Raw genomic sequence first — 72,089 nt, 5'->3', positions numbered from 1 at the left:
AGCTGAGTGTCAGGTGACATCATCAGCCGGCTTGAGTTGAGGTCAGACTGGCCCGTTCACACTGCTGACACTTTTCTCTGTCACGTTTTAAAACGGTGTCATCTCGTCGTGAATCTTCAGTCTGAACTGGACTTTAGACGCCAAAGAGTCTCTGACAGAGTGTCAGTATTTAAGTTAGGAGTGACACCGGGTTGTTTTCTTGGCCCCGCCCAGGTCATTTGCATATTGAGATCTGATCTCAGAGCAGCAGAACAGAGATAACAGGAACGTGTACCTGTGATCAGGTGACATGTTGAGACCAGGTGGAGGTGACAGAGCTCTGCAGACTGACAAACACACACACACACACACACACACACACACACACACACACACACACACACAGCTGGCTGCTCAGCTACTGTACTGGTCCTTATTTAGCCTCACACACCCCCTCCCCCCTCCCTCACCCATCCAACATCTACCCACCCGTCTCTCTGTCTTTAATATTGGATGGAGAACTTTAAATACAGACACCGAACCTGTCTGTCTGTCTCTCTGTCTGTGTGTCTCTCTGTGTGTGTGTGTCTCTGTGTGTGTGTGTTGGTGTACAGACAGAGAGACAGAGTCTCACTCCGTCCTGAAACTATTCTGAACTATATGTGATGATGGAAGCAAAAAGCTGCTGCTTTGTGTGTGTGTGTGTGTGTGTGTGTGTGTGTGTGTGCGTGCGCGTGTGTGTGTGTGTATGTGTGTGTGCAGCCTGGCACACAGTCGCAGTATGCACACTATGTACTCGGCATGCCAACTCAGCCTCGGCACTGCAATGCAGCGCTGTGCATTTGGCCAAGTCATGCCACACACACACACACACTCACACACACACACTTACACACACTGAGCACACACACACACAGTGTTATCAGAATGTGTGTGTGTGTGTGTGTGTGTGACAGTGTACACATGTGTAGGGAGTGTATTAATATTCAACCTTGCAGTGTGTCTGTAGCAGCAGATGATGCATGCTCTCCCTCTCTCGTCCTCTGCAGGGCAGTTAGCCGCATTAGCTCCCTCGCTGTCCTCAGATGACTCCTCCTCTTCCTCCCTCCTCCTCCTCCTCCTCCCCCTCCTCCTCCTCCTCCTCCTCCTCGGCTGTCTGCTGTGTCTCTACCTCCCCCCTCCTCACCCCCTCCCCCCCTCCTGTGACACACCAGACGATGCGTTGACTGAGCGGAGGAGAAGAAGAAAACCTCTCCCAGCCAGCCAGCCGTCCTGCCTGCTGCATGGAGGAGAAGCTGAGGAGGAAGAGGAGCAGAGAGGAGGTGAAGAGTGTCTCTGTGTACCTGTCTGTCTGCCTGTCTCATGTCTGTCCTCCTCTAAACTGTCTGTCTGTCTGTCTGTCCACTCTGAAACTGTTTCTTTTTCTTTTTTCAAACCGGCTGTGTGTCTCTTCATCTGTCCGTCTGTCTGTCTCTGCTCTCTGTCTGTCTGTTTACACTGTCAGCTGCCTGTCTGTCTGTCCCTCTGAGCTGTCTGTCTGTCTGTTCGCTGCGGCTGCACTGTAAACAACAATAACACTGAACTGAACTGAACTGAACTCTGAGACAGACTGAACTCACCTGGACTCTACTGGACTCTACTGTACTGTGGCTCAGGGCTGATCCAGGATATCAGTCTGACTGACCGGCACAAAGTCTCTGTTTTCTGATGATGATGATGATGATGATGGTGCAGCTCTGTGTGTGTGTGTGTGTGTGTGTGTGTGTGTGTGTGCAGTCGTGATCTGTTTGTAGATGATGAAGTAAATGAGCTGCCGTCACGCTGATGTCGTCTCATGTACAGTAACAATGCTGCAGTGACTTCACGGGAGCGTCCTCGCACTCTGACACAGTCCCACGCTTCCTCCCAGTGTGGAGGGGGAACTGGGAACCAGGCTGTCCCAGTTCAGAGTTGGGGAACTTTTAAAGCTGCTCTGTTGTTGTTTTATCATCATCCTCACTGTGACCTCGTCACATGTCCACGTTTGGTCATGGACTTTCCACGTCCACATATGACGTCCAAGGTACCCTGGGTGTGTTGGTTGTTGACGTTCTGGGACGCCGTGTCAACTTCAGCCTGTTACATGCATTGTCTGTTTTCAAAATACACTTCTGTTTTCACAGGAAATGTACAGTTTGCATACAGTTTCTTTCAAAATAAAAGCACAACACACACGTGGTTGGGTTTAGGAAAAAAGAACAGGGTTTGGCTTTACAGACTTACAGGAAGTGAACACCTCTCACTCACGTGAAAGTTGGTGGTCGTTGGACCCATGCACTACCCCTCCCACATGTCCTTCTTGGACTTTATATATCTTATCTGCTTACATTTTATTAAGGCTTAAAGTTACCATTAATTTAGTGTGTTTCCTCCTGACTGCTTGGTGCCTTTAAACAGTAACAGTGACCGGCTGCATATCGTGCCGACATAAAGGGCAGCTTTTTTCATCAGTACCTGATGCCAGAAGTCACTGACCAAGCGCTGGGTTTTGATGACTTCAGAGTAAGGTTGGTTGTTCATGTGAGAGACGCCCAAACTGACGAACCTGCTGATATTTATTAACTCTCTTTTTTTGAGAGTCTAACAAGTTCATCGCAGCAGAGATGGATTGTTTGCTAATTGCTTGCTCATGAGGAATCAAGCTGTCAGAATCACTGTGGGATTATTTGTTTTGTGGGACAATTTGCTGTTTAACTTAATCAGTAAAGAATAGTCCTAATGGTGCTGTCCTGTATCTGTTAGATTTTATCAGAGCAGGAACATTAGAACTTTGTGAAATACGTGTTGTCTTTTTGGAGTTTAGAACAAACTTTGAATTTGTTAACAAGGTCTGAAGTTTATTAAAGCAGACTGTAACCTAGACCGATACAGGATGTCATCATCTGCATAGAAATACACACTGCAGTGTTCTGTTGAAAAAGAAATATTATTCATCCATCCATCCATCCATCCATTAGGGTTAGGTAAAGAGACTCGAGATCTTTGGGCTCCTGAGACCTGAGCTTTTGTTCGGTACATATTTTAATTTCACTGAGCTGTTTGGGATCAATAGAACCTGATAAGTAAAAAGCTAAACATTATCTTTGATCAGGAAGTAGCTGTTTTTTTATATATATAAAATAATGTCCTCATATGGGGACATTGGGTTTATTTTTATTAAGTATAAAACTGCTTATTTCAGTGTCTGAACACGGTGGTGCCAAAACTAAATTACACAAAGTGCAGCAGATTTAAAAGTCTGTTTTTTGGTCATTTTGTAATGTATGAATTTTCCTGTCTCCAGACTCCAAGCTAAGACTGTCCTTAACTTGTTACTGTTGCTAAAATTGGTCAAAGTTGTTGCCATATCAAAGTATAAATGTAATTAATCATAAATAAACAAGTTCCAACCATTAAATCTGATCAGTTTTTGGACCTTGTTCATATCTGTGTCCGTTTGGCTGCAGACTGACTTGGCAGAGACCGCTGCCATCTTGTTTTTACATGGATTAGTGTATTGTGTTCTTGCTGCCACTAGATGGCACAAAAAGTGTGCACAGGCAAGGACAACAGGTCTGAGTTAGACAGAATGAAGTATTAGAATGTGATGTCCTCATGAGGACACAGGGTCACAGGAGGTTAAGGTGTAGACTGAAATAACTTTGTACAAATAAGTATCAAAACTTCTCCAGTGAAAAGATACCTGCATTCAGTCTGTTTTGCGCCAGGCATCTGGTCCTGGACCATCCCGACTCCCTACAGGCTCAGGAAACTTTCTGTTGCTGCCTTCTCCAGAGCCACTGTCCTCCCAGCAAATGCTCAGTTCAACATCTGCCTGGTTAGCATGAGCTAACACAGGAGCAGTGGCTAACATCAAGCACTGAGCTGTTTAACGGTCACAAAAAAACCTCTCCAACACAGAAACAGCTCGGCTCTGTCGTTAAACCCCTTAATAACTGTTAGGTAACGGTAGCCGTGTGATCTATCAGTTAGCCCTGTCACTGTATGTGTGCAGGCACAGAGCGACGGCATGACCCACCCTACTCTGCCCCTGATTAGTTTACCCTGACATTTTTACTCCATCTCCTCCCACTCCTCTGGTCTAAACCTTACCAAACCAACCAATGAAGGCAACAGTGACTAGCCAATCAGAGAGGGAGTAGGGCGTTCACATCATGGATATCGAATGTACTCTGTTGGTATCAGTATCAATTTGAGGATGTTTGTACTGGTGTCATAATTTTTAAAATGATACCCATCCATCCATACATCCATCCAAGACTAGGAAACAAGTTATTCTATATATATAGCTTGTTCTGGGTCTGCCCCAGGGCCTCCTACCAGCTGGATGGAAAACCTCCAACAAGACGTGTCCAAGAGGATTCTGATCAGATGTTGAACCACCTCAACATGAAGGAGCAGTGGCTCGACGACGAGCCTCCTCTGAACTCCTCACCCCATCCCTAAGCCAAGCCACCCTATGGAGGAAACTCATTTTGGCCGCTTTCATCTGCGATCTCACTCCCTTGGTCACCCTCCAAAGCTCATGACCAGAGGTGAGGGTTGAATCAGCTGGTAAATTAAAAGCTTTGCCTTTAGGCTCAGTTCCCTCCAAACCAGAATTGTCCGGTACAACATCTGCCTCACTGCTGATGCGGTTCTCCTCCACCTGTCCACCTCATGCTCCATTTTCTCCTCACTGGTAAACAGGACCTGGAGATCTAGAGTGACTCTGTCACTCTTCATTACTCAGCTGTCTTGGCCAACATCAGGGACAGGTTCTGTGGAATGGCACGCCAAGTAAATGGACTGCACTTGTATAGTACCTTTCTAGTCTTCTGGCCACTCAAAGCGCTTTTACACTACAACTCACATTCACCCATTCACACACTGGTAGCCGAGGCTCCTATTCATTCCTACTCACACACTGATGGAACAGCCATCAGCAGCAATATAGGGTTCAGTATGTTGCTCAAGGATGCTTTGAAATGTAGACTTGAGGAGCCGGGAATCGAACCGCTGATCCTCTGAACAACCCACCTGAGCCACAGCTGCCCCAAGTCCCATATTTAAAAAAGGGTACCGGAGGGCCCAATTGCTGGGATATGTTCAGCCTTCCAGGAAGGTTTATTCCAGGGTGCTGGACAGGAGGCTACCACAGATAGTTTGACCTCAGATCCAGGAGGAGCAATCCAGATTCTTTCCTGGTTGTAGAATCGTGGACCAGCACTTAACTCTCGCAGGGCTGCTGGAGGGGTCATGGGAGTTCATCCAGTCTTCATGTGTTTTGTGGACTTGGAGAAAGCTTACAATTGCGTCCGCCAGGGAGTCCTGTTGGGGGTACTGCAGGAATACTGGGTGCTATGAGCCATCCAGTCCCTGCATTACTGGAGTGAGAATTGTGTCAACAGGAAGTCAAACATGTTTTCAGTGGGCATTGGCCTCAGCAGGTTGACCCTTGTCTGCGATTCTGATCATGATATTCATGTACGGGATAGGTGATGTAGAGCAGTGGTTCCCAACTGGTGGGGCACAGTCCAAAATTGGGTCACGGGTCAATTCTGAATGGACTGCAAGTGACTCACAACAGGTTGAAGTACAGTGAGTTTCCAGCAGAGTTTTTATTTTGAAGTATCTGTTCCTGTTGTAAAGTAAGTGACTAAGAGACAGCTACTTGACAGAGACAGAAAACTAGCTTGACAACATGGCCAAACTCAAGTATGACACTAAGTATTTAACCATGTGGACCTTGAACTGATGACTGAGGAGAAATCTGGACCAGTTGGGAACTGCTGCTGCAGAGGGAGGGAAAGAGTCCGCTCAAATATTCTGACAGGAAAATGATGAACGCTACATTATCCCTCCATTCAGAGGGATAATTAATAATTCAAAGAATGTAACTTTAAACATCAGAGCTCTGAAAATGTTTGACAGTAACATCGAGCTGCTGCTACAAAACACAGGAAGCTGCCTGAGGTGAACTCGGCCAAAGATGGTCTTTGTATGGTCACATGAACTCATAAATGTGGGCATTTTCCAATTTGTGAGGTAGTTATCGAGCTCTTTGTGAGACGTTTTACTGGACTGGACATTATGAGATAAAAAATAAAGAGGAAATAGAACATATGCACATATCACAGACAAGATAATAATAATGAGGTGATGTCGTGGTGACTGCGACTGATGATCTTATATGTGACTCTGCGTTCAGTTGCTTCATTCCTCAGTTCAGAGATGAATGTTGAGGTGAATGATGAGCAGTCAGACTGAAAACTGTCACACGTGATAATTACATGTTTTCTTCTCAGAGATGGTGTGAGTTTATGAGATTATAATTCACAGACACAGACAGGAGAATCTTTTCTATCAGAGACGAACCCAAAAATCTTAAACATGTTGAGTCGAACTGTATTTTAGATATTTTTCTTTCTATGTCTTGTAAAGTAGATTTGAATATTTATAACTGACACAGTGAAATAAAGAGAAGAGGAGGAGAGGTGGAGGGAAGAGAGGAGAAGCTGAGAGGTGTCAGAGCGTCTCAGGTGTGATTGTTGTTTTCTCAGTTTGTTCTGCAGGTAGATGAGAAGGTGTGAAAGCATCCTCTAAACCTCTCCTCCCTCTTCCCTCCTCCCTCCTCCTGCTGTAGCTGTTTGTGTACTGAGTTGACCTCCATCCTGATGATCTTCAGTCTCAACCTGCCTGTCTTGCACTGACTCAACACCTCAGACCTCAACAACCCCCTCCTCCCTCAGCTCTGACCTCACTTACTCTCACCACAACATGGATCTGAAACGTTTTGGAGGCAACATCTGCAGGATCCCTGACACTTAAACTCACTGAACCGACCCCCCCCTCCTCTTCCTCCGTCAGTCCAACTCTGGCTGGTCAGGACCGTCTCCTCCAAGCCGTCACTTTCTGTCCCGTCCTCCCCTGGACCGACGGCGTCCACCATGTCGGAGGGCCTGCTGCAGGTGGAGATCCCGGACTTTGGCAGCAGCGTGCTGGGGAGCCTGAATGAGCAGCGGCTGCTGGGTCACTACTGCGATGTCTCCATCCTGGTGCAGGGTCAGGCCTTCAAGGCGCACAGGGCCGTCCTTGCTGCCTCCTCGCTCTACTTCAGAGACCTGTTCAGCTCTGCAGCCGACTCTTCGTCCTCTTCCTCCTCTTCCCAGGCAGTGTTTGAGCTGCCATCCTCTGTGACGCCGACATGTTTCCAGCAGATTCTGTCCTTCTGCTACACAGGGCGCCTCAGCATGGCCGCCAGTGAGCAGCTGGTGCTCATGTACACCGCCGGATACCTCCAGATCCAGAACATTGTGGAGCGAGGCATGGAGCTGATGATGATGAAGGCTTCGTCCTCCTCCTCGCCTCTATGCTGCGACTCACAGGTGGGTTTGGCCATGCCCACACAGCTGCATTTAGACCAAGTTAATCCAGGTTGTTACAATTTGTGCAATTCAGATAGGGCAAAAAAAAAAAGAAAACTAAAATCAGTCTTAGAGTGTGATAATAGCAACATATAGTGGACAATAGAGGAACTGCAGCTCATTGCTGAAGCTGATGATTAGTCGGAACATTCTCTAGCCACACCTCAAGCAGTGATGTCACAATTATTTTTTTTACCTTTCCTGTCAAAAATGGAGCCAATGCTTTAATAAGCAGTTCATGACAAGGGTCGATTTATTATTGACAGTGATATGAATCTTGAAGATAAGTGTCTGCACTCTTTATTAGCATCTCTTTTCATTTAAACTAACTTGATGAATTACAGACAACCTCAACGGACGAGCTTGCGGGCTTCGACACCCCGATGGTCCAGCAGCAGCAGCACAGCGCACCCCAGCTGCAGCAGGCCAGTCCAGACCAGCCATCCCTGAGCCCAGAGGAGCTGCTGCTGGCTGTTAGCAGGATCAAACAAGAGAGAGCCGATACTCCTCCCGCTGAGGAGAATGGAGGAGCAGCAGGAGGAGCAGCAGGAGCAGTAGGTGGAGGAGGGGGAGAGGATGCCAGGTGAGGATGAATTTCACATGAGGTCTGTCTGATTAATTTGGGGCTTCCCGGAGTCCTCGAGCAATGGTTTCCAATCTTTTAGGCCTCATTTCAACCGCATGGTGTGACTCGACTCACTTTTGGTACCAGGTCCTTTTGTCCACTGCATATAGCACCTTGTCAGTGTACAAACAATTCTCAGCTGATTGCCATGACGACGTGCGTGAAACTGCCACAAAATCACCTTTGTTGTGCCACTTGCTGAATCCTTTCATCAGCAACCAAATAGAGGAACATCTGTACTTCTTCAGATGACCATGGTGTAGTTTCGTGGGCTGCCATTTTTTAAAATTTGAGTTGAGTGATGAGAAAAATTGTGGTCCCCATTGACGATAGTTAGGCTATTTTAAAGTGGTGGGTTTATGCAGGATGTCCCATGTTGTATAATGAAGATTCTCTCTTACAATCAGTGGAAGGCAGTGTTTTAACTTCACCTAATGGCTCAGCTTGCTAGGATCCTTGACCACGGTGGTGCCAAAAAAAAAAAACGTACCAGGTACTGTCTACAACGTATGACAATGGAAACCCAAAGAAGAGTGAGTCCAGTCGAGCTGAGCAGCATCATACAATGAGCAATGAGGCCTTTTTTTTGTGATCCCTCAAAAAAGCAAAGGTTACTTATAGACCCTCTTCACTGTATGTAAATCTCTACCAGCTCTGATCAGTTCAATCAAATAGACTTGGTTATACTTCAGTCTTCAACTGTTCAGGTAGAGTCTTGACTTCAAGCCCAAATTATAGTTTTGAAAGCCCATGCCACGTGTCCATTTGTGGACAACTACCCAATCCAAATGCAACCCTTTCCCTATGACTTCGCCCTTACCCCTTTGTTTTGTGTGTTTATGTTTCGGGGTGTCCTGATTTTTGCTGAGATAGTGCGGTAGAGTATCCTGACTCTTGTTGGGATAGATGGGTAGTGTCCTGATTCTTGTTGGGATAGAGGGACAGAGTGTCCTGATCCTTGTTGGGATAGAGGGGTAGAGTGTCCTGATTCTTGTTGGGATAGAGGGGTAGGATGTCCTGATTCTTGTTGGGATCGAGTGGTAGGGTGTCCCGATTCTTGTTGGGGTAGAGGGGCAGAGTGTCCTGATTCTTGCTGAGACAGAGGGGTAGGGTGTCCTGATTCTTGTAGGGATTGAGGCGTAGGGTGTCCTGATCCTTGTAGGGATTGAGGCGTAAGGTGTCCTGATTCGTGTAGGGATTGAGGCGTAGGGTGTCCTGATCCTTGTAGGGATTGAGGCGTAGGGTGTCCTGATTCGTGTAGGGATTGAGGCGTAGGGTGTCCTGATCCTTGTAGGGATTGAGGCGTAGGGTGTCCTGATTCGTGTAGGGATTGAGGCGTAGGGTGTCCTGATCCTTGTAGGGATAGAAAGGTAGGATGTCCTGATTCTTGTAGGGATTGAGGCGTAGGGTGTCCTGATTCTTGTAGGATTGAGGCTTAGGGTGTCCTGATCCTTGTCAGGATAGAAGGGTAGGGTGTCCTGATTCTTCTTGGGATAGAGGCTTAGGGTGTCCTGATCCTTGTTGGGATAGAGGGGTAGGGTATAGTGCTTGGGCTACATTACCTCCCAAACGGAAAATTTAACTAAAATCCAGCAGTGAAGTTGTTGCATTTGTTAGCACTTCTCCATTATCAGTGCCGACTGACAGGGTAGGAGTACAGGCTGCTAACGTCAGCCACCACTAGTGGCCAGGTTATGAAGCAGTGTTTGTTTTATTTGATGACTTGTTTGATTGATTAATAGCATGAAACTTCAGTTCTGAAAGTTATACCTCAGCCTTTAGACTGAATATAATCTGAACCCTGCCTGACTCTGGTCCTGGGTCTGGTCTCCATAAAGTACTTATTATAAAGCTAAAAAATGCTTTAACTCTTTCTTGTTGTATAATAAATTATTCCTACATCAAAAGAAAACCTGCTAAACACTGGACATCATCTGTCTCCTCCTGGTCTTACTAGTCATTGTTCTGTCCTCAGAGTGGACGTTTCTGGGGACCTCCAGACCTCCAGGAACAGCGCTCTGTGTTACCTTGGTGCAGGTGGTGGTTTGGTCCCGGGCCTGCAGTCCTACCTGCTGGCAAACGGCGGTCGCTCCAGTCCGGGAGGCTCCAGCCTTCCCACTGATTCCCCTCCCTCCCACCCCGCCACCGAGGAGGAGCTGGAGGAGGATTACTATGGGAGCACCGCCCACTCTGGACTCTACCAACACATCTACGGACATCCTGGAAACCCCTACAGTAGGTTACATCATGGTACACCTCCACCACATGAGCTATGGTTATTGAACTGGTTCTGTTTCCTCTGTAGGGTGTCTGGGCTTAGCTTTAGGAGGCAAGGAGCTCAGAAAACTGGAGGGAGCTTGGAGTAGAGCTGCTGCTCCTTCGCGTCGAAAGGGGTCAGTTCAGGTGGTCTGGGCATCTGATTAGGATGTCCCCTGGGCGCCTCCTGTTAGAGGTGTTCCGGGCATGTCCAGCTGGTAGGAGGCCCCAAGGAAGACCCAGAACACACCGGAGGGATTGCATATCTCTGGTCTGCTTGAAAGCATCACTGGGAGAGGGGTGTGTGGGGTGCTTTGTTCAGCCTGCTGTCCCCAAGACGTGACCTCGGATAAGCTAATGAAAAGGGATGGATGGATGGTCTCAGTCTCTAGTTTCAACTCTTCAGTGCAGCATGATGTTTATTTTATAAGTTATGGTCCCATTTAGAGTCAAATAAACCATAAACCAGGGAAGGCTTGAAGGCGGGGCTAACTAGTGATCAACAAGTCACTACTGTTGTGACCTATCAACCAGTATAGAGGCATAGCAATGCCTATCCTCCACAGCTCCTCCCTCTCATCTAAATATGGTCACCTCTGGCTCCAAGTATCCAAGATGGCGAAGGCCAGAATGCGGAACTCGAAGCTTTGAAACAAGAGTCCACATACAATAGGTGACATCACGTTGGCTACTTCCTCTTCTTTTATACATTTTATGGTTTCAACACTTTGCGGGTTCACTTTGTTTGTCATTAGACTTCCTGGTTATGCTAAACACCCCTCTTTCTGTTTCTTATTGAACCAGTCCAAGAGAAGATGGAGATGCTCTCCCTCCCATTGGCTAACGAGCGTCGGCCCTGCGTGCTCGTTGGGCGGGACAACATGGCCCTCCCTGCCAGCCTGATCAGTCAGATCGGGTATCGCTGCCACCCGTCGCTCTACACTGAGGGAGACCCGGGAGAGAAGGTGGAGCTGGTGGCCGGTAAGACAACAGAACACCTGTCTGGGTGTAGAGGCAGAGTAATTTACACAATGAACAGTGAATGCAGACGCAGCTTCCTGTCAAGTCTGTCACCATGGTAACAGGATTGTTAAGAAGGTCATTAAAAACAAAACTGTCTGGAAGAGCTGACGTTAGTGTGTGTGTGTGTGTGTGTGTGTGTGTGTGTGTGTGTGTGGGTTTGTGTGTGTGTGTTCAGGTTCAGGTGTGTTCATGACTCGAGGTCAGCTGATGAACTGTCACCTGTGTGCCGGAGTCAAGCACAAGGTGCTGCTCAGGAGGCTGCTGGCTACGTTCTTCGACAGGTGAGTTTTTCCTGATCAGCTGTGAGGGTCATAAGGACAGAGGGATGTCGTATGCTGTAAAGCCCTGTGAGGCAAATTGTGATTTGTGATATTGGGCTTTATAAATAAAATTGATTGATTGATTTATCGATCTCTGTGAGTCTAGAAAGAGACACATCCTGGACATGGTTAGCTTAGCTTAGCATAAAGACTGGGAGCAGAGGGAAACTGTTAGCCTCGTCGTCTTCAAAGCTCTGAAATAACAACCCCCCAGGAACCGCGCCAGGCTTTGAAGCCAATTCTTGTAGCAGCTAAAGATTGAATTAAACCGTCATGTGAGGTCTCTGGGCTCGATAAAACTTTTTCCCATTGACTTATATTATGAAAGAAATGTCTATAAATCAGTGGATACGTTTTTTTGAGCTTCACAACTCCTGCATACTTGGTTGTCATAAGTCTCCAGTGTGCCTTCTTTATGGGCCCCATAATGCATAAGATCCCAGTAATTTTATCATGGAAATAGAGTGAGAATTTTGGCTTCATGTGCCACTAAGCAACTTTCACTGGAATGAACAGGACCCTGCCTTCAATGCTTTATCCAGGTCTCTTTATACATCCACATGAAGTATGCTGCACCAACACCTGTGAAGCTCATGTTCAGGCTCAGAGAAAGGTTTATACTTTCTGATTAAATATTGTTTATGTCAGTGAGGGTGTATAGACGCTGTACAGATGTCACACCACTTTAAATTAAAGACATGGATGGAAGACCACAACACATATACATCAGTATTTTTCAACCATTAGAATAAACAGGTTTTTCATTGTAATCATCCAAACTGAATATGACACATCCAGGGAAACACTGGAAGACAACAAGTTGCTGCAGCGGAGTATGTTTGAATGCAAAAGCAGTGTCTAAAAGTTTCAAACACAAATCAGCTTCACTATAACTCGCAGCATTCACAGACAAACACTTGTCTTTATCTGGACACGTTTTCCAAACAAATACAACATGCTAACATTATTAGCACAAGCCTATGGCATTTTACATTGTATAAATGAGCCTAGCAGCTAACAGAGATTTGCTCTACTCATATTTCAGCCAGGATAAATCACACACAGTGTGTGGAGGCTTTATTGTCTTCACAATTTATTGTTTCTTATCTGTGAAATTAAAGTAAATCAAAGCTTTGTTTCCACTGAGGGAAATGGTTTCAGCTTACAGAGACAGACAGGAAGTCTGCGTCACTGTGATTTGTGGTTACATTTCTGGGGAGGTGCACGTCAGGCTGCAGCGTAGGGTACAATGCAGGTACAGTGTCAATTCGACGCGGAAGTATTAATTCCACCATACAACCTTCTGTGGTTATATCAGTAACCTAGACTCCCTGGAATACCCCGCATTAGGATAGAAGAAGGTTTGTATGTACAACACTGGGTTACTGTGTACACGGTCCCCATGCGCAGTCAGCATATTTGTAGGAACTAAGTTTGTCAGTTTAAGTTAATTTTGCTTGTAGTAGCCTGACACACATTAACCAGTGAAAAAGAGGCCTTTTCTTGTAGTCCGGCGCTCCACTGACTCAGTGTAAGGAAAGGTGAAGGAAAGGTGATGTCAGTGACAGGGTTGGAGGAGTCAGACTTTGGTGTCAGTTTCATTAGAGTCAAATCAAACTATAACCATCATATCTCTTTTGTTCTCTGTCGTCCTTCCACCAAATTAAAAACACACATGATATGATGCTTACTAATGTTTTCTACCTGAACGCACACTTAAATTTTCCTTGTTACTGATCTCTAAACAGATCATGTCTCTGTCCAGCAGAGGCTGGGCTGCAGCTGAGGGACATTTACTTCCCTTCTTTGAGTTAGCTTCTAGTGGCTAACAGCTGCTATTTTTCTTCTTTGAGTTAGCTGCTAACTGTTGCTAGCTGCTGTTTAAATCTCCTGCGGTGGGTTGTGGGTTGCACATGTAACATGTTTTCAAAACATCACACCCGCCATTATCCCATCCTGTCAGCTGTTTGCTTCGGCGTTGTTGCTACCTTCGTTCCCGTTCAGAGGCGAGACAACTTTGTGATCATACCTTACGTACAGAATGGTGACGTGGAACAATAGCTTGATATTCGCACTTGACCAGGAAGTGTAAAAGTGGCTAATGTCTCCGCAATTTGTGGACATTTTCTGTTGCTGTTATTCTTCTTTGAGTTAGCTGCTAACTGCTAACAGCTGCTGAACAGTGCGTTCTGTTTCTACATGAATTAACAAAACATTAAGTTAATCACATGTTCACTCCGCTGGGCCATCTGGTGCGGTGCAGTCCAGCGGTCCAGATATTAGAATGTGCTTCGGCACTTTGCGTGCCAAAGACACGGGCATGGGTCGCATACGTAACACTTCACGAGGTGGAATAACAGCATAACATTCCCGCCCTAAACAGGAAGTGTAAAGGGTCTAATGAGACCTGTAAGTGGGTCCTGATTGTGATTGATCTGTGTAGCACAGATATGGGCAGTGACTCATCAGCAAGCTGTTATCTAAACATGTTGAATGATGGAGGCATCAGCAGACATCCTGTGACATCATCAGACATCTTATGACATCATCAGACATCCTGTGACATCATCAAACATCATCAGACATCCTGTGACATCATCAGACACCCTGTGACATCATCAAACATCATCAGACATCATGTGACATCAGGCTGTGTTAGATATTCCAGAACATTCTGACACTCAGCAGCTTCCTTCACATCCAGCTGCTGTTTTACATAACTGCTCCGTCACATTGTCTCGGGGGGGGGGGGGGGGGGGGGTCTAATCTAAAGCTCAGTATAGGTGCTGATTGGGCTGTTATGGTATCCATAGAAACACTCTGGCCAATAGCTGTGGGACAGGGATCCGCTCCTCCACCAATGATCCGAGCCGAAAGCCCCTGGACAACCGAGTGTTAAACACCGTCAAACGTAAGACACACACACACACACACACACACACACACACACACACACACAGTCTGACTCATGGATTTACATCTTGTTACTGCAGTTCGATGATACTGAGACGTTTCTCTCCTTTTCTTCTCACTCCTCCGCCTCCTCTTCCTCCTCCTCAGTTTACTGTCAGAACTTCGCTCCTAACTTTAAGGAGAGTGAGATGAACGTCATTGCTGCCGACATGTGCACCAACGCCCGGAGAGTACGTAAACGCTGGCTTCCTAAGATCCAGTCCCTCCTCCCCGACAGCCTCCCCGCCTCCTCCCACCCCCGCAAAGCTAAGAGGGGAGGAGCATCAGGAGGAGGAGGTCAGGGAGGAGATGCGGCGGTACAGCCCAGTGGCAGCCCCTTCGAGCTGGACCTGCGGCAGCTCAGCGCCTCCTACCTCGGCTTGGAGGCCCCGCTGTACAGTGAGCGACGCGAGAGGGAGGCGGTGGGGGAGCGGGAGAGGGAGAAGGAGGCCCCTGCCGCCCTGCTGCCTCACCTGCAGTTCGCCGGGTCCCGTGGAGGAGGAGCAGTAGGAGGAGGAGCCGGCGGCGGGCAGGCGGAGGAAGCGCTGATGGGAGGCGAGGCCGACGGAGGAGGGAGGCTACAGACTGAACAACCCCCGGACCTCCCCCTCTCTCTGTCCTCCTCTGCTTCTTCCTCCTCCTCCTCTTCCTCCTCACACCCCTCCCCTCAGCCTGCAGAGCCCGCCCCTCCTCAAAGGGGATTGGCCGACACAGAAGAGAGGGGGGCGGAGCCTCTGGAAGACAGCCAATAAGCTTTCTATCGCATCTGCCTACCTGTATGTAAATAACACAATAGCTACCTGTCCCCCACCTGTCTGTCTGTCTGTCTGTCTGTCTCTCTGTCTGTCTCTCTGTCTGTCCCCTACCTCACTACCTGTCCACCTGTCTACCTCTCTGACCCCAGTCTGTCCACCTTTCTGTCTGACCTACCTCTGTCTGTCTGTCTGTCTGTCTGTCTGTCTGTCTGTCTGCTCGGCTCAGCTGCATGTTAACAGCCTCCTGCAGTCCAGCACACAGGCCCATAGCAACAGGACTGATGATGATGATGATGATGATGATGATGATGATAATACTCACTCTAATAAAGCTTCTTGATAATCAGACGCTGTTTCCTGAGTGATGTTTCCTGCAGCACCCCCCTCAGGACCGAGGTGCTTGATCAAACCAAAATATCAATACTATGTTTTCATCCTGACGATCAATCTTGTGTCAGTTGGATCAATAACGGGAAATGATTCAACCAGGGCCGCCCCTCCCTAAACGTAGAACACGCGCTGTGTGTAGGGCCTCATCTTCCATGGGGGGCCACATTTTGCGCAAGGACGCAATGGATGCGCATATGCGCTACCGTGAGGTGCGCGTAGAATCAGCTCGTGGAAGGAGAGAAGAGACCTGTAATCTGACCGCACATGCGTCGCTGCAATGATTGACAGCACTGGACACCTAACCAATCAGAGGGGTGCGCCGGCAGGTGAAGAGTTGTCGACATGTCGTCCAAAAGAGCCTCGGGAGTATGGGCGGGGCCAGGAGGTCGGACGCTCCCCAGAGAGGGGAGAGGGAGAAATAAAGCTAAATAAGATGAAAACAGAAAATAAAAATAAAATAAAATTTCACTTAGGGCCCCAGTTTGGTCAGGGGCAGACCTGGATTCAACTGTCCACACACAGAGTGGGGCAGTAACGTGTTAAGTGGGATTTATACTCGTCTGGCAAACCTGATGCACGAGGCCTACACCACTGTGAGCATTTATACCTGTGTGGTGGTGTGTCTGTGTCACTCTGCAGTTACACTTCCAAAACACTAGATGGCAGCAGGGCTGATAAGTTTAGTTGATTCAAAACAAACATTGAGCACATTAAACACACATTACAGAACGAAAGATGACAGAAACTCTGCTGCAGGAAGTCGGACTAAAACTCTTTCAACTGTGAAAAACACGTCGTCAGATCTCTACTCTGAAACACCGACTACAACCTGAAGCTCCAGGAAAAACTCCTCACCAAAGGTGAGCCCTCCTCGACCGCAGAGGTCAGCTGTAGCTCTGCACTGGCTAAACAACCACAACTGGATTTTACTGGTGGACAGCTGCAGACACAGAGAGGTGATGGAGCTGGTGGTTGGATATGTGCTGGATGAAATGTTGCTCCATGAGTGACTCTCCGACACTGTCCACACATTCCAACTTCAACAAGACAATCGTATGGTCACTGCTTACAGTACAGTACTCGTACAGCACTCAGTCCGTTTCCATGACGACAGAGGAAACAGATTTATAGAAACCCCTGTAAACATGTCAGTGCAGTGGCGTGCACAGACTTTTTGAAGGGCAGGGGCGAAAAGAAAAAAAAGGGCACATACAGTGCGTTCTCGCCACTGAAGAGGGCGAGGGCAGTTCTGTGTGTTTTCGAGGGCACATGTTTATATGTTATAGAAATGGCACATTATATAGCCTTCAAACAGACTAACTAGACAGACTACTCAAGTTAGTTTGTAGTTAGGATCAGCATCCACGAGAACTGTGTAGATTCAATGTTGGACTGTGAAGAACACAGAGACATGGATGTATGAAGGAAATAAATCCCTGGTGGGGTCTGAGGGTCCTCCCCCAGAACATTTTCAATTAAGTAGATGCCATTTCCTGTATTCTAGTGCATTTAACACCATATTAGCACCAGATAATCCAAACTGGTTCTGTGAGATATAGTTCTGGCTCAATATAGATCAAAAAAGGGCCCAACATAAAAGTCATTGCAACAGTAATGTTTTTACCACCTAAGAGGGCAGTTTATTATGTTTTTACCACCTAAGAGGGCAGTTTATCATGTTTTAACCACCTAAGAGGGCAGTTTATCATGTTTTTACCACCTAAGAGGGCAGTTTATCATGTTTTTACCACCTAAGAGGACAGTTTATTATGTTTTTACCACCTAAGAGGGCAGTTTATCATGTTTTTACCACCTAAGAGGGCAGTTTATCATGTTTTAACCAGCCAAGAGGGCAGTTTAGCGCGTTTTTCAACAATTGGGCCACGGGTACTAACAAGCTGAAAGGGGGCATATCTCCACCTATCGTAGAGGAGTCGCACATACTTGGCTCAATAAATGGATTCCCCTCCCGTGCTTGTATACTGGGACAAGGCCAGTTGGCCAGCTAGATGTCCTCGTCCATCTGGGACTGGAGCTCCACTTCACTGGGACTGGAAACACACTGAGTGATCCACAACAGGAACAGGACAGCAGCTCACACCTGTCCTTATTAACACCACGCCTCCTCTCCTTCTCACCCAGAATCCTCTGCTCCATCAGATCAGCTGATCGAAACAAAGTCCCCTGGTTAGATGGAGCTGTGCAGGATTTAGTTTCAGTGAATCAGAGGATGTTGCAGCTCCTGATATCATCCAGGTTATTTTCCAGCGTCTATACGGAGGCTAACAGGATGTTAGTTCAGCTGGTGCTTCTTCATCTTTCCTCCATGTTTACTGATGTTTACATTTGAAAACATCGACCTAGTTAGCAGCTGGCAGCTAACTAGCAGAAGTCTGCAGAAGGCGAGTTTACAGACTGGTGAGTTGATGTCCTGATGAGTGACTCTCAGCCACACACCACCGTCCAACACCAACCACAAAAATCACTCTGACATCTCTCCACTTTGTGCATGTATAGGTCCTGTTTGTGCATGTGTGTGTCTTTCAGACCTGTGTGTAATTGACAAGCAAGAGTGAAAACATTGAATTTCCCCTCAGTGATTAATAAAGGAAATAAACTTAAACTTAACTTAACTTATAAAGAACAATTAAAGAACACACTGTTTGTATTTTTAAACATTTTGTCTTTTTCTTTTTTGTTCTGTGCCCTGGATGGTTTTAACCTTTTCATTTTCTCATACTCTACACTCTCCACACACACTCCACCACCCATCAATACTCTGACTCACTGGTTCCCAGCTGGTCCAGATTTCTCCTCAGTCATCAGTTCAAGGTCCCACAGATTAATATCTTCAGCATCATACTGTGTTTGAACATGTTGTTGAGTTAGGTTTCTGTCTCTGTTAAGTAGTTGTCCGTTAATCACTCGCTCTATAACAGGAAACTACACTTCAAAGTAAAAGCTCTGTGCTGGAAATTTGTTGTACTTCAAAATAAAGTGTGTTTTTTTTTACAAACTTGTCTTTTCCATAATTTCTCCTCAGGGATCAATAAAGTATTTCTGATTCTGAGTCACTCGCGGTCCGTTCAGTATGGACGAGAGACCCACTTTTGGACCATGACCCACACATTGGGTCGGCTAAACGTGACCACATGTGTGTGTCGGCTAAACGTAATCGTGTGTGTGTCGGCTAAACGTAACCACGTGTGTGTGTCAGCTAAACATAACCACGTGTGTGTGTGTCGGGTAAACGTAACTACGTGTGTGTGTGTTGGCTAAACGTAACCACGTGTGTGTGTGTCAGCTAAACGTAACCATGTGTGTGTGTTGGCTAAACGTAACCACGTGTGTATTGGCTAAACATAACCACGTGTGTGTGTGTTGGCTAAACGTAACTACGTGTGTGTGTTGGCTAAACGTAACCATGTGTGTGTGTTGGCTAAACGTAACCACGTGTGTGTGTTGGCTAAACGTAACCACGTGTGTGTGTGTGTTGGCTAAACGTAACCACGTGTGTGTGTGTCGGCTAAACGTAACCACGTGTGTGTGTGTTGGCTAAACGTAACTACGTGTGTGTGTGTTGGCTAAACGTAACCACGTGTGTGTGTGTCAGCTAAACGTAACCATGTGTGTGTGTTGGCTAAACGTAACCACGTGTGTGTGTTGGCTAAACGTAACCACGTGTGTGTGTTGGCTAAACGTAACCACGTGTGTGTTGGCTAAACATAACCACGTGTGTGTGTGTTGGCTAAACGTAACTACGTGTGTGTGTTGGCTAAACGTAACCACGTGTGTGTTGGCTAAACATAACCACGTGTGTGTGTGTCAGCTAAACGTAACCACGTGTGTGTGTGTCGGCTAAACATAACCACGTGTGTGTGTGTCGGCTAAACATAACCACGTGTGTGTGTGTCGGCTAAACATAACCACGTGTGTGTGTTGGCTAAACATAACTACGTATGTGTGTTGGCTAAACGTAACCACGTGTGTGTTGTTTAAGGAAAAAAACCATCAGTTGGTGGTGTTGTAGCGACATAGTGCTTTTATTTTGAAAGAGACTGTATCAAACTGTACATTTCCTGTGAAAACAGAAGTGTATTTTGAAAACAGACAATGCATGTAACAGGCTGAAGTTGACACGGCGTCCCAGAACGTCAACAACCAACACACCCAGGGTACCTTGGACGTCATATGTGGACGTGGAAAGTCCATGAGCAAACGTGGACATGTGACGAGGTCACAGTGAGGATGATGATGATGGTATTGGAGATGTTGGGATCGTAGGGTGGGAGGAATGTACAGTAGCTACTGTAAAGATCTACACTTTCTTTTTTCTTTTGTTTCTATGAAAAGTAGCTCAGCTGCTGTAAGGGACGATAACTTTGACAAATAAAGAGAATATATTTTCAGAATAATAATAGAAAAGGAGTCTGTGAAGGAAAAACATACAGATCAACCAGTAGCTTTAGTTCTTGTGATCGTTTTGATCTTATCTTTGATGCCTTTTAATTTAAAAATTAAAAACAGACAAAAAGATATTAATTTATTTATTTACTTTATTTATTTATTTTTGTGGGGGGCACACCCCCTCTCCCTCTGGGTAGCTGCCCCTGTCTGCCTGGGGCCCCACCCAGGAAGATCTGCCACTGCTAGATATACTGAAAGAATCTGTTTTAATATGACATAATGTTGTTTTAATTATTGCTATTAGTCAGATGTTATCATGTAAATATATATATATATATATATATATATATATATATATATATATATATATATATATATATATATAAATATAGATAGATAGATAGATAGAGTTATAGTAGAATATAATCCTGTCAGTTCCACCAGTATTTAATGTGTTAAAAAGAGTTTCAATAGAACGAAAACAAATAAATGTGTCCAATATTCTTCACAAAAAGTAGCTGTGTCTGTTGATTATTAATGACTGAACGATAAACTGTGTCATGTATCGATAGACAGATCACTTATTGATTAAAATCAGTGATTAAAAGCATTAGTCTCTTCTGCAGCAGCGCACAGCGGGCCTCAGGGTCTCTGCTGCCGCTCTGCATGCTGGGAAACGTAGTTCCGGTGACGGCGCCATTCTGAACCAGGTAAACCTCAGCAGCCAATCACAACGGCCCAGCCATCCTCTCAGCCAGTCACTGCCCTCCAAATGACTCACCGGCCAATCACAGCGCCTCACATCCCCCAGCAACAAATCATAGTTCCTCGAGCACCCCGCAGCCAATCACAGCGCCCCACACACACACCCGGCCAATCCGATCACAACAACATCCATGATGCTGCTCGCCACTGCGCCTGCGCAGACGGGAGACAGCTGATAACTCATCTATTATGCTACTTCGCTAAATAAAAAAATCTTCCAGAAAAGTGACCGGAGGCCGCCGCTGGACGCACCGGAGGACCGAGACACAAAGTAAAGACGGCTGTGTGAGCGGTACCGGGGGGGCGGGGGGGTGAGCGGCTGAACGGGGCGGAGGGTGTGCGGAGTGTGTCGGTGTGTGTCGGAGCCTGGCCGCCGCTCGGCGCCTTCAGACAAAGCTCAGCTAACAGGCTAACGGCTGATTAGCTAGCCAAACACGGAGCGGTAACATCTGCAAAGATCGGCTCCGCGAGCGCGTTAATCCGCTCGGTGTGCGACTCATTAACGATCAAACGACCAGATTTCCGCTTCGACGCGCGCTCACGCACCAACACGAGCGCCATTTATCACATTACTGATATTTACGTCTTCGGTAAGTAGCCTAGCTTCAATTAGCTAGCCACCTAGCTTCTGTTTTGCCTTGGCTTGCCCGCCATCTTTTTAAAGCAAGATAAATGGGATGTTTCGTTAGCCTGCAAAAACCCTCACACCTGAGCAGGTGGAGCAGTTAGCGCGAGGCTTTCTGTGGCAGTGAGCAGAAAATGAGCGGGTGGAGGTGTGTGAATGTGGATGGGGTCGCTGTTGACTGGATTTGTGCAGTTAGTTGGTCAGCAGTGGGTCTGTTAGCAGTTAGCTCGCTGGTTAGCCTCTGAACCGCAGCAGCAGCATGCAGGGAGGGAGGCAGAGCCAGCAGCCGCCGGACTCTCACATCTGTTGATCCGAGCAGGACCTCACTGTGACCGGACTGTTAGAGGAGGTGTGTCCGGGAGGCAGGTAGGAGCTCCAGGCACCTGCCAGGTATCTGTTACTGTCTGTAAACACTGAACCGAACTGACTGGACAGAGACCAGCTCACTGCTACAGGTCTGTCCGGTCACACAACTGCCGGGCTTCACTCAGGAGTACTCTGTTACTGCACTAAAGTACTCTGTTACTGTACTAAAGTACTCTGTTACTGCACTCACGTTCTTATATACAGTGTAGTAATACTCAAGTCCTGGTTCAGGATGTTACTGAGGTGAAAGTGTTAATATCTAAATGTATTTTAAAGGTCATATTCTGCTCATGTTCAGGGTGTTACTTGGACTCTGGGTCTCTAATATATTGTATTTACTAAATAATAATAATACAGCGTAGTATCAAGATATGTTTGTGTGGCAATATCAAATCATCACATATCGATTTTTTATTATAGAAATTATTAACATTACTAACACAAATAAAACATAGGATAACTACTAGAATAAAACAATCAATAGCTTTTTCAGAATCAGAAACTCTTTATTGATCCCTGAGGGAAAACTGTGATTCATTACAGTCACACTGATGCAAAGAATAGAGAATTTGAAGGAGTCAGAGTATGAAATAGAAGTATGTAAATATAAAGTAAGAAAATCCAATAAAACCAAAATAAAAATGTGCATTATGCTTCAGTGTTTAACACTAGGACTTAAGGTATTGAGAATAAAACGTAAGTGTAAAACTATACAAATATGTGCTACACATAACATACATAGCATACTGCATATAAACTAGTGTCACATTCAGACATGTAAACAACACAATAAACAACAGAATAAAGACAAGAATAAACAAATATTTACAGGTATGTGTATTAAATGTTGAATAAATGTAAACGTTCAGGAGGTGCTGGTGAGAATAAAGTCAGTAAAATCAAAAAGTAATAATTGTACCATCACTCACTGTTGCACAGTAGAAACAGAATAGATGAGTGTGAGTTATAAATGCAGACAGGTGAGTGAAGTCCAGGCACCAGTGTTAATGACACTCTGCATCTGTGATGAGCAAACCTTTTTGGCCCCAAAGCTCAAGACACACCTGTATTAATATCTGTGCACAACAGTCTCTAACGTGTGTCATCACTCTTATCACAACATAAAGATGTGTTTATATTCACTAACTATTCATGAAATACTTATTAACAATATGATTCAAGAATTCAGTTTAAACTTTTTAAATGTAATCAGAGCACCAATAACATGTCCATTTAAACATGAAATAATGTGAGATCATGTGATGTGTCACACACTTGTAATGCAGCCGCACAAACAGGTTCCCTGTGAAGATTTTCTTCATGTCATTACAGTAAATTACATTTGTAGCCACAGTTTGCCTCTTTATTAGGAAATGTGTGCACACAACATACTGAAAAATTCATGGATAACTTTCTGTGTAGGCCTCGTAGAAAACAACTCAAATAAGGGAGAGATTCAACATCCTCAAATGTTCACGGTGTGATAACTGGGAAACACAATAATGTTGGTATCAGCCGATATTGGCTTTAAAATGATCTATCAGAATCAGAATCGGCCAACATTCTTATTTCCATCGTATTTCATGTCTCCATCTGCTGGTGGGCTGTTGTGATAAAATATGATGTTTATTTCACAACAGAAGAGACTTGGTGATTGCTAGAATTAAGTGGGAAAAAGTGGATATATATCGATATCAGTATCGGTCAAAAGAGTTGTTAGATATCAGCATATCAGATATCGGCAAATAATCTGATGTGGTGCACGTGCACCCCTAATTCTGTTGTTAAAATGTTGTGACACTCGGTGACGAGTACATAATGACTTGTTTTGGACTTGAAACTCAGAGTTTAGGACTTCTCAGTCCTGACTTGGATGTTGAATTGGCACTTGAGTGCAGTATGACTCCAAAATAATATCACAGTATTTCAGGGTATTTTTGCAACAATGATATTTTGACAAATTAAAAATAATGTATTTATATTAATTTAAAACATAGAATGGCAACAAAATATGGAACAGTTTTATCTCAACCGCACAGTTTGTCTTTATATAAACAGTGAAACATAAAACAAACAGAAAATGAAATTAAATGAAAAATGAACCCTCATACATCACGATATGAATTTTTCATATATTAAAAACTAAACCGGTGTCATCGTGCACGAGATGATAAGCCACGCCCCTGTTGAGTGCAAAGACCTGAGACTTGCAAAATGACGACACGTCTGTATTATGGTGTAATAACTGACATGAATGTGTTTATCAGTTTGATGTTGCAGCTCGTTTTAATGACTGAAGATACTGCTGGGTAGATTCATCTATAATTATACAGCTCTATTGATTATTGGTTATATTTTGTGTCAGTAATCTGAGTCTGTAAAAGAACTAAAGCTGTCACATAACGTAGAGATGAGGAGAAATACTCAGGTTAAGTTCCTCACAACTGTAATAAAGTACTGACGTTGTACTTAAATGTGCTGCTGGTGATTCAGAGAAACTGTGCCGAGGATTGTAGGTCATAGATTATAGATTATAGGTCATAGGTCATAGATTATAGATTGTGCTCCGTATGATTCTGAGTGTGTGGCATTAATTTCAGCAGTCATATCACTGTGTGGTTATGAAAGTGAAATACTTTGTGAAACTCTGCACAAGAGAAACGTCGCTGTTTATTGTCCCAGAGTGAGATTTATATATTTGTGTATATTCACAGGGTTTTTATAACTGCGACCAGACGACTGTGATGTGCAGGAAATGTTTGTAGTTGCTGGATGAAATCTGAGTGTTGATTAATCATCCTGTTGATTTTTGAAACGCAGTTTTAGTTTCTGATGTGATGATTCGCTGCTGATTTCTCACATACATGATAATGAAAATGAAGTTTTGAAGTTTTCACTGTGGCCTTTGACAAACTGTGATGTGAACTCTTTCATAGACTAAATTGCTTATTGATTGACAGATAATGAAAATAATCAATAATGGATACTCACAGCTTTGATTGAATTTTGAGTTGAAATTATGTTGACGAATAATTCCGGTCAGTAGTTATAAATATCCTGTAAACCTGTCAAATACCAGTTGATCCATTAATTAGTTACAAATTGAATCATCTGTGATTTTGATTATTGATCAGCAGGTCTGTAAGAAGTCAGTTTTATAGTTATTAGGCTTATAAGTCATTAAATAGTCTTAAATTTAAATCTGTGGGGTCTTATTGGCACAAACGTTTGAGCTAATTAAATATATATATCCATCTTTTAGTTTCTTTTTATCAGAATGAGTCGAGTTCTTCTGGGTGAAAGTTTCTGATGTTACAGATCTTTAAAGTGACCTCTGAACCTGATGCTGTGTTTACTTTATACTTAAATTAGTGCTGCACGATTAATCTAATCACAGTCCCGATGTCAGGCTGTGCGATTACATAACTGCATAAAAGTTTGCGATTTAATGTAAATAAACGTTAACGTGCGCGCCTGTGAACGCATTCTCGGAACCCATCGGCTGTATCGACGTCTGACTTCCTGCAGACGGCGATACAGCCTCTGGGGGCAGACCCCCGATTTTTTGGCATTCCAGTTTGATTTGGGCGGAGGAGGCGAATTTCCGTTTCCGACTTCCGTTTATATATAAGTAAATATGCCATTGCGATGGATTCAGAGTTTGCAGTGACGCCAGTTATGTTCCGCCTCGTTAGTTCACCGCACGGACCGTTTAACCTGCCAACAACTGCAGCCGGCTCAAATGTGATTGGTCAATATCACACGGACTACAAACAGCCTAGCACCAGAAACCAGGCCTCTTCCTCTCTTTTTCCAGAGGCAAGATCTCCTGGGTTTGTCTACAGACTCTACATTCACTGAATGTGGAGTCTGTATATAGAGACTACTGTGAACGTGACTGCCTCTCCTGTAATGTGTGGAGTTTGTTGACATCATGCCCACAAGCTATCCTGGTGTGTGCAACACGTATGGTCAGGTGACCAGCTGGCGTGCAGCAGTGACCAACACAGACAGGCTGAGTTGTCTATCACATGGCGATACTTTGTATTCAGGTATGGCGACGTTGAACAGAAAGACGTGCTGTGTAAAAGTTTAAAAGTTAAAGTCGCCACGTCCCGCGGCAACACGACCAATCTATATCAGCACTTGAGACAGCACAGAGAAAAGTAGGAAGAGTGCATGTGAGAGAAAGACGAGCCGTGTAACGTTAAAGACAAAGAGACAACTGAAAGACACCAGAGCCTCATAAAACAACATCCAAGCACAGTTAAGCAAATATCTGTAAGTGTCACGGGGAAATCATGGACTCCATAACAAATGAAAAACTGAGCAACTTTGCTCAGGTTCGGCCCACTTGACATGCTGCTGTGTTGTGCTATGCGGTGCTGGAATTTGTCATTTACGTGACAACGCCTGAACGCAACACAGGCTCGCTCCACTGTGTGTACAGTGTCGTGCTGCGCTGCTGTGTGAGCAGCGTGTTTGACTGTGCTCAGTCTGTTGATGGTCATTGACACACTGTCTGTCCATAACAATAACTGTCAGGTCAGTGCCCCCTGATATAATGTAGGGAAACACTGAGTCAAGCAACAAGACTCATGATACCATTTATTTAATATATTTTAATCACAACCACAAATCGCGATATTGTCCAATCAAATCACAATCGCACATTTTTATCAAATCGTGCAGCACTACTTAAATGTACCTGTTGGTGAAGTTTAGATCAAACTGATGATATTCCTACATAAACACAGACCTTACATGCGACCGACCTTCATACTCACCTGCAGCGCTTAATTAAGAAAAAGATGATTTGTCCAAAGATCTGTCTTAAATTTGGGTTAAAATATCTTTAATAGGGTTAATGTAGGGTCTGATACCTGCAGACTAGAGCTGGGCGATATGTCCTGAAATTATATCACAGTATTTTAGGCTGTATCTCGATGCACGATCATCAAGGCTCAGACTGGGAGACAAACTCAAACCTAATATTCCTAATGTAATCCCTCTGTGACAGGACAAAGCTGTAGAGATTACTACTGGGGCTTTTTGCCCCCCCCCCCCCGAAAGTAATCGTCAATAATGTAGATATAAGTAGTAGGTGGGTGAAGACCAGTGTTGACGGTAACTTTATAAAGTGACATCACCTTAAAACCAGGGGGAAAAAAACACCATTTATGCCATGTCACGATATGATATCCAAAATCTGAGACGATTTACAGACTCACATCTCTATAACGATGTGATATCTTCATATGGCCCCGCCCTCCTATAGACTTCCTGTTTGTTCCTCAGACTCAGTGCACGCTCACAGAAAAGGAGGCGTTTGTTGGCACTCGATTGTTTGAACACACAGAACTGATCGATCACATGCCGCCTACATCCACCTTTGAAAAACATAAAAATTATTACAGTAAAAACCAACTCTGTTTATTCTGTTAAGATGAAGGAGAGAACTGATAGAAAATAACTCGTCCTGTGAGTGTATTTATTGTGACTGAGTTTATTTCTGATGTGACGGCGGCTCATTCTGCAGCTCTGAAACTTTAATCTGACCGCAGCAGGTTTAAACTCAACTGCATCTGTTTACTGACTCTGATCTGTAATGACGGAGACGTGGAAATCACTTCTGTCTGATGGAATGTAGAGCTGCAGCTTTATACCAGTGTTTTATATACTGTGGTATGAATATTGGTGGTTTATTATAAAAAGAAACCTTTTACACATACTGCTGTTAAAAATAGTTTTAACTATCGTAATACCGTGTCAGACAGGAGTCAGGTTAATCTCCAGGGCTGGTACCTGCGGTTATTCCACAGGCTAGTTAATAACATGTCGGGCAGGAAATCCAAAGTGTGGGATCATTTTGAGAAGGTGAAGGACGAACCCAAGGTGATATGTAAACTCATCTTCATTGGTCGACTACAAACATGACGTATCATGTGAAACATGGAAGTAGCTACATGCCCATTAGCCCACAGCGTCATTAACAGGCGGCTCGCTCAGTGTGTGACGTGCACTTGGAGATAAAATATAGGCCTATATTAATGAAGGTTCATTAGTACGGTTTGTATTTCTCTGTAATGTAGCACAGTGTTAACAATGTTACTGATACTATTCTTTCTCACACCTTCAACTCAAACCACCAAAATATATCATTTAATCATTACATTCATATCAGAAACATGCAGGAGACTAGTCCACTGATGGACCCTGATGAGGACTGTTGGTCCACTGATGGACCCTGATGAGGACTGTTGGTCCACTGATGGACCCTGATGAGGACTGTTGGTCCACTGATGGACCCTGATGAGGACTGTTGGTCCACTGATGGACCCTGATGAGGACTGATGGTCCACTGATGGACCCTGATGAGGACTGGTGGTCCACTGATGGACCCTGATGAGGACCGTCGGTCCACTGATGGACCCTGATGAGGACTGTCGGTCCACTGATGGACCCTGATGAGGACTGGTGGTCCACTGATGGACCCTGATGAGGACTGGTGGTCCACTGATGGACTCTGATGAGGACTGTCGGTCCACTGATGGACCCTGATGAGGACTGCTGGTCCACTGATGGACCCTGATGAGGACTGGTGGTCCACTGATGGACCCTGATGAGGACTGTCGGTCCACTGATGGACCCTGATGAGGACTGATGGTCCACTGATGGACCCTGATGAGGACTGGTGGTCCACTGATGGACCCTGATGAGGACTGTCGGTCCACTGATGGACCCTGATGAGGACCGTCGGTCCACTGATGGACCCTGATGAGGACAGTCGGTCCACTGATGGCCCCTGATGAGGACTGCTGGTCCACTGATGGACCCTGATGAGGACTGGTGGTCCACTGATGGACCCTGATGAGGACTGTTGGTCCACTGATGGCCCCTGATGAGGACTGGTGGTCCACTGATGGACCCTGATGAGGACCGTCGGTCCACTGATGGACCCTGATGAGGACTGGTGGTCCACTGATGGACCCTGATGAGGACTGTCGGTCCACTGATGGCCCCTGATGAGGACTGGTGGTCCACTGATGGACCCTGATGAGGACTGTCGGTCCACTGATGGACCCTGATGAGGACTGGTGGTCCACTGATGGACCCTGATGAGGACTGGTGGTCCACTGATGGACCCTGATGAGGACTGTTTGTCCACTGATGGCCCCTGATGAGGACTGGTGGTCCACTGATGGACCCTGATGAGGACTGTTTGTCCACTGATGGCCCCTGATGAGGACTGGTGGTCCACTGATGGACCCTGATGAGGACTGGTGGTCCACTGATGGACCCTGATGAGGACTGTTTGTCCACTGATGGCCCCTGATGAGGACTGGTGGTCCACTGATGGACCCTGATGAGGACTGTTTGTCCACTGATGGCCCCTGATGAGGACTGGTGGTCCACTGATGGACCCTGATGAGGACTGGTGGTCCACTGATGGACCCTGATGAGGACTGTCGGTCCACTGATGGACCCTGATGAGGACTGTTGGTCCACTGATGGACCCTGATGAGGACTGATGGTCCACTGGGGACAGTCTCAGTCGAGTTCGCCCTACTGAACACATATCTGTATAATGTATATTAATATTTTTGAGTTGACGCTGGACAAAGACAGGCTTCAGTGAATGCCAGTAGCGTTCTTAGCCTTCATGTGTTCAAGGTTTTTGTAGGTGGATTAACAGGTCAGTTGTGTTGCAGCACAGACAGGTCACACACACTCTGTAGCTCATTTGTTCTATAAATCCAAAATACCCCCAAACAAACGGTTGATGATGGTTGACGAGGAATGATTTGGTGGTGTTCGTAGTTTTAGTCGAAGAAAATTCAAAATATTTTATTCCTGATGTTTCTGTGTTTTCTCTGTAAACTAATCCAGTGGTTCTGATTCATGGATCATAAATCAGACTCAAGGTGACAGGTTGTATAAAATAATGTGTGTGTCATGTCTCCAGCAGTGTGTGACAGATTTAAGGGCTGATTTACGAGCACACACTCACTGATCATCATCTGAAAAGCTCAACATCTCTCTATTTATGCTCTCAACAAATAACTAATGTGAGCCAACTAGGATTTGTCCCCAGGTTCACTGTAAACTCTGACTTATCCATGTGACTGTTAAGAAGCAGAAACATAACTTGTTTCTTCATGTGCAACATGTTAGTCTGGAGGTTTAAACTGGTGTCCTCTCACAGAGTTGGTGATTCAAACTAAACTTTCATCTCTGTCAGAGAAAACTGATCTGAGTTCAGACTGTTTACTTACAGCACAGCTACACTCACAGATAACTGAGCCTCCTACCTGACTGTCAAACACCATCAACCCACAAACCTTCTCCAGTCCGGACTGAGTGGAGTCCTGCGGGGTGAAGCTGTGAAGGCTGCGAGCGGAGCTAGCTGCTAACAGCCACCGCTGCAACTAACAAACTCCACAAATCCATTCAGCAGCTCCACCATCCACAGTCAGACACACACGGCTGATTATTTACTGCTGAATTACAGCTCACAACTCGCACCAACCCAAACATCCTGGTGCAGACTATTTACTGGAGTTTACAGCCTGTTGTTCATCAGGCATCAGAAGATCATTACAAGCTGTCAGTGTCCGACAGTCCACCTCATTTTCATTTTCATCACGTCTAGTCAACAAGAATCATTAAAAATATTTTTCAATACTCATCTGTGTGAAGGACTTACTAACGAGCAGAACCTTACGGCCGGGCTCCACCGGCTGCAAACGTAAGCGTCACGTCAGCACAGTGTAGCGTCGTGGCGTATTCATTTGGGCTCCACTGACTGCGTACGGAAGCGACACGTAGAGAAGCCAGCGGGGTTGTTTACCGTTTGCTGAGCCGAGAGGCTGCATGTAGGCTGCATGAAATGTTAAAGCATTTTCCACCTAAGTTATTACATATATTTGAGTTATCTGCAAGTTTACTGTACTGTTTGTCATCTACTCGCTTTCAAATGTCACGCCACGGACATTTACACAATGTCACGGATAAACATGGGTAAATGCATGAAAAAAAAGTCATCACATATCACCTCTGATAATGGTTTATTCATTTAAAAACACATTTAGCACACTATTTCATGTAGTTTTTATCTGCTGGAGGGTCGCGTAGGGGAGCGTAGCACAACAAAAATAGAAGAGCCGCGTAAAATAGAGAGTTGTCGCGCGACAGACGGGGGTTGTCACGCAGCTCCCGTTGCCGATGGAGCCGCTGTAATTGATTAACGGGGGCGAGCTGCTACAGGACTCGAGCTGTAGTTAACACTACTAACAGCATGAGTTAGTGTCTGTGCACATGTTGAGCTTCCAGCTATGTTAATACAGACACAGGCTAATATAACATGATGAGTTAGAGTTGTTCGGACCACTTTTGGACTTGTTTGCCCACATATTTATACCGAGAGGTCTTTGGATCCGTTCTGCTACTACGTCTGCTTCTTCTTCTTCTGGTGGACCAGGTGCGTTAAGTGCATCTTTACGATGCATACCGCCACCTATTGCACCGGAATTGTAACGACAAGCTACATTCACAGACATTGAGTCCCATTATAATGTGTTTATGAGCGAGGTCGAACAGGTAGCGCCAAAAGCATAAAAATCTATATCTGGCGGAGATAATTTATTCGTGGCGCACCACCACAGATAAATGAATGTATGGGAAACACTGGAAAATAATGGGGGCGGCTGTTTTGACATGCGTCGTACGCCGCCGGTGTGTTTTGGCCTTAACACAGGTTGGAAGCCAACGTAGTGATTGTGATGAATATGGGATTAATTGCCCTCAGGTGTCGGTCAGTGTGATGTAGGCTGCACAAACACTGAGAAACCTTTGATGGGGAGTTTCTCTTATTTTACCTGCTTCGTATGCTGGTAAAAGTTTGAGATAATGTTTAAAAATGGGAACATGAAATATTAGAAGTGGTAAAAAGAAATGGTATGAATGCTGGGGGGTCGTTTAACCTTTTAGTATGACAGTTTGACAATGCCAGTAAAATGGTGAATTAAAGATGACGTCTTTAAAACCCAAAGATTTCAGTTAACTCTCAGACTGAAAACACCAGGAAATATTAACATTTAAGAAGCATTCAGTTTTTATAACTTTGCTTAGAAAATGACTAATTGTCAATATGACTAATTTAGTTCAGATTTTTAACGTTATTCAGTTTCTGTTAATATGCACATAGACACACACGGGGTCTCGTTCATGAAACGTGAGCAGGATGAATTTGTGTGTAAACTGTTGTCAGAAGGAAATTTATTCATCAATATGTTAGCAACTCCGATCTTTTCGTAGGCACTGACAAAATCTACGCCTGCGTCTGACTGATCGTAGTGTCAATAAGATACTGAACGTTGATGTTGTCATATTAGAAATTACACTTTTGTTCATATTGTGCTGTTACGTTCACACAAAGATGAATTTGAAGTGAGTTCAACAAATAAAATAAACCAGCGCGCTCCTCCTCTGCCCTCTGAGTGCAGCGCATCCCCAAACTGTCATTTTTCTTTAATTTAATCATCACAGACGTGATGTGGGAGATGTAAACATTATTTCAGGTTTGGTTTAACAAGACCTGTCGATGTCTGACTCCACCCACAGCGGGCAGCGTGTGAACCTGAACCTGTTAGAGATTTGGACGGAGACGCTGTGATGTCGTTACCTGTTGTTAAAGTTAACGGAGGGCCACTGTGGCATCAGACTGTCTGGATTACCATGTTTTAATAGTGCTTTAATTTAAATACAGAGACAAATGATGCTGAGGCGGAGACGTCTCTCTGATGATGTAAGCAGCAGAGAGCTGGGAGTGGGTGGAGCCTTCTGTACTTGTTTGTTTTTTGCATCAAGTTTCATGTCAAACTGTTTTTGTTTAACTATTTGGATGGTTCCTCCGACAGAGGACACAGAGTTAACGGCCTCTGATGTACCTGTCCTTGTCACACCTCCACTGACAGAAGGAAATCAAATGTGTTGCACCTGAAATAACTTCAGTTTCAGTGTCAGTAAAGTTTCTGTCTCTGTTTGCGACTCACAGATTTACAAACATTTCATGAGGGAGACCCAGTGTGTGTGCGCGGTACATTAAACTGTCTTCACTGAACATCCTACAGTGTGAAATGTTCTAAAAAGACAGGACGAGCTAACGATGCTAATGATGCTAACATTGTGTCCTCTCTGTCCGTCAGGTTGTGCGATGGGAGTTTGTCTCCTCGGGGGAAAACATCGAGCTGAAGAATCAACACCAACAACACCTGAACTGAACACACACTAACACACACCTGTGTGCCCCCCCCCCCCCCACACACACACACACACACCCACACCCCCACACACACACACACACCCTCGGCACACAGAGGGAGTTGTTTTTTCACCTTCAGGTCAGACACTGCCGTCCCACAGTGCATTGCAGCGTCACCGTCGTCCACCATGTCGGACGCCCCCGAGGCTGCGCCCCCCAGCCCCCCCACCCTCACCAACCCGGCCCCACCTGAGGTCACCAACCCCACCAAACCCGGCAGGTAAGAAACACCTGAGACTCCTTCAGTCATTAGACGTCATCACCACCACAGTTCACTCTCAATCGTCACAGTGATTGGTCAGAGTTGTGATGTCATCATGTGTGGTGTTAACTCTGATTTCTGCCTCTGTCCACCAAATGAGCTGTGAGAATAAATCACAGTAGACGTGAACGTCTCTCGGTGGTGACATCAGCAGGAAGTGAGCTCGTCAGTGACGTCGTCTCTGTTTGTGTCCCGCAGAAAAACCAACCAGCTGCAGTACATGCAGAACGTCGTGGTGAAGACTCTGTGGAAGCATCAGTTCGCCTGGCCCTTCTACCAACCTGTGGACGCCATCAAACTCTGCCTGGCAGTACGTTACCACACACACCAGACGCACACCTGTCTCACTGCACACACACCTGTCTCACTGCACACATGCCTGATTATTCAACAGGAAGTAGTAACAGCCTGTACCTCACGATTAATAAATGAGTAATGAGTTGCGGCAAATGACAAAAAAAATGTGATTCTTTTAAACTACTATCTCTGAAAAAATAAGTTGTGATCACTTGCTATAATCACACTGAACATCACAACAACAGCTGCAAAGGTTGTTTATAGTTCTCTTCTTTAGATTTATTGAACTAGATTCAAAACATGGACTCCAGTAATGTTGCAAAAAATCTTGAGTGAATATTGACGCTCTCAAACCAGACGATGTGACTGTAAAACAACATGTTAGCTCCATCTTCTGTAAACATAACATTTTAATACATTCAACACATATTGTCTGCATTCACACAGTGCGCATTCTGTTGTCAGTACACAGCGTTTCTCCACACTGCAGTGCCTTAAATGCATTTGATGACGCGTCTGATGGCGTTTCAAATGACGCCGCATGCACGACGACTTCCAGCTTAGTTTTTTCAAAACACACAAACACACAAACACATTAAACACACATTAAACACACATTAAACACACAAAAAAACACACACATTAAACACATTAAACACATACATTAAACACACAAACATTAAACACACACATTAAACGCACATTAAACACATTAAACTCACACATTAAACACACATTAAACTCACACATTAAACACACAAACATTAAACACACATTAAACACACACAAAAAACACACACATTAAACACAAAAAACACATTAAACACACATTGAACACACAAACATTAAACACACATTAAACACACACATTAAACACAAAAAACACACACATTAAACACACATTAAACACAAAAAACACACACATTAAACACACACATTAAACACAAAAAACACAAACACACAAACATTAAACACACATTAAAAACATTAAACACACACATTAAACACACATTAAAAAAACCAAAAACACATTAAACACACACATTAGACACACACAAAAACACATTAAACACACACAACACACATTAAAAACAAAAACACAGGTTAAACACACATTAAACACAATAAACACACATTAAGCACATATTAAACACATTACACACACATTAAACACACATTAAACACATTAAACACACATTAAATACACACATTAGACACATTAAACACAAAAAACATTAAACACACACAAAAACACATTAAACACACAAAACACACATTAAACATATTAAACACACATTAAACATACAAAAAACACATTAAACACACATTAAACACATTACACACACATTAAACACACACACTAAACACACACATTAAACACACAAAAAACACATTAAATACACACATTAAACACAAAAAACATTAAACACACACAAAAAACACATTAAACACACAAAACACACATTAAAAACACAGGTTAAACACAGGTTAAACACACACATTAAACACACACATTAAACATACAAAAAACACATTAAACACACATTAAACACACAAAACACACATTAAAAACACACAAACACGTTAAACACATGTTAAACACACAGTAAACACACTTTAAACACACAGTAAACACACATTAAACATGGCTTAATAGCGACAGTTTCAAACACAAATCAGCTTCACTATAACTCGCAGCATTCACAGACAAACACTTGTCTTTATCTGGACACATTTTCCCCACAAATACAACATGCTAACATTATTAGCACAAGCCTATGGCATTTTACATTGTATAAATTAGCCTAGCAGCTAGCAGAGATTTCCTCTGCTCATATTTCAGCCAGGATAAATCACACACAGTGTGTGGAGGCTTTATTGTCTTCACAATTTATTGTTTCTTATCTGTGAAATTAAAGTAAATCAAAGCTTTGTTTCCACTGAGGGAAATGGTTTCAGCTTACAGAGACAGACAGGAGGTCTGCGTCACTGTGACGTGGAGTTACATCTCTGGGGAGCTGCACGTCAGGCTGCAGCGTAGGGTACGGCGTTGATGCGACGCATAAGTAAAAGGCCTGCTTAAGCTAACCATGTCCATTTTTCCAGGACTACCACAAGGTCATCAAGAACCCGATGGACATGGGAACCATTAAGAAACGTCTGGAGAACAATTATTACTGGAGTGCCAGTGAGGCCATGCAGGACTTCAACACCATGTTCACCAACTGTTACATCTACAACAAGGTACTACTACTATACTACTGCTGTACCAGTACCCTCACGGTACTACAGTTTTACTTTGTACTTTGAAGGTACGGACCGTAGTGTTGCAGTGACACCTGTCTCAGCTGTGAGCTGTGCAGGAGGTGGAAGAAGGCAGTGTGGCACTGCTGCCACTAGATGGTGCTGTAGAGTTATAGTACTGTCAGAGTACTTTTTAAATACCTGTGTTTCAGCCCACAGATGACATCGTCCTCATGGCTCAGGCTTTAGAGAAAATCTTCCTGCAGAAAGTTGCTCAGATGCCTCAAGAAGAAGTCGCTCTGCTGCCTCCACCTCCCAAAGGCAAGAGCAAGGGCAAACAGCCTGCCGCCGCTACTACAGGTACGCATACAGTACTACTGTTACTCCAGGTACACATACAGTACTACTGTAGTACTCCAGGTACACATACAGTACTACTGTTACTACAGGTACACATACAGTGCTACTGTTACTACAGGTACACATACAGTACTACTGTAGTACTACAGGTACACATACAGTACTACTGTTACTACAGGTACACATACAGTGCTACTGTTACTACAGGTACACATACAGTGCTACTGTTACTACAGGTACACATACAGTGCTACTGTTACTACAGGTACACATACAGTGCTACTGTTATTACGGGTACACATACAGTACTACTGTTACTACAGGTACACATACAGTGCTACTGTTACTACAGGTACATATACAGTACTACTGTAGTACTACAGGTACACATACAGTACTACTGTTATTACGGGTACACATACAGTACTACTGTTACTGCAGGTACACATACAGTGCTACTGTTACTACAGGTACATATACAGTACTACTGTAGTACTCCAGGTACACATACAGTACTACTGTTACTACAGGTACACATACAGTGCTACTGTTACTACAGGTACACATACAGTACTACTGTAGTACTACAGGTACACATACAGTACTACTGTTACTACAGGTACACATACAGTGCTACTGTTACTACAGGTACACATACAGTACTACTGTAGTACTACAGGTACACATACAGTACTACTGTTACTACAGGTACACATACAGTGCTACTGTTACTACAGGTACACATACAGTGCTACTGTTACTACAGGTACACATACAGTGCTACTGTTACTACAGGTACACATACAGTGCTACTGTTATTACGGGTACACATACAGTACTACTGTTACTACAGGTACACATACAGTGCTACTGTTACTACAGGTACATATACAGTACTACTGTAGTACTACAGGTACACATACAGTACTACTGTTATTACGGGTACACATACAGTACTACTGTTACTGCAGGTACACATACAGTGCTACTGTTACTACAGGTACATATACAGTACTACTGTAGTACTACAGGTACACATACAGTACTACTGTTATTACGGGTACACATACAGTACTACTGTTACTGCAGGTACACATACAGTGCTACTGTTATTACGGGTACACATACAGTACTACTGTTACTGCAGGTACACATACAGTACTACTGTTACTACAGGTACACATACAGTGCTACTGTTATTACGGGTACACATACAGTACTACTGTTACTACAGGTACACATACAGTGCTACTGTTACTACAGGTACATATACAGTACTACTGTAGTACTACAGGTACACATACAGTACTACTGTTACTGCAGGTACACATACAGTACTACTGTTACTACAGGTACACATACAGTGCTACTGTTACTCCGGGTACACATACAGTGCTACTGTTACTACAGGTACACATACAGTACTACTGTTACTACAGGTACACATACAGTACTACTGTTACTACAGGTACACATACAGTACTACTGTAGTACTCCAGGTACACATACAGTACTACTGTTACTACAGGTACACATACAGTGCTACTGTTACTACAGGTACACATACAGTACTACTGTAGTACTACAGGTACACATACAGTACTACTGTTACTACAGGTACACATACAGTGCTACTGTAGTACTACAGGTACACATACAGTACTACTGTTACTACAGGTACACATACAGTGCTACTGTTACTCCGGGTACACATACAGTGCTACTGTTACTACAGGTACACATACAGTACTACTGTTACTACAGGTACACATACAGTACTACTGTTACTACAGGTACACATACAGTACTACTGTACTACTCCAGGTACACATACAGTACTACTGTTACTACAGGTACACATACAGTGCTACTGTTACTACAGGTAAACATACAGTACTACTGTAGTACTACAGGTACACATACAGTACTACTGTTACTACAGGTACACATACAGTGCTACTGTTACTACAGGTACACATACAGTGCTACTGTTACTACAGGTACACATACAGTACTACTGTTATTACGGGTACACATACAGTGCTACTGTTACTACGGGTACACATACAGTACTACTGTTACTACGGGTACACATACAGTGCTACTGTTATTACGGGTACACATACAGTGCTACTGTTACTACGGGTACACATACAGTACTACTGTTACTACGGGTACACATACAGTGCTACTGTTACTACAGGTACACATACAGTGCTACTGTTACTACAGGTACACATACAGTGCTACTGTTACTCCGGGTACACATACAGTGCTACTGTTACTACAGGTACACATACAGTGCTACTGTAGTACTCCAGGTACACATACAGTACTACTGTTACTACAGGTACACATACAGTACTACTGTAGTACTCCAGGTACACATACAGTGCTACTGTTATTACAGGTACACATACAGTACTACTGTAGTACTCCAGGTACACATACAGTGCTACTGTTATTACAGGTACACATACAGTGCTACTGTTACTAAAGGTACACATACAGTGCTACTGTTACTCCGGGTACACATACAGTGCTACTGTTACTAAAGGTACACATACAGTACTACTGTAGTACTCCAGGTACACATACAGTACTACTGTTACTCCAGGTACACATACAGTGCTACTGTTACTACAGGTACACATACAGTGCTACTGTTACTACAGGTACACATACAGTGCTACTGTTACTACAGGTACACATACAGTACTACTGTAGTACTACAGGTACACATACAGTACTACTGTAGTACTAAAGGTAAACATACAGTGCTACTGTTACTACAGGTACACATACAGTGCTACTGTTACTACAGGTACACATACAGTACTACTGTAGTACTCCAGGTACACATACAGTACTACTGTTACTCCAGGTACACATACAGTACTACTGTTACTCCAGGTACACATACAGTGCTACTGTTACTACAGGTACACATACAGTGCTACTGTTACTCCGGGTACACATACAGTGCTACTGTTACTACAGGTACATATACAGTACTACAGTTACTCCGGGTACACATACAGTGCTACTGTTACTCCGGGTACACATACAGTGCTACTGTTACTACAGGTACACATACAGTACTACTGTTACTCCGGGTACACATACAGTGCTACTGTTACTACAGGTACACATACAGTGCTACTGTTACTCCGGGTACACATACAGTGCTACTGTTACTACAGGTACAAATACAGTACTACAGTTACTCCGGGTACACATACAGTGCTACTGTTACTCCGGGTACACATACAGTGCTACTGTTACTACAGGTACACATACAGTGCTACTGTTACTACAGGTACACATACAGTGCTACTGTAGTACTACAGGTACACATACAGTGCTACTGTTACTACAGGTACACATACAGTGCTACTGTTACTACAGGTACACATACAGTGCTACTGTTATTACGGGTACACATACAGTGCTACTGTTACTACAGGTACACATACAGTGCTACTGTTACTACGGGTACACATACAGTACTACTGTTACTACAGGTACACATACAGTGCTACTGTAGTACTACAGGTACACATACAGTGCTACTGTTACTACAGGTACACATACAGTGCTACTGTTACTACAGGTACACATACAGTGCTACTGTTATTACGGGTACACATACAGTGCTACTGTTACTACAGGTACACATACAGTGCTACTGTAACTACGGGTACACATACAGTACTACTGTTACTACAGGTACACATACAGTACTACTGTAGTACTCCAGGTACACATACAGTACTACTGTTACTACAGGTACACATACAGTGCTACTGTAACTACGGGTACACATACAGTACTACTGTTACTACAGGTACACATACAGTGCTACTGTAACTACGGGTACACATACAGTACTACTGTTACTACAGGTACACATACAGTACTACTGTAGTACTCCAGGTACACATACAGTACTACTGTTATTACAGGTACACATAAAGTACTACTGTAGTACTCCAGGTACACATACAGTACTACTGTTACTCCAGGTACACATACAGTGCTACTGTTACTACAGGTACACATACAGTGCTACTGTTACTACGGGTACACATACAGTACTACTGTAGTACTACAGGTACACATACAGTACTACTGTTACTACAGGTACACATACAGTGCTACTGTTACTACAGGTACACATACAGTACTACTGTAGTACTACAGGTACACATACAGTACTACTGTTACTAAAGGTACACATACAGTGCTACTGTTACTCCAGGTACACATACAGTACTACTGTAGTACTACAGGTACACATACAGTACTACTGTTACTACAGGTACACATACAGTGCTACTGTTACTACAGGTACACATACAGTACTACTGTTACTACAGGTACACATACAGTGCTACTGTTACTACAGGTACACATACAGTACTACTGTTACTACAGGTACACATACAGTGCTACTGTTACTACAGGTACACATACAGTACTACTGTTACTACAGGTACACATACAGTGCTACTGTTACTACAGGTACACATACAGTGCTACTGTTATTACGGGTACACATACAGTACTACTGTAGTACTACAGGTACACATACAGTGCTACTGTTACTACAGGTACACATACAGTGCTACTGTTACTACAGGTACACATACAGTGCTATTGTTACTAAAGGTACACATACAGTGTTACTGTTACTACAGGTACACATACAGTGCTATTGTTACTAAAGGTACACATACAGTGCTACTGTTACTACAGGTACACATACAGTACTACTGTTACTACAGGTACACATACAGTACTACTGTTACTACAGGTACACATACAGTACTACTGTTACTACAGGTACACATACAGTGCTATTACTAAAGGTACACATACAGTGCTACTGTTACTACAGGTACACATACAGTGCTACTGTTACTACAGGTACACATACAGTACTACTGTTACTACAGGTACACATACAGTGCTATTGTTACTAAAGGTACACATATAGTGCTACTGTTACTACAGGTACACATACAGTGCTACTGTTACTACAGGTACACATACAGTGCTATTGTTACTAAAGGTACACATACAGTGCTACTGTTACTACAGGTACACATACAGTACTACTGTTACTACAGGTACACATACAGTGCTATTGTTACTAAAGGTACACATACAGTACTATTACTACAGGTACACATACAGTGCTATTGTTACTAAAGGTACACATACAGTACTGTTACTCCAGGTACACATACAGTACTACTGTTACTCCAGGTACACATACAGTGCTACTGTTACTACAGGTACACATATAGTACTACTGTAGTACTACAGGTACACATAGAGTACTACTGTTACTACAGGTACACATACAGTGCTACTGTTACTACAGGTACACATACAGTACTACTGTAGTACTACAGGTACACATACAGTGCTACTGTTACTAAAGGTACACATACAGTACTACTGTTACTACAGGTACACATACAGTATTACTGTTACTACAGGTACACATACAGTACTACTGTTACTACAGGTACACATACAGTGCTACTGTTACTACAGGTACACATACAGTACTACTGTAGTACTACAGGTACACATACAGTGCTACTGTTACTAAAGGTACACATACAGTACTACTGTTACTACAGGTACACATACAGTATTACTGTTACTACAGGTACACATACAGTGCTACTGTAGTACTACAGGTACACATACAGTGCTACTGTTACTACAGGTACACATACAGTGCTACTGTTACTACAGGTACACATACAGTGCTACTGTAGTACTACAGGTACACATACAGTATTACTGTTACTACAGGTACACATACAGTACTACTGTTACTACAGGTACACATACAGTGCTACTGTAGTACTACAGGTACACATACAGTGCTACTGTTACTACAGGTACACATACAGTACTACTGTTACTACAGGTACACATACAGTACTACTGCAGCACTAACAGTACTTTTTCTGTCTGTCTGTCTCAGTGAGTCAGCAGGCGGAGTCTTCAGCCTCCCCTCCCCCCTCCTACCCCTCCCCTTCTCCCTCTCAGACACCTGTCATCTCAACCACGCCCACACCGGTACAGACCACACCCCCCGTCTCTGCCCCGCAACCCCCGGCAACCATGATGCCGTCTGCACAGCCCGTTGTAAAGGTAACAGATGTGTGGTGTTGGGCAGCATCACGTGACCCAAGTTAGAAAACAAAACACTGATACATCTGACTCCACCCATCTGTCCGTCTCAACCTGTCTGTCTCTTTCTCCACCTGTCTGTGTCTCTAACAGAAGAAAGGTGTGAAAAGGAAAGCCGACACCACCACTCCCACCACGTCGGCCATCTCTGCTGGTCGCGCCGACTCTCCGTCCGCCCAGGACACCAAACCGGCCAAACTTGGCTCGTCCCGCCGTGAGGCTGCTGCCCGGCCCGCCAAGACCCGAAGGGAGACAGTTGAGGAGGTGGCGGGGGGTGAGGTGGGAGGCGGCGGAGGGGGAGCTGGGAGGAGTAAGGGCGGTAAGCTCGGTGAGCAGATGAAACACTGCGACGCCATCCTGAAGGAGATGCTCTCTAAAAAACATGCCGCTTACGCCTGGCCCTTCTACAAACCAGTGGACGCAGAGGCACTGGAGCTGCACGACTACCACGACATCATCAAACACCCCATGGACCTCAGCACTGTCCGGGTAATGCTCACACACACCGCTGAGTTCAGAGCAGGTGTTGAGTCCTGTGTCATCAGTGTAGATGTGATGTCTGGTCTAATGTTCAGGGATCCATCAAGAGGCCGATTTAAAAAAACAAAAAAAAAGAAAAATCAGAGGCCCTAGAATGTATCCAAGTGGGAGTATGTGCAGCTTGTTGAATTTACTGCAGTTATAATCACCAAGAGGAGCTGAAGTCACAGCCGTGTAGATAATATGTGAGCTGTCAGACGCTCCAGCCTGAGTTAAAAGGTAATAGTCACAGTATCAACAGCGGTTTCTGGGAAGTGCTGTAAAGTTTAGTTGATTCAAAACACACGTTTTCCCCACCAATACAACATGCTAATGTTTTTAGCACAAGCCTATGGCATTTTACATTGTATAAATTAGCCTAGCAGCTAGCAGAGATTTCCTCTCCTCATATGAAGCCAGGGACAACAGCAATATTTAACAAAGGTAACGTTACTAAATTCAGCTCCATTACAACTCACAAGGTTCACTGACAAAACAACTGTCTCATACTAAACACGTTTTCCCCACAAATACAACATGCTAACGTTATTAGCACAAGCCTATGGCATTTTACATTGTATAAATTAGCCTAGCAGCTAGCAGAGATTTCCTCTGCTCATATTTCAGCCAGGATAAATCACACACAGTGTGTGGAGGCTTTATTGTCTTCACAATTTATTGTTTCTTATCTGTGAAATTAAAGTAACAGTGTCAGTTCAATGCAGAAGTATAAATTTCGCCTTAATTTTTACATTTTTAATATCTGTTTCCCCCCGACAGAAAAAGATGGATAAAGGAGAGTACAGCGATCCTCAAAGTTTCGCCACTGACGTCAGGTTAATGTTCTCCAACTGTTACAAGTACAACCCTCCAGACCACGAGGTGGTGGCCATGGCCCGCAAGCTGCAGGTACATACAACCTCCAGAACGTTCCAGAACATTTCAGAATCTTCATCTGATTGATTTCTCTGCTCAGTAAATATAAATCTTTCTCTTGTCTCTGTCCTCAGGATGTGTTTGAGATGCGTTTCGCTAAGATCCCAGACGAGGGCCTGGAGCCGTCAGTCCCATCTACAACACCAGTGGTCAGTAAAAGCACCGCCTCCTCTGACAGCAGCAACAACTCCTCCTCCGACGAATCGTCTGACTCAGAGGAGGAGCGAGCCACGCGGTTGGCTGAGCTACAGGAGCAGGTTGGTGCTGCCGACCAATCACAGGTCAAGAACATCCTGGTTTTCTTCTTTTTTAATATTGTTGTAGATTTAATGAAACTTAAGAAATTCTGTTTATTTGATTTTCTATAAATTATTTTTGATATAAAAATACTGATCCTACTTATGAGCACATGGTTTTAGATTGATTTCTAGAATGACTCACCTGTGGAAGGCGTTTCTAAATATTGATGGGAGGTTAGAGGTATTGATAATCAGTGTATTCCACCAGTTGAAGGCGGTGCACGAGCAGCTGGCCGTCCTGTCCCAGGCTCCTGTCAGCAAGCCAAAGAAAAAGAAAGAGAAGAAAGACAAGGAGAAGAAGAAAGAGAAGGAGAAAGACAAAGGGAACAAAGGCAAGATGGAGGAAGAGAAGAAGCCCAAGGCTGCTGCTCAGCAGCCCAAACCAGCCAATCAGAAGAAAGCGCCAGCCAGGAAAGCCAACAGCACGGTGACCGCCACGAGGTACGTCTCAGTTAGTTTCCTTTTTCTTTACATCAAAGTTTTTTAGGAGATTTTTCATGAAACTGCTGGGACTGAATTCAGAGTGACTGTGTTTTTAGGCAACCTAAGAAAGGCAGTAAGGCGTCGGGCGGTGGCTCAGCCAACGGAGACGATGGCGAGGAGTCATCACTGCCAATGTCGTATGACGAGAAACGCCAGCTGAGTCTGGATATAAACCGGCTGCCGGGGGAGAAGCTGGGCCGTGTCGTTCACATCATCCAGTCCAGAGAGCCATCGCTGAGGGACTCCAACCCTGACGAGATCGAGATCGACTTTGAAACCCTCAAACCCTCAACACTTCGAGAGCTGGAGCGCTACGTCAAATCCTGCCTTCAGAAGAAGCAGAGGAAGCTACTGCGTAAGTTCTGAGTATTAATATACCACATATATACTACTACTCAACACTACTCGGGTACATACGGGACACTGCTTGCGTACATCCTCAGTGACACGTACATCTGTTCATGATTTCTTTCTTTCTCTCTGCAGAAAAGGCAGCTGGAGGCGGGGCCTCAGGAGGCGGAGCTAGTCGTTTGAGTGGCAGCTCTTCTTCCTCCTCTGATGACAGCTCCTCAACAGGAACCTCCTCCTCCTCTGACACAGACTGAACACACACACACACGTTACTGAATTCACACACTGATTACACACACAGAGGTTTATCCACGCCACACACACACACACACACACAACTCAGTCTATACAGTTAACACACACAGATACACACTTACACCCACACATCCATGTAAACTTCCATCCTGAACAAACTCACACACAAAGACAGAGATACACACTCTGAACTTCTTACAACACACACACACACACACACACATACATATAAACCACACACACACACGCCCAGACGTGGAGACTGTATGTAAATAGGCTGACCTGTTTTTTAGCTCCTAGTGTGTTTTTTTTTTTTTTTTGTTTTTGTTTTCCTGGAGGAATGCCGACAGATGGAGGAGGAGGAGAGGAAGACAGTGACAACTTCCAGTCAGAGAAGAAAGAGGAGGAGGAGGAGAGACAGACAGCCCGTCTGTCTGTCTGTCTGGGAGTCGTGTTGATCTTCTCTGAAAGCTCGAGCATCGTTGCCATGGAGGCTTTCTTCTTCTTCTTCCTCTTCTGGGACGGCCGGCTGCGACCCCTGACCTCTGAAAACATTCCAGAAGCATCTGTAGAGAATCATGGGAGGAGGAGGAGGAGGAGAAGGAGGAGGCGATCTCAGTGGGTTTTACTCTGATCAGGGTTTCAGATAGTGATTGATTGATTGATTGATTGATTGGAAGCAGAGCGCCTGCAAAGAGTTTCCTCAGATTTTTGTCTACAGGGTGGAAACGCCTGCGAATGGAAATGTGTTGATGCCACACAAGTAAAAAAAAAACAGCTGATCAGTATCAGGTGATAAAATTTTACAAAAAAAATTTCCCATTACAAGAATTTTTTTTCATAAAAAAAGATGCTTTTCTTGTTGTAACAAGTTTAACATGAAAACCCTTTGTGAAAACGTGAAACAAATGTTATAACAGGAAACTTTTTGTGTCATCACCTGATACTGATTAGTTTTGGGTTTTGTGAGACAAAGTTCAGAGCATTGTGGGAGCCAATCACGTTGTAAACCACCAATCAGCTGTCAGAGGCTTGAAACTTGGTGCTGAGGAACGATCTGTGGTGTCGTAGTGACGTCATCATGTAGTGGTGCGTTTGAGTGTTTGTAAAGATCCGGTCACAGTTTATCACTTATCTTTATGTGAACAAACTGAAGGTGCGTTCAGGTCCTCGTTCTGGTGTCGGTCTGCAGTGTTCTGCAGCTTTTTGTCTTGACTGGAAAATCCAGTCGTTATTGTATAGATGACAAAATGTCTTAAAGCATCATATTTCCTGTAGTGATCTGGCGTGATCTGGTCTGATCTGGTTCCTCTGGTGGTCAGCAGAGTTCGGGTTAACTACTCCGAACAGCTGCTGTTGTAAACGTGACTGTCGTGTGGAGGTGTGGTGTGAGAAGATGGAGGTTGTTACGTTGCAGTGACACAAGAATGTGGTTCAAACTGCCGATTGGTTCACTGTGGAGGCATTGAACGCATCATCGTTAGAGTTGGGTCGATTTCTGGTGTCCGAGCTTAAACTGGTTAGATTTGATACAGACCAGCTAAACTGACGTTTGTCATTATGGCAAATGAAAAAGTCGCCTACATCATCGGCCTGTGCCGACAGTGTCACGGCGCGAAATCCAACATGTACTGTGTTAATAATATTATGTTTCTAAATGGAGCCACCAGTGTCTGAGCAGCTGTGAGCCGAGGCCGCTGTCTGCAGCAGGAAGGAGATTATATTTCAGGAGATGGGAGGGGCAGAGCGGCGTGTGTTTTGGGGTGGTGAGAGGAGATGTAGCAAGAAAACTAAAACTGCACCAATATGACAACATTTTGGATTTGAATCCAACAGAAGAGGCGTCCTGAATAACCACGAGTGACGCAGCGCTCTTTGTGAGCTGAACTTTCAGATGGCGTGTTTCTATTTATATCTTTCGCTTACAGTGGACGAGGAACTGCTGGTTGATGAAGTTAGGATGAATTATCGATGTGATGTCTTCTTATTTTAGTAAGAATACCTGATGAAGGTGTGAGCTGACCAGAGGCAGATCAACAGGGAGCTGAACGTTTCTGCCAAATGACCCTCGCTAACGTTTCCTGCTGGTGATTTTGTCATTTCCATCAAAAATCCCATTATAAATGTGTTTTTAAAAAGTAGCCTTACAGAGTAGAAAGGTCGTCAGTAGGCTACTTACCCATCGTTGAAGTGGTCACATCTCTGATCTGAATCAAACAGCTGATGTTTACGTGTTGTGTTTACGTGAAGTAACAGAAGTGGCTATTCGATGGATTCAGTGTGGACGGGGAGCTCTGTGAGGTGATGTGATGCGATTGGACACTTGTTTATAGTGTTGATGTGGTTTCATTAAGTTCCGCTCGGCGGCAGCTGCCGAGTGCGACACCTGGTCGCATCGAGTCAATCTTAACCGTGATGTCACTCCAGTTTAAAGTGGTGCTGCGGTCGGTGACAGTTTCTCGAATGTGACGCAGGTTTATTTAAATGATCTCAACACATCGTCATCACTTTAGATTCTCTCTGCTACAAGTTTCAGGTCTCTGCAGGAGTTTTTTTAATTAAAACTAGAATCACAAGTTTTTATTTTTTAATCTTGAAGTTATCAGTTAATCTGTCAGATCATTTAGAATCAATCAGCTGATTTATGCTCTAAGGTAAATCATGAAGAACCGAAAACCCTCTGAGACCAAACCGTCCTCTGCTGGTCCTGAACGCCACACCCACACCTACTGTCTGTCCCCGGGGTCAATGGGGGGGGGTGGGTGGGGTCACCAGGCTCGGACCCAGGCACCCCCCACCAACCAGCGCCGGCTCTGTCAGCGCAGAGCGAGACAAACTTCTGTTTTTGTTTTTTTTGTTTGTTTGTTTTTTTTAACACTACATTTCCTTTATTTTTCAGTTTTAATTTTTCAGGTTGTGTGCTAAACTTGTTTGTGTCTTATAAGGTTCTCTATATAAAAACGTCTTTGTACCGCTGTCCTGTTCAACCCCCCCACTGCCGCCACCACCACCCCGCTGCCGTCAAAACAAAACCACTCATACTGTAACCCCCCCCCCCCCCCCCCCCCCCCCCCCCCCCGCCACCAAACCATGGATACTTCCTGTCAGAGTTCAGACTGAACCAAATGTGAGGAGGGGTCCAGATCAGTTTCACGTCAGAGGTTAAAAACGTCAAAACGACAGAAAAACCCAAAAACAATCTGCTGGGAAGGAAAGTTCCAAAAAAAGAAACTGCGAGTGTAAAAAAAACAAACACCTTCAATGAACCGCGAGAGAAAAACAGCTGTTTATTTTTTCATCAATTATTTTTAGGATCGATTATTGTCTCTTTAAAATGTCCAAAATAAAGACGAACTCACACGAGGACGCAGACGTCGAATTATTTTCTTTCTGCTCAGATCATAAAAAGTTTTTGTGAACGTGAAGAAAAATCAACAGTTTGAATCAGCGAGATGAACTTCCTGTTCAACTTCCTGTTTAATTTTAGAGTTTTAAGTAAAGTTTGATGTGATTGGCTGCGGCGGCCTCGTCAGCTCAAACCTTTTAAACACAGCATCAGATTTTTATTTTGATGTCGTGTTCGTGGTGACATCACAGCCTCATGGTCACCTGACTGAGCTGCAATGAAGTGTCCTTATGTTTGGGACGCAGCTGACGTCTCGTGGTGATGTCAGACCCCTGATGTCATAGTGTTTCCTGTCACCTGAGAACGTCGTACTGTGAAACGTACTCTGTGTTACTGTAAAACGTCGGCGCTCTGTGAGAACGGCGTGTGACTGGAGCCCAAAGTGACATCATCAAATGTCTTGTTTTGTTCCACCAGCATGAGATCTGTCCAGTGTAGGAGCGAGGACAGCAGCAGCTCCTGGAGACGGCTCGTTTTGTTTGAACACATACAAATTATAAAAACAGTCGCTGATTAAATTTCTATAAATCAAAGAAGTGATTATTGGACGAATCATCGCAGCTCCACAGACAAACATTAACTCATCACGCTCTGCTCTGATTGGTCGGTTAAAGGCTGTGATGCTGGACGCTCATCACAGAAAAGTCTTCTCTAACAGAAAGATAGAATTTCCAATTTTCCATCATGTTCTGAACGCAGCACGGTGAGACAGCAGGCGGGAGAGGGGCGCCACTTCCTTTTTCTCTTCTGACCTTGTCGTGTTTCTGCTGATCGGATCGATCAGGACAAACCAATCAGATTGAATCATGTGACTCTCACACCCACAGCTTACCTGTCGATCTGTCTGTCTGTCTGTCTGTCTGTTTGACCTTTGACCTCTGTTTCGATGACACTGGACCAGCGTCATGCTGACTTGTCGTCATGGATACAGACACAGCTGGTGGTTTTTGGGTCGTCACCTGTCAGTTCTGCCTCCTCCTCTGTGATTGGTCGAAACCCCACCTGTCTGTGAACTCAGAGCCTCTGAGTGGTTGAAGATATTGATTATTGATCAGTGGTTTAATTTCAGTTCAGCAGCTTCACAGCCACACGGACGAACTTTTAACTGATGATGAAAAAATATTAATTGATTTTTAATCCGATAGTTCTGATGACTCATTTCTGTTTTTACACTTTTCAAAGATCGTTCTGATTTTGTTTTTCGTCTCATTTCAAACTGAATCTGATGCTTTTCATGGCCTGCATCAGTGGGCGGAGTTTCTTGGTTGTCATGGAGATGTTCAGTTATGGTGGGAATTCATTTGTGCTTTCTGTTGTCGGGTTGACGAATCTTGTTGAGACTTAAACAGGCTTTATTTTGGACATTTTACAGATGGATCAATAACTGATAGATAAGTGACCACACACACACACACACACACACACACACACACAGACTTCCTCCCAACGTGACGGACAGACAGATGGACAGCAAGACAGCCGGTTGCCACAGTAACCCTCCTCTGTTTGTTTTTAGTTGATGGTCGAGCTTTGATGCTGATAGTTAATTTTTGTATTTTAATAAGAAAAAGGAAAAAAGTGATTTTATGTATTTGCATGCACTCCGGCCGTACGTTTTTTCTTCCGTATGTTTGAGCACTGTATAGTAGCTGTATAGTAGCTGTCTGAGGTTTAGATCCAACTCCGCTCGATAGAGTAGAGACTCACGGAGAGACAGAGACACGCAGAGACGCAGAGAGGACGAACCGACGAAAAACCAACAAGTGAATTATTTGATGTAATTACTGATATGGGATCCTTATTTTCTGAGTTCCTTTGTTTTCATAAATAAACACGTAAACTGAAGCTGACGCCGAGTCGACTCTCATTCACACACATACTAAATGTTTCTGTCTGGACACTGACGCCAACCGCTCACCGAAAAAAGACCTTAAACAGACTTAAAGGAACAGTGTGTCAGACATAAGGGGATTTAATGACATCCAGCAGTGAGGATGTCAGATTACAACCAGCCAATACCTTTGTAGTTTTTGTAGTATATTTTATTATTATTTAGTATATTTTAGTGTGACATGTAAGGCTTAATTTTCCCTTAGCTAAGGGACTTACTTAAAGGTGTTGAAGAGAATCCCTTAAAAGTGTTTCCTTGGTTAAGGAAACCATTAAGGCATTTATTGCATTGAGAAAGATGTTAGTTTCCATGTGGACTCATACGCTTCTGACACTTAAGATCTTTTGTGCAACAGTTTAACTAAGTTTAAGGGATTTCTTAGGTATAAGCCCCAAATAGGGAGAAAACTGTCCTGGACTTAAGGAAAAGCTTAAGGTGTTTTGTGCAATGGTTTAACTAATGGGTTTACTAACTCAATTTCCAAGTAAAGGTTTGAAATTTGATGTGAAACTGAAGCTCAGGAAAGTTAGACTCACACAGATGTCGTCTGACGATCATCTCAAACAACATGACATCATCGGCTGATCATCTGGTATAATTCCAGTTATTTAACTCATCTACCAGCAAACATTTCAACATGGACCATACAGAGAATAAAATCTCCAATAATCAATACATCAGAAATAAATATCAGAGTAACAGAAAATAAAAAAATAAAAATGTTGTGCTCTGATCTGTCGTTGTTCTTATGAAAAATGAAATGAAACCATGAAAGATGAAAATAATTTCAGAGATTAAAACTGTTCACAGAAACATAAAAAGGATTCAGTTCATTTAAAGTGCAGACGATGTAGTTCGTTACAGGAAATGATGCGGAGATGAGCGACATGTCACATGACAGTAAGGTCACACACCGGTGGCGCTACAGAGCTGCTATGAAGTCCCTTTTCATTATTTGTGGCCATTTTCAGCTGCTGTTCTTCTTCTCTGAGTTAGCCGCTAACTGCTAACTGCTGCTTTTTAAATGTCCTGCGGTAGGTCGCCCACAGAACACATCGTCCAAACGTCCCACCTGTCCTGTCCATGGTCCCATCCTGTCGACTGTCCCTTTCACACAGACACTGACTTGGTGCTGTCACTTCCTTCAATGGCAGATTAGACGCGCAACGACTGTCTCCACAGTCTGTGATCGAGATCGTAACGGCGTGATGTTCCTGCCTTGGACAGGAAGTGTAAAACATGAGACATGAGTCTACATGAGGCTGCAGATCCTGGAGCGTCCCTCTGCGTCCTCCAGGCCCCTCTTGTCCCGGATCAGGACGGCCTGGTTCCCGTAGCTGCTGTACCAGGCCGACTGGCTGCGGCTCAGGTAGGTGGAGGGCGGCGCCACCTGCAGATCCTGTTGCTGCTGCTGCCAGATCAGCAGAGACGTGTCCTGGTACCGCAGCCGGGCGAAGGCCTCTGACAGGGCCTTCTCTGCCAGGGGGGGGCGACCGAGACTGGGAGAACCAGGAGGGGCAGGGGGACCAGGGGGACCAGGGGGATCAGGAGATCCAGGAGGACTGGGAGGACCAGGAGCTTCCTCTGCAGCCGTCTGCTCCTCTACAGCAGCTGGATCACAGTCGGACATGTTGGAGGTGTCGTCATGGAGACAGGAGAAATGTCCAGGAGCAGAACGGCCCGGCCCCATGAGGACCGGCTCAGGTCCAGGTCAAGGTCCATGTCCAGGTCTGATCCTTCAGCAGAACCTGACGGAACAAAGGCAGGTGAGACGATCAGTTCATGCTCATGTTCTCTTTATAAACACACTTAGTTTATTTAAGGAACACTTTAATACAGCGTTTTTACTTAAAGGGATAGTGCACCCAAAAATGTAAATTCAGCCATTATCTACTCACCCATATGCCGAGGGAGGCTCAGGTGAAGTTTTAGAGTCCTCACATCACTTGCAGAGATCGGCGAGCGGAGCAGCTAGCACACCTAATGGTAGACGGCGCCCCAGACTAACGTCCAAGAACACAAAATTGAATCCACAAAATATCTCCATACTGCTCGTCCATAGTGATCCAAGTGTGCTGCAGCCGCGACATAAAAAGTTGTTTGGAGAAACGTCATATGAACTCTGTTTTTAGCCTCACTGTAGCCTGTAGCTCTGACTGCCTCTCTGGGCACCGCGCTCACGTGTGTGTGCTCAGGGTGATCGGTGATGCACGGTCTCTGAAGAGCAGCAGTCTCGTCAGTACTGATGTCCAGATTCTCAAGTGCAGGCATCGCCAATTCCCAGTCTGAGCAGCAAAGACTTTCCTCATCCGTTGGCATTGCTTTGCATTTGAAACAACTACACCACCAGGTTTCCAGTGCTCGACTCCGGTATTCTGCGGCTGGCTGAGGGTCAGGCTCATGAGCTGCGGCGGCTGCTTCGTCCAGTAGCCTGAGTTCCACGTCCGTATACTCGGGCTCAAACAAATACGGCTCAACAAAGAAATGCTGTTCCTCCTCAATTTCAAAGTCTTCAGACATGTTGGGCTGTCCTTTGCTAAAAGACCGTAGTGCAAATTATCTTTTAGCTCTGTGGTTACGTTGTCTCCCCCTGCAGTGCACGTGTCATGTGATGTAAACACGAGTGAACAAAGCTCATGCTTTCGCTGGTCTCGCACAGGCGCGCACACGTGAGCGCAGAGCACAGAGAGGCAGTCAGAGCTACAGGCTACAGTGAGGCTAAAAACAGAGTTCATATGACGTTTTTCCAAACAACTTTTTATTTCGGGGCTTCAGGACACTTGGATCACTATGGATGAGCAGTATGGAGATATTTTGTGGATTCAATTTTGTGTTCTTGGACGTTAGTCTGGGGCGCCGTCAGCCATTAGGTGTGCTAGCTGCTCCACTCGCCGATCTCTGCAAGTGATGTGAGGACTCTGAAACTTCACCTGAGCCTCCCTCGGCATATGGGTGAGGAGATAATGGCTGAATTTTCATTTTTGGGTGCACTATCCCTTTAAACTGGTTTTCTACTTATCGTAGTTTTATCATTTAGGAATTCCTTTGAGTTACAAAACTGTTTTCAATCAATCAATCAATTTTATTTATAAAGCCCAATATCACAAATCACAATTTGCCTCACAGGGCTTTACAGCATACGACATCCCTCTGTCCTTATGACCCTCACAGCTGATCAGGAAAAACTCCCCAAAAAACCCTTTAACGGGGAAAAAATGGTAGAAACCTCAGGAAGAGCAACTGAGGAGGGATCCCTCTTCCAGGACGGACAGACGTGCAATAGATGTCGTACAGAACAGATCAGCATAATAAATTAACAGTAATCCATATGACACAATGAGACAGAGAGAGAGAGACAGAGAGAGAGAGAGAGAGAGAGATGCAGGTAATGACAGTAGGTTACAACAACATTAATAAAAGTAATAATATTATAGTTATAGTTCTGGCTACTGTGGTACAATATGTTGAAAGTATGTATTAACTATTTAACTATACTATCCAGGAGGAGCTTATGCCCGCCAGGGGCTGGTACAGGGCAAGCCTGAGCCAGCCCTAACTATAAGCTTTATCAAAGAGGAAAGTCTTAAGTCTAGTCTTAAATGTGGAGACGGTGTCTGCCTCCCGGACCGTAACAGGAAGATGATTCCACAGGAGAGGAGCCTGATAGCTGAAGGCTCTGGCTCCTGATCTGCTTTTGGAGACTTTAGGGACCACGAGTAACCCTGCGTTCTCAGAGCGCAGTGTTCTGGTGGGATAATATGGCACTATGAGCTCTCTAAGATATGACGGAGCTTGACCATTTAGAGCTTTATAAGTTAACAGTAGGATTTTAAATTCAATTCTGGATTTTACAGGGAGCCAGTGCAGAGAAGCTAAAACAGGAGAAATATGATCTTGTTTCTTAGTTCCTGTTAGTACACGTGCTGCTGCATTCTGAATTAGCTGGAGAGTTTTTAAGGACTTACTAGAGCTACCTGATAATAGAGAGTTACAGTAATCCAGCCTAGAGGTAACAAAAGCGTGGACCAATTTTTCTGCATCTTCAGTCTTATAAGTAAGGAATTCCTTAAAGTTAGCTTAACTGTTGCACAAACACCTTAGATATCACTACTGCAAGCAAACAAATGGTTGCCATGGAAACTGTTGAATTCTACTGCCTTAACATTTTTAAGGAAACCTTTGAAAGCATTCTGTGCAACACTTTTGAGTAAGTCCCTCAGGTAAGGACAAATTAAGCCTTAAGTAACAAACTTTAAGGAGGTAACTGTTAAATGTTTTGTGCAGCTGGCTCCTGAATATGGGGGTGGTTTAATGTTTAAGATAAGATAAGATAAGATAAGATAAGGAAAACCAGAGTTTGATGTTGAGGCGAGGCTGGTGAGACGTTCAGGTGAGCTGGTTTAACTCAGTGCTGTGTAGACAGTAAACACACTCACAGTTGAACTTTAGTACCGGCTGGTTCCTCCGGTGCTGACCTCCTCCTCCGGTGTCCCTGTCGGCTCCCGTACATTCACCGAGTCTGTAAAACAACCGGAGAATCTCCGTTCACATACACAGAGGAGCTAACAGCTGTTAGCCGCCGGTCAGCTAACTAAATGCCCAGACTGCTGACACAGCTAATCCTGCTGCTAGCTACCGTTAGCTCCTGCTAGATTTAAAAAACCCTCGTACCTAGCTACAGTTTACCGATGTGGTGACGTCACTACAACCGAGTGTTAACGCGTCAGAATATAAACTGTGACGTTTGTTGTCTCTTGTTTGACAGGTTAGCTGCTGTTAGCATCATTAGCACCGGAGTTACCGCAGAGAAGCTGCTGCTGCATCCAATGGCAACGGTGTGTCTGCAAACAGGGTCCGGGTAGGAACACAGAAACAGAGGTTCCTCCTCCTCCTCTTGCTGCAGTGTGTTTATATCAGCACGTACAGTCACACTGTGTTTCCATAGAGACTCATACAGGAGTGACACACACACACACACACACACACACACACACACACACACACACTCCAACACAGACCAGAAATCCATTGGTTAAAAAAAAAATAGGATGTTTTTTTTCCCTTCCTTTATTTATATAAATTAAAGAATCTGTCTTTAGAGATTAAGACAGGACAAGACAGAGGGACAGACAGAGGGACAGACAAAGGGACAGACAGAGGGACAGATAGAGGGACAGACAAAGGGACAGACAAAGGGACAGACAGAGGGACAGACAGAGGGACAGACAAAGGGACAGACAGAGGGACAGACAGAGGGACAGACAAAGGGACAGACAGAGGGACAGATAGAGGGACAGACAAAGGGACAGACAGAGGGACAGACAAAGGGACAGACAGAGGGACAGACAGAGGGACAGACAAAGGGACAGACAGAGGGACAGACAGAGGGACAGACAAAGGGACAGACAGAGGGACAGACAGAGGGACAGATAGAGGGACAGACAAAGGGACAGACAGAGGGACAGATAGAGGGACAGACAGAGGGACAGACAGAGGGACAGACAGAGGGACAGACAAAGGGACAGACAGAGGGACAGATAGAGGGACAGACAGAGGGACAGATAGAGGGACAGACAAAGGGACAGACAGAGGGACAGATAGAGGGACAGACAGAGGGACAGACAAAGGGACAGACAGAGGGACAGATAGAGGGACAGACAAAGGGACAGACAGGGACAGACAAAGGGACAGACAAAGGGACAGACAGAGGGACAGACAGAAGGACAGACAGAGGGACAGACAGAAGGACAGACAAAGGGACAGACAAAGGGACAGACAGAAGGACAGACAGAGGGACAGACAGAAGGACAGACAAAGGGACAGACAGAGGGACAGATAGAGGGACAGACAAAGGGACAGAGGGACAGACAGAAGGACAGACAAAGGGACAGACAAAGGGACAGACAAAGGGACAGACAGAAGGACAGACAGAGGGACAGACAGAAGGACAGACAAAGGGACAGACAGAGGGACAGATAGAGGGACAGACAAAGGGACAGAGGGACAGACAGAGGAACAGACAAAGGGACAGACAGAGGGACAGATAGAGGGACAGACAAAGGGACAGACAGAGGGACAGACAAAGGGACAGACAGAGGGACAGATAGAGGGACAGACAAAGGGACAGAGGGACAGACAGAGGAACAGACAAAGGGACAGACAGAGGGACAGATAGAGGGACAGACAAAGGGACAGATAGAGGGACAGACAGAGGGACAGACAGAGGGACAGACAAAGGGACAGACAGAGGGACAGACAAAGGGACAGACAGAGGGACAGACAGAAGGACAGACAAAGGGACAGACAAAGGGACAGATAGAGAGACAGACAGAGGGACAGACAGAGGGACAGACAGAAGGACAGACAAAGGGACAGACAGAGGGACAGATAGAGGGACAGACAAAGGGACAGACCGAGGGACAGACAGAAGGACAGACAAAGGGACAGACAGAGGGACAGATAGAGGGACAGATAGAGGGACAGACAAAGGGACAGACAGAGGGACAGACAGAGGGACAGACAAAGGGACAGACAAAGGGACAGATAGAGAGACAGACAGAGGGACAGACAAAGGGACAGACAGAGGGACAGACAGAAGGACAGACAGAGGGACAGACAGAGGGACAGATAGAGGGACAGACAGAGGGACAGACAAAGGGACAGACAGAAGGACAGACAAAGGGACAGACAGAGGGACAGACAGAGGGACAGATAGAGGGACAGACAAAGGGACAGACAAAGGGACAGATAGAGAGACAGACAGAGGGACAGACAAAGGGACAGACAGAGGGACAGACAGAGGGACAGACAGAAGGACAGACAGAGGGACAGATAGAGGGACAGACAAAGGGACAGACAGAGGGACAGATAGAGGGACAGACAAAGGGACAGACAGAGGGACAGATAGAGGGACAGACAAAGGGACAGACAGAGGGACAGATAGAGGGACAGACAAAGGGACAGACAGAGGGACAGATAGAGGGACAGACAAAGGGACAGACAGAGGGACAGATAGAGGGACAGACAAAGGGACAGACAGAGGGACAGACAAAGGGACAGACAGAGGGACAGATAGAGGGACAGACAAAGGGACAGACAGAGGGACAGACAGAGGGACAGACAGAAGGACAGACAGAGGGACAGATAGAGGGACAGACAAAGGGACAGATAGAGAGACAGATAGAGAGACAGACAGAGGGACAGATAGAGGGACAGACAAAGGGACAGATAGAGGGACAGACAGAGGAACAGACAAAGGGACAGACAGAGGGACAGATAGAGGGACAGACAAAGGGACAGATAGAGGGACAGACAGAGGGACAGACAGAGGGACAGACAAAGGGACAGACAGAGGGACAGACAGAGGGACAGACAAAGGGACAGACAGAGGGACAGACAAAGGGACAGACAGAGGGACAGACAGAAGGACAGACAAAGGGACAGACAAAGGGACAGATAGAGAGACAGACAGAGGGACAGACAGAGGGACAGACAGAAGGACAGACAAAGGGACAGACAGAGGGACAGATAGAGGGACAGACAAAGGGACAGACAGAGGGACAGACAGAAGGACAGACAAAGGGACAGACAGAGGGACAGATAGAGGGACAGACAGAGGGACAGACAGAGGGACAGATAGAGGGACAGACAAAGGGACAGACAGAGGGACAGACAGAGGGACAGATAGAGGGACAGACAGAGGGACAGACAAAGGGACAGACAGAAGGACAGACAAAGGGACAGACAGAGGGACAGACAGAGGGACAGATAGAGGGACAGACAAAGGGACAGACAAAGGGACAGATAGAGAGACAGACAGAGGGACAGACAAAGGGACAGACAGAGGGACAGACAGAGGGACAGACAGAAGGACAGACAGAGGGACAGATAGAGGGACAGACAAAGGGACAGACAGAGGGACAGATAGAGGGACAGACAAAGGGACAGACAGAGGGACAGATAGAGGGACAGACAAAGGGACAGACAGAGGGACAGATAGAGGGACAGACAGAGGGACAGACAAAGGGACAGACAAAGGGACAGACAGAGGGACAGATAGAGGGACAGACAAAGGGACAGACAGAGGGACAGATAGAGGGACAGACAAAGGGACAGACAGAGGGACAGACAAAGGGACAGACAGAGGGACAGATAGAGGGACAGACAAAGGGACAGATAGAGGGACAGACAGAGGGACAGACAGAGGGACAGACAGAAGGACAGACAAAGGGACAGACAAAGGGACAGATAGAGAGACAGACAGAGGGACAGACAGAGGGACAGACAAAGGGACAGACAGAGGGACAGACAGAGGGACAGACAGAAGGACAGACAGAGGGACAGATAGAGGGACAGACAAAGGGACAGATAGAGAGACAGATAGAGAGACAGACAGAGGGACAGACAGAGGGACAGACAGAGGGACAGACAAAAGGACAGACAAAGGGACAGATAGAGGGACAGACAGAGGGACAGACAAAGGGACAGACAAAAGGACAGACAAAGGGACAGATAGAGGGACAGACAGAGGGACAGACAGAGGGACAGACAAAGGGACAGACAAAAGGACAGACAAAGGGACAGATAGAGGGACAGACAGAGGGACAGACAGAGGGACAGACAAAAGGACAGACAAAGGGACAGATAGAGGGACAGACAAAAGGACAGACAAAGGGACAGACAAAGGGACAGACAGAGGGACAGACAGAGGGACAGACAAAGGGACAGACAGAGGGACAGACAGAGGGACAGACAAAGGGACAGACAGAGGGACAGATAGAGAGACAGACAGAGGGACAGACAGAGGGACAGACAAAAGGACAGACAGAGGGACAGACAGAGGGACAGACAGATAACTGTCACAGATGATTCGTCCTCACCATCAGTCAGACTGAAGCTTTACAGGAGTGAGAACACAAAGTTATTGTTGGTTCAACAAACATTTTATTAGTGTAACTGAAACATTTTTCAAATTAAAGTTTGTGTAAAAAGTAAAATCAAGTTGAGAGTTGAGCTGCAGCCTTTCGTCACACTTTGTTTTGGTTCATGGACGTTCATATAAAAAGTCTCTTTAAAAACACTCAAAGTTGAGACTCTCCGTCAGTTGTTTTTTAACATCATAGATAATCAAATGTACACAGTATGATAACCTTTATATCACTGATACATTAAACCCAGTTTATCACTGTGACCTGTAAATATATATTAAATGTGCAACGATTGTAAATGTTTTTTAAACTTTGAATTTACGTGTTAAAATGTTGCTGAGCTACGTCACCACTCACCTCCATCAGCAGCACTGTGACAGGATGAACTGCATCATGTTCAATATCACCATGACAACTGCAGTTCATCTCTTTCCACCATTTCAGTTCATCTTTAGTAACTCTTTTACTTCTTCTGTTGTTTCTCTATCAGACACTGGTTTTTGCTTTTTGCTCCTTAAACACTTTATCTATCTATCTATCTATTTATCTATATATTGAATATTTTGACAGATATTTAACTTGTTTATTGTTTTATAACAATAATGTTTATTGTTGTTACTGTAATATGCACGAGAATTTCCTTTGGGATAAATAAAGTTCTGTTGAATTTAACTGAATTGAAGCTGAAGCTAACATTAGCTTAGCATTAGCTTGTTAACTTTGTTATTATTAGCCTCCACCTGCTGTTCTCTGTTTATCTTCACGTCTAACAAAGTTGGAAGTTGTTGCGTCTCCGTCTGTGATGTTTGATATTTTATGCACTGCAGTTTGTTTTGTTTTTTCCCATAACATAGTTTTCATACATGACTGAAATGATCCTTCATTTTTTCTTGCTGGCGCTCAGTAACGTGGCGTTAGTTTCTCATGGTTCTGTCCTGCAACCTGATTGGATGATGTCAGATTGGCTCAAACAAAATGGATCATTAAGTGTCGACTGAATGGAAAAATTTAACATTAACATTAGTAATTCAGGAAGTGAAGGGAAATTAATTTGAATTGTGTAACAATTTGGAAATACGTTATCAGGTGTTTTCAAGTCAAAAGGCTGAGGTCCAGGTGAAGTCACGAGTCACTGGGGTTAAAGTTCGAGTCAGGTTCGAAGTCTTGATTTTTTTTCAAATTGAGTTTAAATTCAGATTTAAATTTGATTTCACACATAAAGACGTGACTGAGAAGCGTTTTACCACGTCAGAAACATCAGCAGGTCCGTTCCTGTAAAGATGCAGAAAAACGTTTATTTTAAACACGAGATTATTTCTTTATACCGTCTGTCCAAACATGAAACATTTCAGCATAACAAACAATGAAGACAGAACATATGACCTGGTTCCAGCTGCGTCTCGCCGGCTCCGTGTGTCTCTGAGAGCACATGTTAACGCTCTCTGACTTGTGTTTAAAGTTTAAAGGTTTGGGACCAGCTGATGTCACAGACTCTGTCGTCCAATCATCATTTGGCAGCTCTCAGATCTGCTGAATGATGGGTTTGAAATACACACATTTATACACACGAAAAAAGGCGGAGCAGCTTTTTGTAAACGATGCTACAAAACTGAATGTTATTAAACCTTTTTATGCCGTCTGACTTTTAATCAATGTCTTTCTTTTAATTTTTTTATATTAATTCTACAATATTTCCTGCTCTGACTGGTGTCTGATCTCTCTACCTTCACTTTATTATTTTGTTTATCATCAACTGTCTTTTTATTGTCTCATCTTATCGTCCTTTTCACGTCTCCGCATCACAGATACCTGTGGCCGCAGACATTATGTTTTTAGGTTGTCGGTCCATGCGCGCCTTTCTCGTGAACATAGTATGTCAACAACACCATGAGGGAATGTCTTCAAATGTGACCCTGCGTCCTCACATGAGGACATCACATTTAGTGTCCTCTGCTCCTTATACTTCAATCTGCTTAATGCCTGTTGTCCTCGTCCGTGGACTCTTTTTGTGCCATCTAGTGGCAGCAAAACCACATTACACTGATCCATGGAAAAACAAGATGGCCGCCATCTCTGCCGAGTCAGTCTGCAGCCAATCCCGAGGCAGAAATGGACAAAACCTGATCACGTGTTACGGTTGTATTCGGGTTTTTTTTATCTGTAATTTGACAATTTCTTGCCAACAAATTTGACCAATTTTAGCAAAGTAATGAACTAAAACGGTGTTAGTTAGAAAGTACTCGTTTGAGGACGTCAGGACTTTACTATCGTCTCGTCTGAGGACGTCAGGACTTTACTATCCACTCGTTTGAGGACGTCGGGACTTTACTATCGTCTCGTCTGAGGAAGTCGGGACTTTACTATCGTCTCGTCTGAGGACGTCAGGACTTTACTATCCATTCGTTTGAGGACGTCGGGACTTTACTATCTTCTTGTCTGAGGAAGTCGGGACTTTACTATCGTCTCGTCTGAGGACGTCAGGACTTTACTATCCATTCGTTTGAGGACGTCGGGACTTTACTATCGTCTCGTCTGAGGACGTCAGGACTTTACTATCCATTCGTTTGAGGACGTCAGGACTTTACTATCCACTCGTTTGAGGACGTCAGGACTTTACTATCCACTTGTTTGAGGACGTCAGGACTTTACTATCGTCTCGTTTGAGGACGTCAAGACTTTACTATCATCTCGTTTGAGGATGTCAAGACTTTACTATGGTCTCGTCTGAGGACTTCGGGACTTTACTATCGTCTCGTTTGAGGACGTCAAGACTTTACTATTCACTCGTTTGAGGACGTCAGGACTTTACTATCGTCTCGTCTGAGGACGTCAGGACTTTACTATCGTCTCATTTGAGGATGTCAAGACTTTACTATCGTCTCGTCTGAGGACGTCAAGACTTTACTATCGTCTCGTCTGAGGACTTCGGGACTTTACTATTGTCTCGTTTGAGGAGGTCAAGACTTTACTATCGTCTCGTCTGAGGACGTCAAGACTTTACTATCGTCTCGTCTGAGGACTTCGGGACTTTACTATCCTCTCGTCTGAGGACGTCAAGACTTTACTATCATCTCGTCTGAGGATGTCGGGACTTTACTATCGTCTCGTCTGAGGACGTCAGGACTTTACTATCCACTCATTTGAGGACGTCAGGACTTAACTATCTTCTCGTCTGAGGACATCGGGACTTTACTATCCACTCGTTTGAGGACATTAGGACTTTACTATCGTCTCGTTTGAGGACGTCAGGACTTTACTATCCACTCGTTTGAGGACGTCAGGACTTAACTATCGTCTCGTCTGAGGACGTCGGGACTTTACTATCCACTCGTTTGAGGACATTAGGACTTTACTATCGTCTTGTTTGAGGACGTCAGGACTTTACTATCCACTCGTTTGAGGACATTAGGACTTTACTATCGTCTCGTTTGAGGACGTTAGGACTTAACTATCGTCTCGTCTGAGGACGTCGGGACTTTACTATCCACTTGTTTGAGAACATTAGGACTTTACTATCCACTCGTTTGAGGACGTCAGGACTTTACTATCCACTCGTTTGAGGACATCAGGACTTTACTATCCACTCGTTTGAGGACATTAGGACTTTACTATCGGCTCGTTTGAGGACATCAGGACTTTACTATCCTCTCGTCTGTGGACGTCAGGACTTTACTATCCACTCGTTTGAGGACATTAGGACTTTACTATCGTCTCGTTTGAGGACGTCAGGACTTTACTGTCCTCTCGTCTGAGGACGTCAGGACTTTACTATCGGCTCGTTTGAGGACATCAGGACTTTACTATCCTCTCGTCTGTGGACGTCAGGACTTTACTATCCACTCGTTTGAGGACATTAGGACTTTACTATCGTCTCGTTTGAGGACGTCAGGACTTGACTGTCCTCTCGTCTGAGGACGTCAGGACTTTACTATCCACTCGTTTGAGGACATTAGGACTTTACTATCCACTCGTTTGAGGACGTCAGGACTTTACTATCCACTCGTTTGAGGACATTAGGACTTTACTATCGGCTCGTTTGAGGACATCAGGACTTTACTATCCTCTCGTCTGTGGACGTCAGGACTTTACTATCCACTCGTTTGAGGACATTAGGACTTTACTATCGTCTCGTTTGAGGACGTCAGGACTTGACTGTCCTCTCGTCTGAGGACGTCAGGACTTTACTATCCACTCGTCTGAGGACGTCAGGACTTTACTATCCACTCGTTTGAGGACGTCAGGACTTTACTATCCACTCGTTTGAGGACATTAGGACTTTACTGTCGTCTCGTTTGAGGACATTAGGACTTTATTATCCACTCGTTTGAGGACGTCAGGACTTTACTATCCACTCGTTTGAGGACGTCAGGACTTCACTATCGTCTCGTCTGAGGACGTCAGGACTTTACTATCGTCTCGTCTGAGGACGTCAAGACTTTACTATCGTCTCGTCTGAGGACTTCGGGACTTTACTATCCTCTCGTCTGAGGACGTCAGGACTTTACTATCCACTCGTTTGAGGACATTAGGACTTTACTATCCTCTCGTCTGAGGACGTCAGGACTTTACTATCCACTCGTTTGAGGACGTCAGGACTTTACTATCCACTCGTTTGAGGACATTAGGACTTTACTATCCACTCGTTTGAGGACATTAGGACTTTACTATCGTCTCGTTTGAGGACGTCAGGACTTTACTATCCACTTGTTTGAGGACGTCAGGACTTCACTATCGTCTCGTCTGAGGACGTCAGGACTTTACTATCGTCTCGTCTGAGGACGTCAAGACTTTACTATCGTCTCGTCTGAGGACTTCGGGACTTTACTATCCTCTCGTCTGAGGACGTCAAGACTTTACTACCCTCTTGTCTGAGGATGTCAGGACTTTACTATCGTCTCGTTTGAGGACGTCAAGACTTTACTATTGTCTCATCTGAGGACGTTGGGACTTTACTATCCACTCATCTGAGGACATCGAGACTTTACTATCGTCTCGTCTGAGGACGTCAGGACTTTACTATCCACTCATCTGAGGACGTCAGGACTTTACTATCCACTCGTTTGAGGACGTCAGGACTTTACTATCCACTCGTTTGAGGACGTCAGGACTTTACTATTGTCTCGTCTGAGGATGTCAGGACTTTATTATCGTCTCGTTTGAGGTGGGCGGAGTCATACAACCAAGGGGCAGTAACTCTAGTTGCGTTTGTTTTGCATCTTTACTGTGAAGCACTTTGAGCTGCATCTCTTTATGAAACGTGCTCTATGAATAAAGTTTATCATTATTAAAGTCACCAAACTTGTGACTTGAATCTGACTTGAGTCCAGTCATGTGACTCAGTCATGTGACTCGAGTCCAGTCATGTGACTCAGTCATGTGACTTGAGTCCACCTCTCTGCTGTGAAGTGTGTCCTTCAGGTGAGCTCGCCTCTGCAGCAGCGTCAGCTCGGTGTTCGTCCTGTCAGGTGTTCCTCAGGTGTTTTTTCTTCTTCATGAATCAGACTTGAGTCAAACTTTGTTCCACAGGTGTCTCAGGTGTGTCTCCTCACCTGTGTGACCTCTGTGTGTGTGAACCAGCTGATGTGTTGATGACACTACTTGTCCGTGTGTGATCTTATGTGTCTCGCCAGATTGGATGCGCCGACGTATCTCTTCCCGCAGATCTTGCAAACATATGGCTTCTCGCCTGTGTGCGTCCTCATGTGGACGGTCAGGTCACCGCCCAGTCTGAAGGCCCTCCCACAGGTGTTACAGGTGTATGGCTTCTCACCTGTGTGGATCCTCATGTGGACGATGAGCGCCGACACATCACAGAATCTCTTCCCGCAGATCTTACAGACGTACGGCTTCTCTCCGGTGTGCGTCCTCATGTGGACGGTCAGTGTCGTGCTGCTCTTTAAACCTTTCCCGCAGATCTTACAGGTGAATGGCTTCTCACCTGTGTGTGTCCTCAGGTGTCTCTGCAGCAGGGACCTGTACTTATAGTCCTTCCCACAGGTGTCACACCTGAAGGACTTCTTCCCTGTGTGGTGGTATGTCCCCGACATGTTGGCCATGTTGTTGCTGTGACTTTGGTTGATGTGATGTTGAGTCTTTGGTTGTGCATCTGCGTCTCTGGTTGACCCCGCGTCTCCGTCCCCGCCTCCTGTGTGCCTCTGTCTCTCAGGCTGATGGGAGCTGTGGGGACGGAGCTGCTGCTCTCTGTTTGGATCTGTTAACACAAAGCTAATACTGGGGATGTGTCCTCCAGACTCGTCCTCTGCCGTCTCATCAGGACTGAAGGTCACCGTCTGATCCTCGTCATGCTCGCTGTCCTCGTATGAAGGGTTCCATATAAACGCATCTGTCTCCTGCTTCAGGACCAGCTCCTCCTTACACAGCTCCTCCTGTTCCTCTTTGATGTGTGGAGGCTCGGGGTCCTCCTGGTCCACAGTGGAGCTCCTCTCCTGAACCTCCTCCTCCTCCTTACAGACACTCTGCTGTGGGAGCTCTGAGGGGACACAACAAAAAAAAGACATGTTAGACATGTATGACGATGGACGTGTTTAATGGAGACGGATGATACTTGTGTTTCATCACTGTGTCAGGTTGTATTAAAGGAGGACAACCATGTGACTGATGACGTCCAGCGTTTGAGACGTCTCTGGTGCTTCATTAATGTTCTGAGACCCTGTGTCCTCATGAGGACATCACATTTAGTGTCTGCTGCACCTTATACTTCATTCTGCTTTGCTCAGATCTTTGTCCTCGTCTGTGGACGCTTTCTGTGCCATCTAGTGGTAATGAGACCACATTACACTGTACTCGTACTCGTACTCATCGTCGTCATCCACGGAAAAACAAGATGGCCGCCATCTCTGCCGAGTCAGTCTGCAGCTGATCCCGAGACAAAAGTGGACAAAAGCTGATCAAAATTTTTGGTTGAAACTGGTATGATTATCTGTCGACTGATACGGCAACAAATTTGACCAATTCTAGCAAAAATAACAAACTAAAATGCCGTTAAATAGAAAGTACTCATCTGAGCACGTCAGGACTTTATTACCATGATTTTGTTTCCAGATGTAGTTTAAATACAGGTCAGACTCACCTGTAGGTTTCCAGATGTAGTTTAAATACAGGTCAGACTCGCCTGTAGGTTTCCAGATGTAGTTTAAATACAGGTCAGACTCACCTGTAGGTTTCCAGATGTTACTTAAATACAGGTCAGACTCGCCTGTAGGTTTCCAGATGTAGTTTAAATACAGGTCAGACTCGCCTGTAGGTTTCCAGATGTAGTTTAAATACAGGTCAGACTCGCCTGTAGGTTTCCAGATGTAGTTTAAATACAGGTCAGACTCGCCTGTAGGTTTCCAGATGTAGTTTAAATACAGGTCAGACTCACCTGTAGGTTTCCAGATGTTACTTAAATACAGGTCAGACTCGCCTGTAGGTTTCCAGATGTAGTTTAAATACAGGTCAGACTCACCTGTAGGTTTCCAGATGTAGTTTAAATACAGGTCAGACTCGCCTGTAGGTTTCCAGATGTTACTTAAATACAGGTCAGACTCGCCTGTAGGTTTCCAGATGTTACTTAAATACAGGTCAGACTCGCCTGTAGGTTTCCAGATGTTACTTAAATACAGGTCAGACTCGCCTGTAGGTTTCCAGATGTAGTTTAAATACAGGTCAGACTCGCCTGTAGGTTCCCAGATGTTACTTAAATACAGGTCAGACTCGCCTGTAGGTTTCCAGATGTTACTTAAATACAGGTCAGACTCGCCTGTAGGTTTCCAGATGTAGTTTAAATACAGGTCAGACTCGCCTGTAGGTTTCCAGATGTAGTTTAAATACAGGTCAGACTCGCCTGTAGGTTTCCAGATGTTACTTAAATACAGGTCAGACTCGCCTGTAGGTTTCCAGATGTAGTTTAAATACAGGTCAGACTCGCCTGTAGGTTCCCAGATGTAGTTTAAATACAGGTCAGACTCGCCTGTAGGTTTCCAGATGTAGTTTAAATACAGGTCAGACTCACCTGTAGGTTTCCAGATGTAGTTTAAATACAGGTCAGACTCGCCTGTAGGTTTCCAGATGTTACTTAAATACAGGTCAGACTCGCCTGTAGGTTTCCAGATGTAGTTTAAATACAGGTCAGACTCGCCTGTAGGTTTCCAGATGTAGTTTAAATACAGGTCAGACTCACCTGTAGGTTTCCAGATGTTACTTAAATACAGGTCAGACTCGCCTGTAGGTTTCCAGATGTAGTTTAAATACAGGTCAGACTCGCCTGTAGGTTTCCAGATGTAGTTTAAATACAGGTCAGACTCGCCTGTAGGTTTCCAGATGTAGTTTAAATACAGGTCAGACTCACCTGTAGGTTTCCAGATGTTACTTAAATACAGGTCAGACTCGCCTGTAGGTTTCCAGATGTAGTTTATATACAGGTCAGACTCACCTGTAGGTTTCCAGATGTAGTTTAAATACAGGTCAGACTCGCCTGTAGGTTTCCAGATGTTACTTAAATACAGGTCAGACTCGCCTGTAGGTTTCCAGATGTTACTTAAATACAGGTCAGACTCGCCTGTAGGTTTCCAGATGTTACTTAAATACAGGTCAGACTCGCCTGTAGGTTTCCAGATGTAGTTTAAATACAGGTCAGACTCGCCTGTAGGTTCCCAGATGTTACTTAAATACAGGTCAGACTCACCTGTAGGTTTCCAGATGTAGTTTAAATACAGGTCAGACTCGCCTGTAGGTTTCCAGATATAGTTTAAATACAGGTCAGACTCGCCTGTAGGTTTCCAGATGTAGTTTAAATACAGGTCAGACTCGCCTGTAGGTTTCCAGATGTAGTTTAAATACAGGTCAGACTCGCCTGTAGGTTTCCAGATGTTACTTAAATACAGGTCAGACTCGCCTGTAGGTTTCCAGATGTTACTTAAATACAGGTCAGACTCACCTGTAGGTTTCCAGATGTTACTTAAATACAGGTCAGACTCGCCTGTAGGTTTCCAGATGTAGTTTAAATACAGGTCAGACTCGCCTGTAGGTTTCCAGATGTAGTTTAAATACAGGTCAGACTCGCCTGTAGGTTTCCAGATGTTACTTAAATACAGGTCAGACTCGCCTGTAGGTTCCCAGATGTAGTTTAAATACAGTTCAGACTCGCCTGTAGGTTTCCAGATGTAGTTTAAATACAGGTCAGACTCACCTGTAGGTTTCCAGATGTAGTTTAAATACAGGTCAGACTCGCCTGTAGGTTTCCAGATGTTACTTAAATACAGGTCAGACTCGCCTGTAGGTTTCCAGATGTAGTTTAAATACAGGTCAGACTCGCCTGTAGGTTTCCAGATGTTACTTAAATACAGGTCAGACTCACCTGTAGGTTTCCAGATGTTACTTAAATACAGGTCAGACTCACCTGTAGGTTTCCAGATGTAGTTTAAATACAGGTCAGACTCACCTGTAGGTTTCCAGATGTTACTTAAATACAGGTCAGACTCACCTGTAGGTTTCCAGATGTAGTTTAAATACAGGTCAGACTCACCTGTAGGTTTCCAGATGTTACTTAAATACAGGTCAGACTCGCCTGTAGGTTTCCAGATGTAGTTTAAATACAGGTCAGACTCACCTGTAGGTTTCCAGATGTAGTTTAAATACAGGTCAGACTCACCTGTAGGTTTCCAGATGTTACTTAAATACAGGTCAGACTCACCTGTAGGTTTCCAGATGTAGTTTAAATACAGGTCAGACTCGCCTGTAGGTTTCCAGATGTTACTTAAATACAGGTCAGACTCGCCTGTAGGTTTCCAGATGTAGTTTAAATACAGGTCAGACTCGCCTGTAGGTTTCCAGATGTTACTTAAATACAGGTCAGACTCACCTGTAGGTTTCCAGATGTTACTTAAATACAGGTCAGACTCACCTGTAGGTTTCCAGATGTAGTTTAAATACAGGTCAGACTCACCTGTAGGTTTCCAGATGTTACTTAAATACAGGTCAGACTCACCTGTAGGTTTCCAGATGTTACTTAAATACAGGTCAGACTCACCTGTAGGTTTCCAGATGTAGTTTAAATACAGGTCAGACTCACCTGTAGGTTTCCAGATGTTACTTAAATACAGGTCAGACTCGCCTGTAGGTTTCCAGATGTAGTTTAAATACAGGTCAGACTCACCTGTAGGTTTCCAGATGTAGTTTAAATACAGGTCAGACTCACCTGTAGGTTTCCAGATGTTACTTAAATACAGGTCAGACTCGCCTGTAGGTTTCCAGATGTTACTTAAATACAGGTCAGACTCACCTGTAGGTTTCCAGATGTAGTTTAAATACAGGTCAGACTCGCCTGTAGGTTTCCAGATGTTACTTAAATACAGGTCAGACTCACCTGTAGGTTTCCAGATGTTACTTAAATACAGGTCAGACTCACCTGTAGGTTTCCAGATGTTACTTAAATACAGGTCAGACTCACCTGTAGGTTTCCAGATGTAGTTTAAATACAGGTCAGACTCACCTGTAGGTTTCCAGATGTTACTTAAATACAGGTCAGACTCACCTGTAGGTTTCCAGATGTTACTTAAATACAGGTCAGACTCGCCTGTAGGTTTCCAGATGTTACTTAAATACAGGTCAGACTCACCTGTAGGTTTCCAGATGTTACTTAAATACAGGTCAGACTCGCCTGTAGGTTTCCAGATGTTACTTAAATACAGGTCAGACTCGCCTGTAGGTTTCCAGATGTTGTCCAGCAGCCTCCTCTGACGGTGGATCTCCTCCTCATACTCCATGATGGTGCTCTTAAAGACCCTGAAGATCTCCTCGGCGGCAGCAGTCAGCCGCTCGGACACAAACTCCCTCAGATACTCTACAGAGGACATGATGATGGTCTGATCAGATCTGATCTGATTATCAGCGCTGAGACTCGCGGTAATAACCGATCACAGATGACGCTAACGCTACCAGCTCTTCTATTGTTTACTTCCGGTGGTGTCACACCGTCAGAGGTCCGACAGCGGCAGCTTTTCGTTCCGCTTTAACTGTTTGACGTCATCAGAGGAAAAAGTCTGCCGATTATTTTAAGGTGAAATTCCCACAGTGTATGTCACGGTGCTGAGTTTAAAACCTGTTCGCTAAATGTAATTAAAGTGAAAAACAATAAATAAATAATGCTGCTGAATAATGACATCATACTGTTGTTAGTGAGTCAGTGGAGATGTCTCTCAGAGAGATGTTCAGAGTGTGTTTGAGACGTTAAAGAGGGAATTAGTCACAAGAGTTCAGATCAGGCTGGGAGGAGGTCTGGAGGAGGTCTGGAGGAGGAAACCAGGAGCAAATGATGGCTGAGCTGAACAGGGGCGGAGGACAGAGCCATGGGTGCACAGGCTGGGAGCAGGACAAATGGACAGAGCCAGGCTGGAGGGAGACCTGAGGACACAGACTGAAGCCAGTCTGAACAGGATGTGTGAGTGTGAATGGTTCTCTGTGTGTCAGCCCTGTGACAGTCTGGTGACCTGTCCAGGTGAACCCCGCCTCTCACCCAGTGACAGCTGGGATAGGCTCCGCCCCCCTGTGAACAGGATAAGTGGTTACAGAAAATGAATGAATGGATGAGTCTGATGCTGGCTCGCTCTGAATGTATGGTGTCCTGTAAGCCCATGTGGGCTGGGCGTGACTGCATGCATGACACAATGATAAAAATTCATTCATTCATATTTTAAGCTGCTGGTTCCAACTGGTCCGGCCTCAGGGTCCAGATCTCTCTCTGGTCTGTAGTTCAACACATTCAGCTCCCGCTGTACAGAAGTGAAGCTAAAATATCCTGCATACAGCTGCTGCCATTTTGCTGGTGATGTCATTCGGAGCCAAAGTCTGTGCAGTAGTGATCTCCATGACATCAAGTTTCCCACCCATGCACTCGTTGGACCACTTGCAAACAGTGCCACTGAATGTGAGCCCACTGATTGGCTCACACAGCTGTCAGTCGTGTTTTTACAGCTTTAAATAACTGATTAAAACCAAAGTGATCAGAAAAACAAACAGCAGCGTGATTAAAATGATCTAAAAATGACTTGACGTGTTCTCTGAGTCTTTAGTTTGTCCTGTCCACTGACGTGAAGGGGGCGGAGTTTATGAGCTGTACTGCAGCCAGCCAGCAGGGGGCGGTCCAGATGTTTTGGCTTCAGCAGGAGATCAGTCATGTCGTCCATCTTGGCATACAGTCTGTGATTCAGTGTCGCCATGTCATCGAGCTAGTCAAAGTATCTGTCTGTCAATCACTGTACAGCAGGAAATGACTCTTCAAAATAAAAGCTCTGTGCTGGAAATTCAATGTACTTCAAAATAAGGTTGTTTTCTGACAAACTTTATGCATTAACGAGTCACTTGTGGTCCTTTCTGAACAGATCTGTGACCCACCAGTTGGAAACAAATGTTT

At 44.7% G+C, this 72,089-nt stretch overlaps 4 protein-coding genes across 7 annotated transcripts; 2 read left to right on the top strand and 2 right to left on the bottom strand.

Moving 5' to 3' along the window:
- Positions 1-1,162: 1,162 nt before the first annotated feature.
- LOC117252259 (nucleus accumbens-associated protein 2-like) lies at positions 1,163-15,703 on the top strand. Its single transcript, XM_033619014.2, has 8 exons — positions 1,163-1,301; positions 6,644-7,385; positions 7,769-8,007; positions 10,025-10,284; positions 11,110-11,286; positions 11,504-11,609; positions 14,462-14,559; positions 14,709-15,703. Exons 2-8 carry the CDS (start codon positions 6,948-6,950, stop codon positions 15,350-15,352), a joined length of 1,962 nt encoding a protein of 653 aa, XP_033474905.1. The 5' UTR covers positions 1,163-1,301; positions 6,644-6,947; the 3' UTR covers positions 15,353-15,703.
- A 5,354-nt stretch (positions 15,704-21,057) lies between these two features.
- brd3b (bromodomain containing 3b) lies at positions 21,058-50,704 on the top strand. Of its 4 annotated transcripts, none has more exons than XM_033618857.2 (12): positions 21,058-21,188; positions 33,116-33,451; positions 33,692-33,803; positions 35,897-36,034; positions 36,247-36,394; positions 42,402-42,571; positions 42,704-43,099; positions 43,910-44,038; positions 44,140-44,322; positions 44,573-44,805; positions 44,904-45,202; positions 45,334-50,704. In XM_033618857.2, the coding sequence occupies exons 2-12, from the start codon at positions 33,360-33,362 to the stop codon at positions 45,450-45,452; spliced, it is 2,019 nt and encodes a 672-aa protein (XP_033474748.1). In that variant the 5' UTR covers positions 21,058-21,188; positions 33,116-33,359; the 3' UTR covers positions 45,453-50,704. The 4 variants fall into 4 exon arrangements, with proteins under 4 accessions (XP_033474748.1, XP_033474747.1, XP_078027252.1 ...); XM_033618856.2 differs by having other exon boundaries at positions 44,140-44,346; XM_078171126.1 differs by having other exon boundaries at positions 21,073-21,202; positions 44,140-44,346.
- On the bottom strand, positions 49,577-55,809 carry brd3os (BRD3 opposite strand). The gene is made up of 2 exons (XM_078171127.1): positions 55,187-55,809; positions 49,577-52,498 (listed from the first exon to the last, which is right to left on the bottom strand). Exon 2 carries the CDS (start codon positions 52,438-52,440, stop codon positions 52,003-52,005), a length of 438 nt encoding a protein of 145 aa, XP_078027253.1. The 5' UTR covers positions 52,441-52,498; positions 55,187-55,809; the 3' UTR covers positions 49,577-52,002.
- Positions 55,810-59,500: 3,691 nt separating this feature from the next.
- On the bottom strand, positions 59,501-70,638 carry LOC117252159 (uncharacterized). Its single transcript, XM_033618867.2, has 2 exons — positions 70,380-70,638; positions 59,501-66,167 (listed from the first exon to the last, which is right to left on the bottom strand). Exons 1-2 carry the CDS (start codon positions 70,531-70,533, stop codon positions 65,272-65,274), a joined length of 1,050 nt encoding a protein of 349 aa, XP_033474758.1. The 5' UTR covers positions 70,534-70,638; the 3' UTR covers positions 59,501-65,271.
- Between the last annotated feature and the right edge of the window lie 1,451 nt (positions 70,639-72,089).

This window comes from Epinephelus lanceolatus, chromosome 9, assembly GCF_041903045.1.
Source record: "Epinephelus lanceolatus isolate andai-2023 chromosome 9, ASM4190304v1, whole genome shotgun sequence".
In the NCBI taxonomy this organism is placed as follows: Eukaryota; Metazoa; Chordata; class Actinopteri; order Perciformes; family Serranidae; genus Epinephelus; species Epinephelus lanceolatus.
The sequence above is the reverse complement of the archived record's forward strand: the minus strand, read 5'-3'. Positions and strand labels throughout refer to the sequence as shown.

Excerpts from the sequence above, each read along its gene's own strand:
- LOC117252259 (XM_033619014.2), top strand. The coding sequence starts at position 6,948 with ATGTCGGAGGGCCTGCTGCAGGTGGAGATCCCGGACTTTGGCAGCAGC. Across the intron at positions 8,008-10,024 it reads GGAGGGGGAGAGGATGCCAG|AGTGGACGTTTCTGGGGACC; the intron begins GTGAGGATGAAT and ends TTCTGTCCTCAG. Across the intron at positions 11,610-14,461 it reads CTGGCTACGTTCTTCGACAG|AAACACTCTGGCCAATAGCT; the intron begins GTGAGTTTTTCC and ends TGGTATCCATAG.
- brd3b (XM_033618856.2), top strand. The coding sequence starts at position 33,360 with ATGTCGGACGCCCCCGAGGCTGCGCCCCCCAGCCCCCCCACCCTCACC. Across the intron at positions 33,804-35,896 it reads CCATCAAACTCTGCCTGGCA|GACTACCACAAGGTCATCAA; the intron begins GTACGTTACCAC and ends CCATTTTTCCAG. Across the intron at positions 42,572-42,703 it reads CTGCACAGCCCGTTGTAAAG|AAGAAAGGTGTGAAAAGGAA; the intron begins GTAACAGATGTG and ends TGTCTCTAACAG.
- brd3os (XM_078171127.1), bottom strand. The coding sequence starts at position 52,440 with ATGGGGCCGGGCCGTTCTGCTCCTGGACATTTCTCCTGTCTCCATGAC.
- LOC117252159 (XM_033618867.2), bottom strand. The coding sequence starts at position 70,533 with ATGTCCTCTGTAGAGTATCTGAGGGAGTTTGTGTCCGAGCGGCTGACT. Across the intron at positions 66,168-70,379 it reads CAACATCTGGAAACCTACAG|AGCTCCCACAGCAGAGTGTC; the intron begins GCGAGTCTGACC and ends GTGTCCCCTCAG.